The 50,897-nt window shown below is 33.2% G+C and overlaps 6 protein-coding genes across 7 annotated transcripts; 2 read left to right on the top strand and 4 right to left on the bottom strand.

Moving 5' to 3' along the window:
• The first annotated feature begins 7,427 nt into the window (after positions 1-7,427).
• Positions 7,428-14,514, top strand: LOC105792229 (mitogen-activated protein kinase kinase kinase YODA). 2 transcript variants are annotated; one of them, XM_012620701.2, is made up of 12 exons: positions 7,428-7,601; positions 8,600-9,379; positions 9,491-10,216; positions 10,554-10,641; positions 10,809-10,871; positions 11,034-11,194; positions 11,302-11,377; positions 11,666-11,725; positions 11,813-11,920; positions 12,145-12,384; positions 12,497-12,588; positions 13,260-14,514. In XM_012620701.2, exons 2-12 carry the CDS (start codon positions 8,832-8,834, stop codon positions 13,789-13,791), a joined length of 2,694 nt encoding a protein of 897 aa, XP_012476155.1. In that variant the 5' UTR covers positions 7,428-7,601; positions 8,600-8,831; the 3' UTR covers positions 13,792-14,514. The 2 variants fall into 2 exon arrangements, with proteins under 2 accessions (XP_012476155.1, XP_012476157.1); XM_012620703.2 differs by lacking the exon at positions 7,428-7,601 and adding an exon at positions 7,650-7,968.
• Positions 14,515-15,662: 1,148 nt separating this feature from the next.
• LOC105792232 (short-chain dehydrogenase TIC 32, chloroplastic) lies at positions 15,663-17,476 on the bottom strand. Its single transcript, XM_052635381.1, has 3 exons — positions 16,526-17,476; positions 16,335-16,413; positions 15,663-16,132 (listed from the first exon to the last, which is right to left on the bottom strand). Exons 1-3 carry the CDS (start codon positions 16,702-16,704, stop codon positions 15,860-15,862), a joined length of 531 nt encoding a protein of 176 aa, XP_052491341.1. The 5' UTR covers positions 16,705-17,476; the 3' UTR covers positions 15,663-15,859.
• On the bottom strand, positions 17,027-23,140 carry LOC105793430 (protochlorophyllide reductase, chloroplastic-like). The gene is made up of 3 exons (XM_052634884.1): positions 23,026-23,140; positions 22,412-22,612; positions 17,027-17,325 (listed from the first exon to the last, which is right to left on the bottom strand). The coding sequence occupies exons 1-3, from the start codon at positions 23,138-23,140 to the stop codon at positions 17,027-17,029; spliced, it is 615 nt and encodes a 204-aa protein (XP_052490844.1).
• Positions 23,141-27,233: 4,093 nt separating this feature from the next.
• LOC105792230 (aquaporin PIP1-3) lies at positions 27,234-29,327 on the bottom strand. The gene is made up of 4 exons (XM_012620705.2): positions 28,919-29,327; positions 28,517-28,815; positions 27,589-27,729; positions 27,234-27,499 (listed from the first exon to the last, which is right to left on the bottom strand). Exons 1-4 carry the CDS (start codon positions 29,244-29,246, stop codon positions 27,404-27,406), a joined length of 864 nt encoding a protein of 287 aa, XP_012476159.1. The 5' UTR covers positions 29,247-29,327; the 3' UTR covers positions 27,234-27,403.
• A 1,283-nt stretch (positions 29,328-30,610) lies between these two features.
• On the top strand, positions 30,611-33,440 carry LOC105792233 (mediator of RNA polymerase II transcription subunit 23-like). Its single transcript, XM_012620709.2, has 7 exons — positions 30,611-31,021; positions 31,114-31,314; positions 31,465-31,548; positions 32,189-32,283; positions 33,058-33,122; positions 33,209-33,295; positions 33,379-33,440. The coding sequence occupies exons 1-5, from the start codon at positions 30,851-30,853 to the stop codon at positions 33,080-33,082; spliced, it is 576 nt and encodes a 191-aa protein (XP_012476163.2). The 5' UTR covers positions 30,611-30,850; the 3' UTR covers positions 33,083-33,122; positions 33,209-33,295; positions 33,379-33,440.
• A 4,553-nt stretch (positions 33,441-37,993) lies between these two features.
• LOC105792228 (signal peptide peptidase-like 2) lies at positions 37,994-48,075 on the bottom strand. The gene is given in 15 exon segments (XM_012620700.2): positions 37,994-38,489; positions 38,745-38,815; positions 39,037-39,179; positions 39,278-39,371; positions 39,514-39,587; positions 40,188-40,302; positions 44,712-44,759; positions 45,166-45,194; positions 45,355-45,537; positions 45,645-45,801; positions 45,905-45,980; positions 45,983-46,018; positions 46,290-46,401; positions 46,513-46,671; positions 47,755-48,075. Coding segments are annotated over 15 exon segments (1,605 nt in total). The 5' UTR covers positions 47,947-48,075; the 3' UTR covers positions 37,994-38,373.
• Between the last annotated feature and the right edge of the window lie 2,822 nt (positions 48,076-50,897).

Here is a 50,897-nt window from a genome sequence, read left to right as displayed (position 1 = left end):
GAACATACATGGCCCGCTGCTTTCGCTTTCGTTTGGGCCCGGGGAATCCATTGCTTTTGGCTACGGTCTTTATTTACCTTTTTTGCACTTTTGCTTTTTTTCAAAACTATTAAATTCACAAACAGCAAGTTGTTTTTATTTTCCTCATTGAATTCATTGGCCAATCATGCAGATTTCGTGGAAGCAAAAAACAACTTGGAATTTTCCTCATTAAATAGTTTCTGAATTAAAGATTGGAATTTAACGAGATTTCGTGGAAGCAAAAACAACTTGCTAATTTGGAACATATCTTATTCTGGTGAGTTCTCATTTTCTTTAGCTCTATTATTACTTTTTGGTGTAGTGTTGATTTATTTGGGATTCGAATACTGATCTTTTTATTAAGTATCCATGTCTGCAAAATGGCTTCTGTCTGCAAGTTGCTGTATTTGTTGTTTTCTGATCATATTTATTGTTTACTACAACTATCATAAATTTAGGTTTATAGTATTTTCTATTTACGTACTAAAAATTTCATAGTATGAAATTTCATAGTAGAAAGGCGAGGTATGACGTACTTCCAAACTATTGTAATTATTTTGGTTTATAGTATTTTCTATTTACGTACTAAAAATTTCATAACGTAGGATCGTGAACAAGTTGGAAAAAGCAGCAGGCAGAAACAAAAATTCACCCACACAGCCGGGTCGAGAAGTTTTGCATGTGTAGTTGAGGCGGAGGTATTTTTAATTTTTTTAATATTGTCGAATATGTATAACTTTCTGTTAAATAATATTTATACTACCATATTGTAGGAACTGTCGTCCGGTCAAAAAGTTAGACGCCTTCAACTTTTTGAAATTACACATAGGAAGAAAGATGAATCTCCCATGACTCCTGAAGCTGGTGAAATAATGGTACGTTTACTTAATAAGATTTGACTTATTTTAGTGTTTATTTTCTAATGGTATAATTCATTGCTTGTAATGCAACTATTGTTATGTTGCATATGTTTTTTAATATATAATATTGCATTCCTAACTATGTGATTTATTTATTAGGAAAAACTAAAGGATAAAAAGGCGGAGTACGAAGCGATTGCTTCTAGTGATAGTTCTGTTCATCTTGAAGACATTGATAACCGATTATTCTTGAAGTTTTGGGTCCCGAAAGGTATGGTCGGGTTCGATTTCAAGGATCTTTTGTTAGCTCAACCCAATATTTTGGATCCAGCTCCACCAATACATGGCTTGGGAGTCGGGCTCAAGTTGAAGTTCGAGGTTGAAAGACCAAATGGTGAGATGCAAGCGACCACGTTGAGGTTCAAAGGAAATATGAAGAACTCCACTACAACTTAAAGCAGAGGCGGCAATGAGGAAGCGGAAGCTGCAATGAGAGAAGCGAGCGAGCCAAAAAGTACGATGAACTCCAAAGAATGACTTCAGTGTGATGAAGATGTTTCATCATAACTTCCGCCTTCATAGTGTATGACATAAATATTTTTATCATTTTAACATTTAACATTTTGCAAAAATACTATGAATTCACTTTTATTTATTGATATTAATATTTTTTTATTCGTTTAATTTGAAATATTATATAAATTTATTGCTTTTGGCTGGTTTAAATCTGGTTCCTTTTGATTTGTTGCTACAGGAGGCTGAAAAAATGAAAAATTTAATATAAAAAATCCCAAACAAAAACGCCGCTAAAAAACATGATATTTGCGGCGTTTTTTTTCTAAGCGCCGCTAAAAAATATGGTCTTTAGCGGCGTTTTTTTTCTAAGCGCCGCTAAAGAACACGGTCTTTAGCGGCGTTTTTTTTCTAAGCGCCGCTAAAGAACACGGTCTTTAGAGGCGTTTTTTTCTAAGCACCGCTAAAGAACATGGTCTTTAGCGGCGTTTTTTTCTAAGCGCCGCTAAAGAACATGGTCTTTAGCAGCGTTTTTTTTGTAAACGCTGCAAACGTTTGCGACGTTTTCGTTAGCGGCCTTTTAGTGGCGTTAAAAAGCACCGCTAAAGGCCTAAAAAAACGCCGCTAAAGACCTGTTTTGGTGTAGTGTTTCCTTCATCACATCCTGTAAAATTTCGTTAGACAAATGCAGATGTAATTATGTTAACGCCTTTCGATCCTTACGCTTCTTCTCTTCATCTGTTAATGTCAAAGGCATCTTATCTATTCCTAGCAGTGCATCTTCTAGATATGCGCAAGAACTGCTTGCATCTTAATCTGCCATAACGCAAATCTGATGTTGCGATCCAACAGCGAAATTTTATACTTCAAAGATGCCATTACCGTGATCGAGATGAACAACCCGGAACTCGGATACCAATTTGTAAAAATAGAACGTCGGTAATTACAATATATTGCAAAGAAAAGAGAAATAAAGAACACATAGATTTTTACGTGGAAACCCTTTCAGAAAAAAACCACGGATAAATGAGAAGAAAATTCATTATGTGAAATTTGAATGATTACAAGAGAAGTTTCGATTACATCTATTTATAGGTTGAAAAAACCTAATTCTAATCAAAGTCAAATATATTATGCTAATAAATATTAAATATATTATACTCATAAATGCTAAATCTTCTATAAAGAAGATATATTTTGTTTAACTTGGCTTGCAAGTAATCTCTTAGAATTTGGGTCTCACAACTCTAACATTTGCCATTTAAGGCACTTACTAATTCAAGAATTAAATTTCCGTTTATTTTAGTCATTAACAATTAATCATTTTAATTCAATAACACATACTAATTCGACATTTTCAATTCCCACTTGACTCATAGTTATTCTGTTTTAAATTATCTATTAACTTTATTTAATTAATTCGGTCCAAAATCAAATTTTATGACACCATTAGAAATCGGGTTGTTACTCTCTCTCTTATCTTCTCCTTCTTCTCCCACCAACTCCATAACCGTCATAATTGGACCACCATGCACGACTCTCCGTTACCCTAAGTAAGGTGAGCCGCCTTACGTCATCGTCACCTCCACTTTACATGATCCCAGCATCAACAGTTATATATGTAATTTAATCACTAACGAAAAGATATTGTTCTCCAAAACTGGTGGAATAAGAAGCATATACAGAATGGTCGTTAATGTATGATAGAAATGAGAGTAAAGAATACTTATAGAAGAAGGGAGGGATCCAAGGTGCAATTTAATAATGAGTGTCGTTTGTGACTGGTAATAGAAGGGGAGGGTTGGGTAGGCTCGGTTCATGCTCCAAAACAACAAGACAAAAGTATATATTATGTTTTGTTTGGACATAAAGTACATAACATGCTATTAAATTATCATATTCGATAAAAATAATATAATTTTAATTGTGTTGAAGTTTTTTAAATATTTATCGTGATTTATCAATTGAGTCTTAGTTTCGTTGGTATTAGTTTTATTGTCAGTGTAGGCAAACTTAGGTTCGAGCGTATTCGAAGCACGTTTATCCTCTTATTTAAAGGTCGTGAGGGATTATGAGTAAGTATAGGTATGGTATAAAAAATATTTATCTTGATTTAATTCTAAAATATTTACAATTTTATTATTAATTAAATTGTGTATAATTTTTTTCTAGCATTTATATAATTTAGTTCTATAATTTAAATATATATAATAGTGAAGGATTCGCTTAAATTGGTGTAAACACATCATTTCGTATATATTTGTACCAATAATATTTAATGATTCAACCGTTGAATTTATTGATATAATTATATTTATCATGCATGTAAATTTTTAATTGATCCGATATCTCTATTATATCGACTTAAAATACTATATGTATTAATTTTATTGAATGGTTGGAAGTTTTTACATAAAACAGATAGTTATAAATTTTGGTTTGCATCAAATTTGACATGCATGACCTAAATAAATAAAAATAAAATATGATGATTTTACACCAATATAAATGATCCCTACCCTAAAAGATTAATTAAATAGTATTATAGCAATGAGAAATTCATACATCGCTTGGGTTTAAAATTAGTGTGATATTGGTAAAAGTACTACAAAAATCTTGTACTATATCCTAGATTGCATTTTAGCCCTCTACTAAAAATTATAATATTAAATTTAAAAGGGCTTAATCATTTTTTAATTTATTACTAAGGATTTTTGACCTTTTAGCCTTATTAGTTAAAAAAATTTCTAAGTTGCTTCCAATTAAAGAGTAAGACTCAAATTGAATACATGTGTAAAGATTGGGGACTAAATTTGTTATTATATCTTACATATAAACACCAAATTTTAACAAAAAACTATTTTGCTCACTCATTTCACGTACAAGCTAATTTATCTATTTTTCAATAAAAAACTAAAATGCAATCTTAAATATAGTACAGAAAATTTGTGATACTTTTTATTGTGCGATATTATTTTGGTAACTTCTTTATATAATTTTGGCAACTTTTTAAACCTTTTAATATAAATTTTCTTATTTTTGAAATAATATTGATAGTATTTACTATAATTTCATAATACATTTGTTAAACTTTACTTTTATATATATATATATATAACATTAAATTTAATAAACTTTGATGCAATTTTATACCAAATTATAAAAAATATATATATATATATATCTACTATAGATACACCAAAAATAGTAAAAATTAAGTAATAATAAACTTAATTATTATTACGAGGATAAATATCAAAACTATACATGAAGTATGTTTTAATGTGTAATTGTATACATGAACTTTGATTTTGTGTAATTCTATACATGAAATTTTAATTTGATCCAATTGTTGTAAATTATTAACACAAATATTGACATAACATCATTTTATGTTTATATATTGCATACATAAATAATTAAATTTATCCAATATAAAAATAAATAATGTGTATGATTAAATCAAATTGAACTAATTGCATAAAATTAAAATTTATGTGAGTAATAGTAAAGTAGTAAAGTAGACAGAACGAAATAAATAATGTGGACACATTACATTATTCCCTTAGGAAACGCGTTTAATATAAAGGCTAATAAACGCGTCTACTATACATTATAAAAATAAATAAAAGGAGGCATTTTGATCCAAAGCCTAAATTTCATTATTTCTTAACATAGGCTCCGATTATTCCCTGCTTTCAATATCCACTCTCATAACTCCTATCATTTTAACACCTTTCAATATCACACTCAGACTAAATTATGAGTCAATTTGGATTACGAAGACAATTTCTTTTTAGTTATTTTCTACGGAGCATTCAAATTCTTTCCGCTTGACTCAATCTTACACTTTAACTAACAACAATTGAGATTTTAAAAAATTAAAATTAACTCCTTTTTTTTTATTTAAAAACCACAATCTAGTTCTAAAATCGTAAATATTTTCTGTCAGAATTTGTCAACTTGAAATTTTAATTAAGTTGTTCTCGCATGACGTGGTATATAAATAACAAAGAAAATAAACATGTTAAATTGATAAATTTTGATAGAAACTATCGATGAATTAGAAATTTTAAATTGAAAAAGAAAGAGGATTGAATTTTTAACTTTTAAAGTACAAATACCAAATCTCAAATTCTATACAACTATAGGGACTAGCAACATATTTTTACCAAAAAATTACAGCAGTTTTGGGGGTCGCATTCATAAAGTATACTTCACTTGTGGCCCCACAATATTAGTTTTTTATTTGGTTTATTTAATAATAGTGTAAAAAACCTGGAAAATGCAATATACAAATCTAATCTCCAGCAGTAACTATTAGTTGGCAACCTATCCAGCTAGGTGGGTGCATTCTTTTTTCTAAAGATGAAATGATTTTATTTGTTGTTATTTATTTCTATTGCCAATTAAGCACATGATTCTACAATTATTCATATTTATTTCACCATCTATATTCGAAAATTATATTCGTTCTTTTACATAATACCTAAAACTATTCATAAATATAAGGATAACGTGCCTCATATATTGAGAACAATATTCATACCAATCAAACTAAAACTCTATCAACAATAACTATTGTTAGATTGTTTATATGCTTGGGAATGAATCTCATTATTGTGTTTTCTTTCTTATGATCTACAAAGGCTGAAAATAAGTTTAATTTTAAAATGTCAGCAGAGTTTACAAATAAAACCAAATTAATCCAGTTTGTCAGAATGTCATTTTCATGTGTCAGTGAGACAAAAACAATGTTTGTTAGTTTATAATTAGAATAAAATTTTAAGACTAGAGATTTTATATGTACGTTTTGTCAATTTGGATTATTTTTAGTTATTTAATCTTTGATTTTTTAAAAGAGTTAATTTAACTATTAAATTTTGAAAAAGAATTGAATTGATTTTTAATGGAAATACCGATTAAAATGTTAACTTTTAAACACAATAGTCGACATAATAATCTATGTATACTTCATGCTAATATATATTTTGAATTTTTATGAAGTTTTTATAATTTTGATTTATTTTTTAGTTTTATAGCTTTTAAATTATTTGTTAATGTGACATATAAGGCAAATAGTGTTATATCAACATAAAGTGCATGTAGACTGTCACGCAGTTCACCACACCAACTTTAATAAAAAAAGTAATGTTTTAGTCAGTATTTTCATTAAAAAATAATTTGACTATTTCTAAAAAGTTAATGGCCAAATGCAGCTAAAAAATAGAGAGACCAAATTGATAAAAAAAAATATGAACGTTAAAGACTAAATTTATCGTCACGCCTATTTTTTAACCTGTTTTACGATTTATGTTCGAAGTTTATAATTGTTCCTCCTAACAATGTCATTTTTAAGGTTTGAACTTGTATTCTCTTATTAAGAGTCCAATATTTGTCGATTTTATCATTACAATTTCAACCTTAATAATTCGATTTTATGATATATATTTTAAAAAATTGACTAAAACTAAAGATTTTATTTAAATAAAATAAAATAAAATAAAAACTTTACATAACATAGGTTTAGATGGGATAGAAGAAAGATAAAATGACAAAAGATTAAGGTACCAAATTCTGAATGATAGGAGCAAATATAAATTGAATTTTATTTTGTTTTTTAGATAATTTATTTTAATTATATTTTAAACAGAAAACATTTAAAATAATATATTAAATAGAACTAAAAAATAAAATAAATAAAAGACACGCAATTGCGTAAAGCATATGGGATAAATGATAATGGGAATATTTTTTTAAGTAAGTTGCCGTTTAAATAAATGAGGAAAAGGGGGGAGTGGTCAATCCAGTGCATCAGTTAGCACGGTAATCATAGCACACCCATTTTGCAATCAAGAGTTAGAGTCAACAAAATTAAATCTAACGGATATGATTTATAGATAAAAATAATAAAATCTAATGCAGTTCTTAGTAGATCATTTTTCTATTTTTTTAATAATTAAATTTTCTGGTTCTTATTTAAACGCACAAAGACAGCACTCTATTATTTCACTCACTCAAAAAAAAAATATAATTATTAAAAAATAAAATTAAAAAAAATCTCTCTTTTCTCTCTCTGATTTGCTTTCCTTTTTTTTTTTTCCTTTTCTCTTTCATTCATTCATTTTAGAGCCTTTTGAGCTTTCTCTTTGCCGTCTCTCTGAAAACTGACACTTCTTTTAGACGGGCTATACTTACACTTCACTTGTAAGTAATGGTTCTTTTCTTTTTTCTTCTTTATTTTGTTTTTCGTTTTTTAAGTTTTTTTGGGGGGTATTTTGAGCTGAAATTTTGGATTTACTTTGATGATTTCTGAAGGTTATCAGCATTTGATTTGTGTATTGTGTTCAAGTTTGGAGCTAGTGAACTGAGGGGTTACTCTGTTTTCTAGAGTGAAATTTGAGCGTTTCTTTCTTCATTTTGAATCACCTTGTTTTATTGTTTTAACTTATGGGGCTATGGGTTTTCTTCTTCTTTTTTTAGGTTGTGATGAATTTAGAGAAGGGATTCTGATTTTGGAGTTGCTTTGTTGTGTAAATTGTCAGATTTGAGTTCTTAGCTTTTGTTAATTGTAGTAAGTTCGTTTCATTTTTCTTTATTTGGATATATGAATTGGTTTAATTTGTAGATCCAGCGTTTAAAAACTGTGTTTTGGATTTTTGAGATTGAGTTTACATCTCACTTTGTGTAAAAGATGGGTACCCGAATCTTGGATCTGTTTTGATAATAATAAATTGAGTGGCAAGGTCCCCCTTTTTTGTGTGTGCAAATTGTTCAATATCTGCTCTATTTTTAGCTGTAAATTTGAGCTGGATTGCTATGTTTATTGATTAGAACTTTAAAAGTAGTTTTGGACTAAATAGTCTAAGCTAGAATGCGTCTTCTGGTTGTGGACCAATGATTAGTTAAGCAGTAAATTCAAAGTTATGACTTTTAGATGTGAAATTTGAAATTAATGCATCTTATATGGCTGTTTTTTAAGGAGGAAGTTAATGCCAAATATTTTTGACATACTAAGATTTTTGCCGTCTAACTCGATTCTTAACTTACTCTGTCTGTGTGCTTATTGAGGGTCCTTTCTGCTTGTATGTTATCATTGTCTTCCTTCCTGCACGTTTAGTTTAATTCTTGTTTGTGTTTTTATTCTTCTTTTTTTTTTTTTTCTGGTACATCATTTGCTTGAGGTTTATAATGCTTTTATACAGGTTCTTACAGGATGATGTATTTTTAGAGACTGCAACATGCTTTAATTGGCAAACCCAATTCATGTCCATTCTTTGTGCTTGTACTGTAATTATGTTACGGAAAAACTCGTTGGACTTGGTTCAATTTTAATCAGTGTGTTAGCAGCAAGTATGATAACTGGTGTCGAGGTCGGCACCAACTGTAATTAAGAAGGGGATCTTGTACTCTGAATTTACCCTGTATTACGTAAATATGCCTCCATGGTGGGGAAAGTCTTCATCCAAAGAAGACAAAAAGAAAGCAAGCAAAGAGAGTTTCATTGATGCTATAAATCGTAAGCTTAAGATCACATCTGATGAAAAATCCACTAGCAGATCTGGGGGTTCTCGAAGAAGCCGTAGTGGTGCTGTCTCGCAAAGGGGATCTCTGTCTCGAGTCCCATCGCGATCACCATCGCCCTCCACGCAAGTATCACGCTGTCAAAGTTTTGTGGAAAGGCCTCATGCTCAACCACTTCCTCTTCCTGGGGGGAATCATGCTAATGTTTTACGCTCTAATTCTGGAATTAATGCATCTATAAGACCAGGATTTGACAGAGGCTCAAAGCCATCACCCTTGCCAAAACCTGGACAATTCTCTAAGAAACTGGATCGTGTAGATGGTGAGGGAGATTTTGCTACTGCTTCTATTTCTAGTGATAGCTCTATTGATAGTGATGATCCGTCTGATTCCCGTCTACTTAGCCCATTGACTTCTGATTATGAGAATGGCCAGAGAACTGCAGCAAACAGTCCATCTGGGTGAGTTTTAACTAATTTGTTATCATTTTAACTTATAGTATTTCTGAACTGCCCCTCTTTCAGTTATTGTATGTTATCCCTGATCAATTGTCATTTTAATTTTTAATGTAGCACAAAGCACATGGATCAGTTGTCTGACGTCAATCAGGAGTCAAAAGAGATACTGAAGCCATCTAATATATCTTTTAATAATCAGTACCTATCCACGTCACCTAAGCGAGGATCAATGACCAATCATGTGCAGAATTTACAGATACCTCAGCGTGGTGCTTTGTCTAGTGCCCCGGACAGTTCAATGTCAAGTCCTTCTAGAAGTCCATTGAGAGCATTTGGTCTTGAGCAAGTTTGGAACTCTGGTCCTGGTACCGGAAAGCCTTTCTCTGACATAGTTTTCTTGGGATCTGGACAATGCTCTAGTCCTGGTTCAGGCCATAATTCTGTTGGTGGAGATATGTCAGGGCAGTTGCTTTGGCCACAAAGCAGGTGTAGCCCTGAGTGTTCTCCTTTACCTAGTCCCAGAATGACGAGCCCTGGTCCCAGCTCTAGGATACACAGTGGTGCTGTCACCCCTTTGCATCCGCGAGCAGCAGGGGCTGCTGCTGAGTCACCTACAAGTCGACCTGATGATGGGAAACAGCAAAGCCACAGGTTGCCTCTTCCCCCAATAACAATATCTAATACTTGCCCTTTTTCTCCTGGGTATTCTGCAGCAACATCTCCATCATTACCCCGAAGTCCTGGTAGGGCAGAAAACCCAACAAGCCCTTGCTCCCGCTGGAAGAAAGGACGATTGTTGGGGAGGGGTACATTTGGACATGTCTATCTTGGTTTTAACAGGTATGTTAGAAGGATTATGCTCCAGTATCTATCTTTTGTTCTTTTATTTCTTTTATATGTTCACTTTTGAGTACTGCATTTGTGACATTATTTGTTTCCATAGTCACCACTTTATCTTCATAAAGCTATATGTTAGATTGGCCCCAGCTATTTTTCTAATTATAATGTGTCTTGAGTTTGGATTATCATCAAATTTGAATGTGGGCACTCCTTGTTCAAGGTTGTTGATTTTCGTGTTTTCCCCGGTGGTCCTTTTTTATTTTTGCAATTTTCCTCGCTATTTTGATGCTTGAACTGTTTTCTATCTCCTTTTTGTCTTTTCTTTCTCTTGGATCAGTGAAAGTGGGGAGATGTGTGCAATGAAGGAAGTAACCTTGTTTTCTGATGATGCCAAATCAAAGGAAAGTGCACAGCAGTTGGGACAAGTATGTCCTGTTTTTTTAGTTTTATTTTTTTATTAGAAAGAAAGTTGCTGGCAATTGTGGCTATAAGAACTGAAATATTTTTCCCTGGTGTTCATTGAGGACTTGATTTCTTGTTTTGGTGTTAATAATTTTAGTGATCTTTATACTCATGGGTAGTGTTTTGGCAGGAAATTATGCTGCTTAGTCAGTTACGACATCCAAATATAGTGCAATATTATGGATATGAAACTGTGAGTTTTCTGATCTTTTGATTTTAAGATCTTGTAAAGGCGTCATTCCTGTAATGATTTTGTCATCATCAGAAGTTCCCTTGACTTCAAATATAAATAGATCAACAGGAGCAGTTGATGATTTATTCTAATTCCGTTGTATACCTTTTCATTCATGAACAGGTAGATGATAAACTTTATATATACTTGGAGTACGTTTCTGGTGGCTCCATTTACAAACTTCTTCAGGAGTATGGTCCGTTTGGTGAAAGTGCCATTCGGAATTATACTCAACAAATTTTGTCTGGGTTGGCTTACTTGCATGCTAAAAATACTGTTCATAGGTGAGTTTCTTTTCCAGTTATACTTGGGTTTTCGCATTGGGAACATCATAACTCCTGTGTGTCAATCATGCTGGAGTATCATTTGCTACATTGTGCAATATTTTCAGAGACATAAAAGGCGCAAACATACTGGTTGATCCCAATGGACGTGTGAAATTGGCTGATTTTGGGATGGCAAAGCATGTAAGAGCACTTTATCTATAATTTCGTAATTAATGGTTTTACCTAGAAAACCTAAAATAAGTCATGCATATGTTGCTTTGCTTAACCAAATCAGACCCTGGCATATGATATTATCGTAAGTAATTTAAATTCCTTAGTCATCTTCTTACATAAATCCTACAATCCTAATCCTAGTAAGAAAAAGTAATACCTGTAATTTACCGCTCCATGAGTTAGAATACTTTATGCATAATTGCTGATTTTGCACATCTCTAGATGCTAATATAGGTTGTCTGAAATAATTTGCAGATTACAGGGTCATCTTGTCCGCTATCGTTCAAAGGAAGCCCCTATTGGATGGCACCTGAGGTCTGCATGGTTTTGTAATTTCTATTCCAAGGTCATCATTTCTATGATGATTTCTGTTAATATTGTTTATTCCATTTCCTGTTACAGGTTATTAAAAACTCAAATGGATGTAACCTAGCTGTTGACATATGGAGCCTTGGGTGCACTGTATTGGAGATGGCTACCACAAAGCCTCCTTGGAGCCAGTATGAAGGGGTTAGTGAATATCTATACAGAGGCATGAATTTTGCTTTTGCCTATTGTAAAAAATAGATGTTCATCACTAATTCAACAAAATTTTATTTTTTTAATTTTTTTTCCCTCCTGCATGGGCATCCTAATGCTTCACATTCCTTTCTATTGGAGTATGCTGTGTCTCCTTGTGAAAATATCTTAACCACTTAATTTCGTTTTTTATTCTTTTATGTACTATTTCAAAGGTTGCTGCTATGTTCAAAATTGGCAATAGTAAAGAACTTCCAGCAATTCCTGATACTCTTTCAGAGGAGGGAAAGGACTTTGTGAGGCAGTGTTTACAAAGAAACCCATTACACCGCCCCACAGCAGCTTGGCTTTTAGAGCATCCTTTCATAAAAAATGCAGCACCGCTAGAAAGACCCATTTTTAGTGCTGATGCATCAGACCCATCACCTGCAGTTGCAAATGCAATGAGAACACTGGTATAGAGATAATTACTAATTTTGTATCATTGATCTGTCTAATGATTTGATTTGATCATTAGTTTTTTTACCGACATTTCTGACTGCATTCTGCTTTTTAATTTCTCATTAGGGAATTGGAAATGCTAGAAATTTTCCATGCATAGATTCAGAAGGGACAGCTAGCCTTCCATGTAGAGCTTTAAAAACGGTATCAGGATCCAGGTCTGTTTTTCTCTCTAACATGGATGCACACATGTAAATAGCCAATGATACTTGTATGTGTAGCCTATCATGCATGCTTAAATGTGCCTTAAATGTGCATATGAGTGGTTATGCTCTATACAAACTTTGGGCGGACAGAAGGCCTTCGGTTGCTTTGCAGCTTAAAATAGCATAATTTTTAAAAGAACTAGCAAAATATCTGGCATATGCTATAAATTTTCTCATTCTGCTTGAACAATGAGGGCACTGATGTTGTTGGCCTTTGAGGGGAAGTTAACATTGGTAACTGCTTTTCGAGCTATCATTTCCTTCACAGTGACGTAATAGCAGCCATAGCTATGTCAGCTTCTGGTCAATGCTTAGAACACTTTCTTCTTAAACTGACTCCTAATGACATTTTGTATCATTATAATATGTGTCATCATATGTTGTGCTATGATTTCATGTATGGTAATAGATTGTTCACGTGTAGCTAAGGTATTTTTTCTGCCAAATCCTTTTGGTCTTAATACCTTGGTCCGGTGTATTGATTTTTATCTACTTTTATGATTGCATTTAGAGAAAATGTGTCTGCAACCAATATTTTGACATGTCAACTATATCTGCTCTTATCTATATATGATCATTATCTCTTGGTTTTATCATATATAATTTTTAATCATCTATTGCAGTGACATTCATACACCTAGGAACATGTCATGCCCAGTTTCGCCCATTGGCAGTCCTCTACCACATCCAAGGTCACCGCAAAATTTGAGTGGAAGGATGTCCCCGTCTCCTATATCTAGCCCTCATGCTCTCTCTGGTTCATCCACTCCTCTTACTGGTGGCAGTGGCACCATTCCATTTCATCACCAAAAACAGCCAATGGCCTATTTGCATGAAGGTCTTGGAATAATACCAAGGTCTCAAACTAATTTTTATGGAAATGCCAACAACCCTTATCAAGAACCCAAGCCTGACATGTTTCGAGGGATTTCACAAGCTTCTAATGTTTCTCAAGAAATGATTTCATCAGATACTGGTGCTTTTGGAAAACAGTATGGATGGCCAGGGCATGGGGATCATAGGGATTTCTACAATGGACAGCCAGCCCTGGCTGATCATGTGTCTCAGCAACTCTTAAGGGACCATGTGAAATTGAAACCATCACTGGACCTTAATCCTGGTTCATCGATGCTTGGTCGTAATGGTGGAATCTAGTTTGCTCCCAAAATCTCTGTCAGGGAAGGGCCTCCAGGCATTTTAGGTGCAGCTGTTGTTTCTGGAAATTTGAATGGCAGAAGGGAGATAATGTTATTGAAGTGGCACTTTGCTTGCTTCAGTTCTTACAGTAAGCAACATGCAAGAGGCTTTTGAGGCTGGATATTAACCGCACTCTAAATTGTCGCTGGTGTCTAAGACTCGGCACATATTTCACCATCATAATAGCAGCAGACAATCTGTGTTTTTGTGAGTAGATTGCGCAAAAATGGAGGCAAAGTAAGTTGAAAACCAAACTAATCTCTGGAGTCCACTTAAGCAGTTCCGGACAATGAACATTTGCTAGTGTAAACAGACCTGTACATTTTATTACACCCAAGAAACACATAGTTAGAAGAAGAGCTATTCTTTTGCCATTTTCCCCTCCCTCTTACATTTTTACAGGTTGGGGATTAAAAGTTCTGTACAGAAGGTGGGGAACCAAAACCAAATCTAGGCTTTTGTCAAAGATTGACTTGTGGAAATTAGCTGAGACTGGTTCTGGTAAATTTCTTTTTCTTTTTAATATATCAACTGTAGAGCTCAGCCGAAAACTTAATTGTGGCTGTTGATATTGATGTACCTATATATATCACACACTGGCAGCATATTGATAAAACTCAAATTTGACCTGTATTCACTTTCCAATGTTGGAAAATGATTTATGTTGAAAAATTTTTGCTAGTCTTTGTATGGATTTGGTTTTAGCTCCAAATTTCAGACAGATTATTATAATTTTTGTAATTGATCCTTTGTGTGAGTAGCAAATTAATGATCTAAGAGGAAAAGATTGGCAGGTTACCACTGCTGCTTTGGTATTTGCCTCGTGCAAAATTTTCTACATAAAAGTCCTACGTGAAGCAAATTACTACTACTACAAAAAAAAAAGGACAGCTCTAATCCTAAGGTTTCTAGAACCGATCATCAGTTTCCGACGTTTTTAGTTTTAATTTCGTTTAAATGAATAAATTATTAAAAATGATTCAGAGCTTTTTCATATTTATACCGGTTTATGGTTAAATGGTTTAATTTCTTGTTCTGGACTAATTCGTTTTTGAAAATAGTTATCTAATCTGATCCATATAAAATCAAAGCGAATGAATTTTGGTCAGTTAAAACAAAGTCAATACCATTGGTAGACACACCGTTTTTTTATTGAAATTAGCATGTATTACTATCGATACGATATATTGTAGATAATGATATTTTATAAAATTATTTAATAAATATTAAATGAAGGTGGTACTAAATAAATTGTAAATATAAAATATAAAATATAACATTCTAATTTTTTAATATTATTTATGCATCAACCACTGCACTACCTTCAGTCACCGAAATTTTAACCAATGATTAAAAAAGAGTTAATTGCATCAGTTTATTACTGCTACTGTGTGCACCGGCTGGAACGACCGAACCTTAACAGACTACATCGGTTGAAACCACCTACAGATTTCAGAGACTAGAGTTTTCCGCATTAAATCCTGTCCCTTCAAACTGGGTGCATATCTGCAACTCTAGAATCTTATACCAAAAATATATACATATATTTTTTTATTTTCATAGTTTCCTTAAACAGTGAACATCTTATACCCAGATCTAGTCATGCAATTTGGATTTCTTAGATCAAAGGACAGTGCATCTCTGTCACTCCTCCCCCAATGGGTTACTGTTAACTAACTACTTGGGCTTGGTCAAGCTCAAGCTAAATTCTCACAGCCTTTTTGCCAAGTCTTCATCTTTAGCCTTAAAGCTTGGTAGTAATACAAGCATCAATTAAAACATTAGAATTGTTTAAGACATACGAGACTCTCCAATCTGCTGCAAAGGGAAGTTTGTTCATTTTGAAGTATAGAAAAGTAATCTAACTTGTTTTTAAGTTGGGTTAAATCACTACTTGGAACCTGCACTTGGCAACTATTTTCACATTGGGGCAATTGTTCCTATATTGGAGCTTGAACTTTTTTTTGGTCTAAATTAATCTCTGAATTTGGCGAATGTTCTCACATTGGGGCCTGAACTTTAGACCTCAACCTGGGAACAATTGCCAAGTTCTAAGGCCTAACTTGGACCAAAAAAGAGTTAAGGCCCCAATGTGAAAAAAGTTGCCAAGTTCAAGTCCAAAAAAGTGATTTAACCCTTTCGATTTCCAATATACAAAGATCTTTAAAAGGCAAAAACATCCACTAAATCTTATATGATTTGAAGGATTACTCTTAATAAGACCGTGGTGGCGCATAAGATCGGTCATAATAATTGATCCAGGATGAAGTGAATTTGTTGTAATCTCCACTCCCTCGTCCTGTTTATATCAAGAAAAGAGAAATAACATTGAAAGATTTGAACTCATTGGGCACATTAATGGCATATGAGAAGCTGAACTTGTAGTAATTAATTAAAAGTGGTATAATAAAGAAAACCTAATGAGATACTATATTCTCTGTGTCAACATGCTATAACCTACATAGGTTGTACATCAAAGAGAAATTGATCATGTTGTGTACCTTTAGACGCCTTGAAAGCTCATTAGCATGCAATATGTTAGCGAGCTTTGATTGTCCATAAGCAAACCGAGGGAAGTGTCTATATGTCAACAAGAAAAATAAGAGAAATGACCAAGCATTTTAGGAAGTATTCAGCCAAGATTTTGCACTCCATAAGGGGGCAAATTGGTGAAGCTTATCATCAGTTTTACCCTGATTCATCATTGATGTGATCAAAGGGATTTCCCTCACCATACACAATCCGGTGACCTTTTGAAGATAAATTAACAATCCTCCCTTCTCTTTTACTTTCACGTGCGGTGAGTTTCATAGTATCCAACAAAAGGTTTGTTAGAAGAAAATGACCTGCAAAATAGTTGCTATATCTCATTAGGTTTGATACATCACAGCTAAGTTGCAATCCGAATAACCTAAATGGTTGGTCGCAAACTGCAGTTCTATGTTGTCATGTGATAGCATGAAAGGAGTTGCCATAACCCCTGCATTGTTACTTTCAAGCAAAGAAAGAGAAGCTATTAGTCTTTGCACGCACAGACACGAGCAGTTCTAATTTCTAAAATATGTCCTATATCAATTATAGTGGATAATAAGTGTAAAGGATCATTAGGTGAACCACAAATGATTGTAAATGCAGACATAAACGCGTGCAGGAGGCCGTAAACAGTCGAACTTGCAGCACTTTATATGATTTATTACATTAGGATATTTAAGGGAAGAGTCGAGGACTGAAATTCTGATGCAAATTTCCTTACAGACGCCATGGAGCTAAGATCTAATTGCATCACATCAATCTTAGCACCATTTATTTCTTTATGTATAGCTTCTTTGACATTCCTACCAGCATCCAAGTTCCTTACTGCCATAACCACATGACCACCACGCAATGCAAGAACTCGTGCTGTCTCTACACGAATACCACTTGATGCTCCTGAAACGGAACTCGTATAAGCTCTTGGGATATATTTAACATCAAAAACACCATTATAAAAGGCTATACAGTAGTAGTATTTAATAAATATAAAATGTGCTTCCCTTGAATGAAGAAGACTAAAACTTTCATCTACCGAAGAGATTTGAGCAAATAATATAAACTTAACCGTATATATAACCAAAACCCAGAAAAAACTATACGCCGCCTCAATGCCAACAGATATCATCAACAAGTTCATCTCATTTCCTCACCTGTATAAAAAAAATCAATAAAACACCAATAGTGTTAAAGTACAATAATTTGACATTTACAAACTCCAAAAATTGAGAATAAATGGACATTAAAGTTATTTTTAGTTCTACTTCCCGAAATGATTGATGTTTGAAAGAATTTATAAATTAAAGATTAACAGTAAGTATTTGTAAACATTTAAAATATAGTTCATTTTCATTAAAAATATTTTGTAAAATTGGAGAAAATTTGTAAAAATAATTTTAACAACCTTTAAATACAAAATATCGAATGTAATATTTTTTTATTAGTAATAAAATTTTATTTTTAATAAATAAAATATTTTATTTTTATTCAACCACTTATTTATTAAATTAATTTTATCCAATAACTATGGAGTAATTATTTCTCATATATCTTTTATGAAAAGAATGCACCAGTTTTAATATTTTCATTTTGGAAATAAAGTTTCACTTTTATACAATAAACATTTTTCTTTCAATTTCTTATAAAACAATTGATAAAGTAAAATGTGTTTTACTGAATCATTGAAACATTACATATAAAATTTTAAGACCGCATCTTTTATTTTCATTCAATTGTTGTTGTCTTTCTTAATAATATCGTCTTTAAAGTTTGAACTTATATTCTCTTACAAATACAATGTGTCTTACCATTACACCTAACATTTGTTGGTAAGTTTTTTTCGTTAACTAACTATGAAAAATTATAAAATAATCACTTAATTATTTAGACTTTTTCTTTTTCTTGGTTATCAGCCATGAAATGACCAATGGAAAGATCTCGTGACAGCCTTTAAATTTAACATAAAACAACTTTAATTCCCAACATTTATACATTGTGTTAATTTAGTCTTCATTCTATAAAATTAACCTCAACGTTTACACATTGTGTAATTTGGAGTTTTTTTGCAATTTTACTTTTTTTTCTTTCACCTAAAAGCTAAAAAAAAGTAAAAATAGAAACACCAAAAATCCAAGATAATAATATTCATCTCTTTTCATTCTTTTAAAATTAACTTTTATGGCACAATAAAAAACCAAACAAACAAATAAACAAACTAAATTACACAATTTGTAAATGTTAGGAGTTAAATTTTTTAAGACTAAATTGACACAATGTATAAACATTGAAAGTTTATGTTACTATTATGTCAATTTTAAAAACTGCTAAATTATTTTTCCCTTAATAATTTCACTGGTTACAAAAGAGAAGAAGTCGAATAGTTGAATGTGCATTTTGTAATTTTTTATAATTGTTGCATAAAAAACCCTTCCTAATAGTTAGGTGATTACAAGTAGACTTGATTATAAGCCGGATAGGGCCGAATTTGAACAGAATTTTAAACTTGTTTTTTTAGGCTTAGCCTAAAAAAAATGGGCCTAAAAATCTACCTAAACCCAGCCTAACCTACTCATATTAATTTTTTTAAATTTTTTATATAAAAATAAAATTTAAAAATATAACACATTAAATATACTAAAAACAATGTTTTAGGAATGGATTAAATGATTTCTTTTAATTTGGAAAAAATCAACAACCAAATTTATTCAAATATCTGGTGTTGGGGTAGCAGTTTTAATAAAGCCATGTACATTTGCCCTAAAATTTCGTATCAGTTAACAAAGAACGTGGATGGAGTTTGCCACCGCCGAGGTGAGTTAAATTAAACACTGATAGGGCGATGGACCAAATCACAAGGAAAGTAGTAGTTGGAGGAGTCATTCGAAACAACAAAAGTAATTGGGAGATTGGTTTCAACCGTAACATTGGGATTGCTTCAGCTTTGGAAGCAGAGTTGTGGGCTGCTCTTGATGGTCTCAGTAATAGTTCGGGTAAAAATATAGGCCTGAAATATGAGCTTGGGCAAAAAAACGAGGCCCGTTTAAAAAACAGGCCGAGCCTCGGGCACCACTTTTTTGGCCCGGGCCCGGCCCGAATATAATAAATATATATTTTATTTTTATTTTTTAATTTTAAAATACTTTTAAAATATTTTTATTTTTAAATTTTTTTATTTTTAAAATAATTTTTTAATGTTTATTGAAAAATGGGCCGGGCCGGGCTCGGGCTTATGATATTTTCCCTCGCCGGGCCTGGGCAAAATTTTAGGCACATATTTCAGGCCAGGCCGGGCCCGGGCATAGGAGGCGGGTCAAATTTTTTTCCCGGACCCAGCCCGAACCCGACCCGGCCCATGGACAGGTCTAGGTCTCACCATTGCTCTGGAAAAGGGACAAGACAAAATATCGCCAGAATCTCGGAACAGAGAAAAAGAAAATAATTAATTATATTTTTGTTAGGGATTCAGAGGGCTGCTTGTTAGGGATTTAGAGGGCTGCTTGTTAGGGATTTAGGGCTAGTTTGGATGGGCAGTGTGTTTACCTCCGATGAGGTTAAAAACAGCAGTGGCAGTGAGATTAGTTACTGTAGCGGTGAGATTGGTTACTGTAGCGGTGAGATTAGAAACAATGGTGGAGTGTGTGTTTGGATTCAAACGCAGCTGTAGCGGTGAGGTGAGAATGAAAAATGACTATTAAAGACATCAAATTAGAATTGATATATAATAGAAGTTATTTAAATTATTTTACTTTTTTAAAATTATTAAAATATGAAAATTCATTTAATAAAATATTAAAATGTATCTTCCAATATTTTAATGAATTATATAATTAATTTAAATTATTTATTAGATTAAATGATAATTTTTTAATTTTTTATAGTTATAATTAAATATTTTTTATAACAATGATAAATATTATTTTCACAAATAATAACATTATACTTGGATCAAATTTTGAAGTATCTAAACGGATGATTTTAATAAAAAATATAGTAACATAAGACATAACAAGTTTCATTATTACTAGAAATTAGGTTATGATACAAAATGTGTTTACAAATATTGATTCATTAAACTAGTTGTAATGGTTTCCCTTAACATTGTGATTTCAAGGTCACTTTCTCATTAGAAGAACTCGATTCACCTCTGTCAACCGGCTTGAAGAGACGGCATGTCCGTATATTCTCAAATTCTCGAAAATCCTCATCATTTGACCAAGCATGTCTTCGAATGTAATTATGCAAAACCATTGTTGCAATAACTGTTAAAACTTGCTTGTCGAATGAATAACTTGGAATATCTCTTAATATTGGCCATTTTTTTCCACACTCCAAATGTTCGTTCAATCACAGAGCGTAACGAAGAATGGACATGATTAAAGATTTCTTTTTTTCCAGATACTTGATGATTACCTCGACGAAAATCAGGTAAATGATATCGTTCCCCCCTATATGGACCTAGAAAACTTGCCATTTGTGGATATCCGGAATCCACAAGATAATATTTTCCTGCGAAAAAAGTAAAACATAATATCAAGTTTAAAAATAAATTAAAAATTTTAATATTTTTTATGTAAAAAGTAATTAAAAAATTAAAGTTCGACCTGGTGGAGGGTGTGGAAACTTCAACTCTTGCTTTCTAAGTGCTTGCAAAAAAATTCTACTATCATGTGTTGTTCCTTCCCAACCAGGAAATGCAAAAATAAAGCACATGTTGAAGTCACAAGCTGCCATAATATTTTGAGTTGGTTCACCTTTCCGTCCGATATAAGGTATTTGAGAAGAAGGCGAAATGCATGCTTTTATGTGTGTTCCATCTATGGCCCCAATACAATCCTTTAAAATAAATACAAGTAATGAGATAAAAGTTAGAAATAATTTATGTTTTAAAAATATAAAGATTGTGTAAATTTTACCTTAAAGTGAGGCCAATATCTTGTATCATGTCGAATATGGTTCGGTACTTCCTCGAATTGACCTTCAATGGGTTTAATCGTGTCTATTCCCATTCAAGCAAATATATGCAACATATCAGTAAAAATTCGACTAACAGTTTCCCCAGATTGTTGAAATCGCTCTGTTGCATTTGAATTTGATTCTCTAATTTCAAGAATGTACAATGATAATGCTAACTTCTCCATCGCCGATACTTTCCCATTCTTTAAGCCATAATTTGTTTGCAAATCATGCAACAATCTGTGAAATATATTTTTTAGCATCCTAAAACTAATCATGCAACGATCATCGTGCCCATTTAATACTTCGTCCACCCACATTTGACCAGTATAATTTGAATCCATACGCGGTTGCATAGTGAAATAAGTTTCATGGTGTACCAATACACTGCTTAACACATATTCTTCCTCATTATGATAATTGTTGTGCTCAACTTGGGTAACAATTGTGGCTATTCTTCGTTGAGCTTCTTCACTTAATTCAGAGGTATCATAATTCATATCAAAAATATTATACATATTGTTAAATTCATCCATAACCTGAAAATGTAATCAAATGAAAGTAAATTAATATTTCATGACATTCTATCTTTGGCAGAAACTTGATTAAAAGCATAGCATAAAAATACCAAACATAAAAAGTATCATACATTAGTTTTACATATAAAAAAGTAGTATAGTTATATTACAATAATAATTGTAAGGAGCTTATGGTGGAGGTGGTTGATGGTATGGTTGGAAGGGAAATGAGGATGTTGCTACCAAGGACGAAAATGATGCAATTGGATTTTGTTCAGCATACTCGCGTCGAAGCCACCAAACCCTATCATCTGGATCTAAGTTCAAAAACACTTCTCGTTTTACCAGTATTTGGAACATTTTGGTGGCAAAATTGTACAGTTCATCTTTTTTTGGAATTTCATCTCCCAAAGCACGCAAAGCATCCATTGCATTTGAAATAGTATATTGAGAGTGTGGAAAAATAATTTCATTCACTGACTTCCTTGGACTAGACATGCTCTCACACAATTTCTCAATCTGGGTAGTTAATGTATTTCTTGATGATTTTCTACTTGAACTTGATTTTTTTCCTTTACAGTGTGCAACCCCAAGTGTTTGCTTTCTTCGATCAGGGATTTCATGAAAAGGGTTTGATGGTACCTCATCAGGAGGAATACCTTCATTCTTGTTACTATGTTCATCTGAATCACCAAATCCCTCATTAGGTGCATCATCTCCCATAGGAACCCGACTTGGAAGAACACCAGACGAAGGTGCCCATGCATTCTCTCCAGTGGCTACAATGCTACCAAACATTTGCCACATTAACTCATTCAATCGTGGTTCAATTCCTTTCTTCTTAAATCCTTTAAAATCAGGATTTTCCTACATAACATGTTAAATTTAAATGTTATACTAAGATTTTTATAATTGTAAATTATTAATTTCAATAAATAATGATAAAGTTAACACTAACCTGTATTTTTGCAGCCCACCATTCTTCCGTAGCATCGACCGTCTTTTTAGAAGGACACCATCCAATACCTGTAGATTCTTTAAGCAACTCCCTCCATAACCTCCATTCCTTTTTTAATGTATCCCACTTATTTTTCAATTGAGGTTTTCCATAATTTTTTTTGTGTTTTTGCTTGAAAAAGAGCAATGACATTTTCCCATCCTTTTGAGTTTAGATGAGTTGTCGGTCTATTACCAGCATTGACTTCATTCACGCAAAGTTCACAAAATATCAACGTCAGCTCATCATCCCAAACAGCTTTTGTTGCTAAGCTACTATCTCCGTCCACAAAATTTCGTGTCTTTACCATCTATTGTCATTGATATAATTCAGTCAATGTGCTAGCATTCACCAAGAAGCATAGAGAACATATATAGTCTATAAGTTATTTTAGACGTCTCCCAATGCTAATCTTTATCTAGCCACACCCAAAAAAAACTGGCACCTTAATTGAAGCTTCAACTTAATGGAAAAAGTGAAAATGAATGCAACAAAAATATAATTTTCAAGTCTCATATTTACTCCATTTCTGATTCTCTTGGACACAAGACATATTTATATGGATATCAGACCTAAGTCTCTAGGCCAAACTAATAAAATTAAAGAAAAATCTGCAAGAACCATTGGTTCACGTTTATTGCTTAAAAATCTATCTACAATACAATTTCTTCATGTTTCTGTCAAATAAAATTAACAAATGCCAATTTTTTTTATCTATTTTAGAATGATTTGACAAAAACTATAAATAAAAATACTCAACTAAATTTTCTTCTAAAGTTGGAGGACTAAAAAGGTTATTATGACGAAAAAGAATCAGTAATAAAACAGATAAACATGTAATTCACAGGAATTTGACTCGGCAGAGCCACCGAGGGGAGAAAAAAAGAAAGAAAAGCTCTTTCACCAGCTGATCCTTTAAGAAATTACACTACTGGTGAAACACGAGGAGGTGTTGATCGAAGTGATGTGAAACTACTACAAATCATTCAACCAGAAGGTCCCAGTTTTCGTGTCAGTGGGAATTTTGTTGAATGGTAAAATGTGCTTGGTAGTGAAACTATATTTATAACTTTTTATCAGTTCAAGATGTACTAATATATTTTATTTGCAATTCTGGTTTCAGTGGAATTTTCGAATTGGTTTCACTCCTAGGGAGGGTCTCGTAATATATTATGTTGCTTATGTTGATGGTAGTCGTGGTCGGAGGCCTATAGCCCATAGATTAAGTTTCGTTGAAATGGTAGTTCCTTACGGAGATCCAAATGAGCCATATTATAGGAAGAATGCATTTGATGCAGGAGAAGATGGGCTGGGAAAAAATGCACATTCTCTTAAGAAGGTTTTTCTCTTCTTTTATGTTTTTGGTTTTTCATGTTGAGTTTCGTTTAGATCTTCCATTTCATTAATGTAAGTTGAAATGACCCCTTATTTGCATCATATGTAATTTGTTAGATTTAATCATATTCATTTTTTATGTAAATTTTTGTGGATTAATTAATGGAGTTTTTTTTATAAAAAGATATGTAGGCACGGATCTTTCCTAGCTTTGCTAAAAAAAGTATGAGGCATTGGTTATATTCAATTCCTCATATGTTGATAGATTAGTGGATTGCTATATTGAAATTGTATCAAATCCAGTGGTTCTATGTTCTACCTTCACGCTACTGAGTTTGCAGCAAATTTTTTTGGGTTCATTTTTCTATTTCTCGGTATCTTTGGTTATATTTCGCATGTTCTATCTTTTTGGAATTGGTAATTATATGTTTGTTGAAATTCACTGATTAAGGTAGTTTTATTGGATTGTATTTTAAATGTTGGTGACTATTTGGGAGTAAATTGCGCGCTTGTATCGATTGGGAAGGATGATGGAATTAAAGGTACTGGAAGGGCAATCTTCCTCAGGTTCTTTGTAGTTTTTACTTCCACTCTTTATTTTGGGATTGGATTTCAATAATGTAATTGTGATGGTTTACTGAGCTGCTGTTGACATTGATCTAGTACTAAATGGTTCAGGTGGTAAGAGTTGTACCTTACAGTGCAATCCAGCTCTTTGCTTATGAAACTTATTAGGTAATAAAAGAATATGCATAATGCAATCTTAAAATTGTATTGATGCTTATTGCGTGTCCCTTGATGGAGTTAGTCGTTTGATTTCTAGTTCCTATTGAATTCTAAAAACTTTTCAAGGGAAAAGATGACGAGCTATCTGTTCTCGAAAGACTTGCTGCTGGAGCTTGTGCTGGCATGACATCTACATTGTAAGTGATTCAATAATCAAGTCTTCTTATATTATTGTTTAGTGCAAGTTTTCTGGCTATGAATATAACTTAATGATTTTAGTCTAAAATTTGCATGTTCATCAGTTTTTTTTTTGGAGTTAATCAGACTCATGAAACTTTGGGCCAATGGTATGTTGTGTTCATGTCATTCGGGGTGAAAGTGATGGATTTGGGGGAAGATGTTGATGCTGTTGATGGTGGTTTGTAGTATGTGAGAAGAGCGATAACTAGTTTTCATTCAATTGTGGTATGTTTTATCCTTAAATAAGTCACTGTGCCTGGCATTTAAGTTTCCTGCTTTACATCATTGACAGGAATGGATCGAGGCATATGGGGACAGTTCACTCCTCAAAACAATTTAGAAGGCTCTAGATTAGGTGAGTGTAAGTTCGAAATGACTAAATGCAAGTCTCAGCAGCTGGTAATTTTAAATACCCGGTTATGCAGGTTGTGAAACTCTCGGAGTGCGAAATTTATAGTTATAATCCTCACTCTGATGCAGATCCCTTTCTGGAGAAATGATCAATGTAAGTGTGTATTATATTAATACTTTAGTGAGTAGTCAGTGGGCCATAATTGTTCAGTAACTATTGTGGAGTTATATTTTCAGATGGTCATTCAGTTTCTTCTTATACAATAGGAAACTAAAGTGTGTAGTTAGTTTGAGCTTTTGCTGCTTAAGGTGGGTCTAATTGTGTTCTGTGATATTTATAGTTATGTGTAACTTGTGTTAGGCATGAAGTCATATAGCAAACCTGCTAAACTTGTTCATATTACTACAAGCTTTTGTTGTTTCGTTTGTTTAGTTGTGCTTTGTTTTGTTTTTGATAATTTTAGTTTTTGAGGGTTTGAGACATGAATACAGCATTGCTGGAGACATGAATAAGGATGGTATTATTACTGATTTGTTTTTTTATTTTATCAGGTCTCTTTCATTAGATAATAATGTTTTAATTATGTTGATTTATATAGGTTAGAAGGGAGAAAATCAGTGAAAGAATGAAGTATCTGCAAGATTTAGTACCAGGATGTAACAAAATCACAGACAAAGCTGGTATGCTGAATGAAATCATCAATTATGTTCAATCTCTTCAACGGCAAGTAGAGGTAAAAAAATAATGGAGCAAGAATATATGGATTTGTGTTTAAAGGAAAAACAGAAACTACTTTCATACAATTCAAACACATATATAGAGTGGAAAAAGAAGGGTTTTCACTTACCAGATCAAAGTTGAGAACAAGATTGATAGGATGAGTAGAAAAATATAAGTTTTTGAGAGTTTGCTCTGCTGTGAGTTTTGTTACTGTCAATTGAAGAGCAGGGTTTTTTGCATTTTGGGAATGAAATTAACTTAATTTTTAAGGATAAAATGGTAAAATAATAAATAAAAGTAAGGCTATTTTTGTCTATTATAATGACAACTGCTCAGTAAGCCTCTAATTACTGCTATTTGCTCCAGCTGAGAATCAGCTGATCAGTGTAAGCCTCTAACTGCTGCTATTTGCTCCAGCTGAAAATTAACTGATCAGTGTGGTTGAAAAGCAACCTCACTGCACTGACACCCTCAACCAAACACAAATGCAGTGAGTTTGGCACCATCTTTTCCTTTCAAATGTGCCTCACTGCCTCAATCCAAAGGAGCCAAAGGAGAAAAAGAAGAAGCAAGTATTATCCACAGGATGTCAAGCCCAGGCCAAAAAGCCTAATTCAAAGCATGACCCGTTTCAAAAACGATCTGACCATGATCAAATTTAATTACATGCTTATTTTTTATTTTTTGAAGAAGCTTTCAAGCTTTCGAGTTTTCATAAGAAAAAGAGACATTGGTACATGAAATCAAGCCCACAATCGATGTGGGCTCTGGAAGTTCATTAATTAATTTTAATGCCATTCCAGGAGTGAGGACGGAAGTTGGTATGGAGATCGTGCATTAATGTTGTATGCATCGACATGGGTCCTAATCAAGCAAATGTCGACTTGCCCATTGAAAGACGGAGCATGTTCCGTTGGCAGGCCAAGCTCTGTAATGGTGGAACACAATTGCCAAATTGATGCTAGTAAGCAAAAAATGCCTCCCCAACCTATTTGAAGGAATTGAACTACTACCCAATAAAATTAGGAAATACATAAAAGAATCCTCCATTAATAAAAGCTGAATACAGCACAACTCTAGGGATAATTTACACACATTAACACCATAATTCAAAATGCAGTTCAACACAACAAAGGACTAGTAGGAGCACAAAAAGTAGATGAAGATCCCCACACCCACACACACACAGATTTAATCATTTCAATCTCTGGTCTTGAATGGAATAGCTCTAATGATTATCTGGTGGTAAACTGCAGCAAGTGCAGCTCCAATGAAGGGTCCAACCCAGAACACCCACTGTAAAACAAAACACAAAAACACTTTACTCAATCTGTCTTAACAATGCCAAAGCTAAGAAACAATAGGGAATGAGGAATGATACTAACATGGTCATCCCAAGCATGGTCTTTGTTGTATATGATGGCAGCTCCAAGACTCCTTGCTGGGTTAATACCAGTTCCAGTGATGGGAATGGTGGCCAAATGAACCAAGAACACTGCAAACCCAATCGGAAGTGGAGCCAAGATCTGCATTATAGTTGCAACAAATACATTACAAAAAGTCAGGCAATTTATATAATATGCACACTTGGCAGTGGAATGTGTTACACCATAGATTGCAATCCTTTTTCATATTGATGTGGCTAGTATTTAGTTTCAAACATAAAAAATTTATCACTAAATTCTTGCCACATCAGCATGAAAAAGGATTGTCCACTTAATCCAATCACTTTAGTCCAAAATGAATAAAAGTATAATGGAGGTTCTTGTATAAAGAGACAAATTACATTTTACCCTCTACAAAAAAAAAAAAGAAGAAATAAATTAGTCCTTTTACGTTGGTTCAAAGAGAATATTGCTATTTTTCCATTAAAAATTTCATGCATAGAAGAAGATGAAATTTTTACTTGAAAGACCAGTTTGCTCAAGGACTAATTTGTCCATTTTTTTAATAGAGGAAGCAAAATTGCACAAGAGCCTCCATGCTACTTTTACCTCCAAAATGCACAATTTATGTATCTCTTGTTCTCCAAGCTTCTCAAATCTTTTGTGAAGCAAAGGACTTTGCTCGAGTCTTATTTAACACTTCCTCTTTCATTCCCCCAAAAAAAAAAGAAGCGTCTCAATAACATGATTTGGTGTTGAACCTAAACTAAAACCCAATTTATATATGATATGTAGTTCTTAGACACCTAAAAGTTCCCTTCCACTTGACACCTCTAATATAGGCATATATATAGTTAGATCAACTACATTAAGTAATAATAATAGTTCCTGCAAAATCGAGTTATGGCAAGTAGAAAATAGTACATACAGGAACATGGGAGTCTCTGGCATTTCTCTTAGCATCAGTAGCAGAGAAAACAGTGTAAACAAGCACAAAAGTCCCAATTATCTCAGCACCAAGACCATCACCCTTAGTGTAGCCATGGTTTACAACATTAGCTCCACCACCCAACATCTCATATCGGTTATCTCCTTGGAATCCCTTCACCACACCAGCTCCACAGATAGCACCCAGGCACTGCATGATCATATAGAACAATGCCCTTGTAAGTGACAGTTTCCTTGCTAGAAACAACCCAAAGGTCACAGCAGGGTTAATATGACCACCTGAAAAACAAACCCAGATCTGGTTATTAAACATCTTTTTACCACTAAATCTTCGTCATCTTCAACAAGATCAAGATAAAAAAAGAAGAAGGGGAAAGATGACCTGAAATGCCGGCAGTACAGTAAACAAGAGCAAAGATCATGCCACCAAAAGCCCAAGCAATGCCTTGAATACCAACGGTTGCACATTTGGTTTTAGACTGAGACACACCCATGACAGTCAAGACGGTGATGTAAAGGAACAAGAAGGTGGCTACAAACTCGGCAATACCAGCTCTGTAAAAAGACCATGATTTGAGTTCACCAGGCTCAAAGAAGGGTGCTGCTGGTGGCTCCTTGTAGTCCTTGTCTGTCTGGGCTGATGTCCCAATAGGTTGTCTCTCTGAGAACTTGTTTGCTCCTAGCTTAACATCCTCTTCTTTACCCTCCATCTTCAAAAAATTAGATTCAAGCTTTTTTTTTTTTTTTTCTTTCCCTCAAGTGCAACCCAACCTAAAGTAGTGATGGTAAGAGAAAGATGAAGAATCTGGTGCCTTTATAGATGGGATAATGTAGTGAGTGTAATGGAATTATTTGGCTCAAAGCAAAAAAGTTGGGTTGTCTTTTTTTTTTTCATTATTTAAATTAAATTTAAAGAATTTAATTTTATTTAAAAAACATATTAACCAGGAAAAAAAATATTACTTTAATATAAATATAACATGAAATAATTTTTATTTAAATAAAATGATTGCATTAAGAGTATGATTAGGGTTTTTGGAATTGGAAAGATGTTTCTGGAAAGAGCAGGAGGATGTTGACAGGTTTCTTGTTGGTTTATACCCTTTGTTCTTATCCTCAACAGAGTTTCTTTCAATTTTTTTATTACAAACAAAATAATAATAAAAGTTTCAGTTTTTTATTTTGGTTAAATAGTTATAATGTCCCTGTACTTATTGTAAATTTGTAATTTAATCTTTTTACTTTTTAAATTTTAAAATTTAAGTCAAACTGTTAGCACTATTTAAATTATTTTATTAAATTCAAGTCTATTATGTCATTCTTTTAATTCCATAGCTATTAAGTGAGTATTTTCTATTACAAAATGCCACATAAATAAATTTAATAATATTAATTATTAAATTTAAATTTTAAAATATTAAAAATAAAAGAGTTAAATTTATAAAAATAAAAATATAAGGACTAAATTTTAAATTTACCAATGGTATATGGTTAACTTTATTTTTAGTTTTGATTACCTGTTTTGGGCCTTGTGATTGTCCACTCAACGTCCTCATCACATCTGTTTGTGAAGGTAGTATTTGATTGGGCGGTTACAAAGCTTACATCACCACAATGAATAAAACAAATCCAGACACTTGCCTGCTACTTTTCAGCCTTTTGGACGGTTGTGATTTTGTTTTGCAAAACACGTTTCACTTTCGTAATATTTATTTGTCAGTCTCGTGAGCTAACAGGAAGCAAAATTAGGATAAAATATGTCATTAGTTCTACTTTTTATTAATTTTAAATTTTTATTTTTATTTTTCAGAATTTAATTTTATTATTTTTTAAATTTTATAATTTAGATCCAATTAAATACTGTTGAATTTTTTATTAAATATTTTAGTGTGATATTTTAAAATAAATAAAATATTTATTTGGTTATAGGTTAACTAAAAAAATAATATTATAATATATCTAAATTTGACAGTATTATCAGTCAAACTTACAGCATGTTTGGTTGGGTGTATTGGATTAGCCAATACACCCCTAATCCGTGGGCCCCACTAATCCCCACTTAATCCCGTGTTTGGTTTGATGTATTGCCTATTACAGGCCTATTACAACACGGATGTATTCATCATTTTCTCTGCTTCAACAACGATTAGCCAATCCGTTTCAAAAGTAAGGATTAGCTAATCGTTTCTGTTTTACCCTCCCCAGCCAAAATCTGCTGCTCCACCCCACCCTCTCCCTCCCAACATCAACAGCAGTTTTCTTCGAACCAAATCTCCACCGTCTCGCGTTTGGGAAGCGAGAAAGTGCGAGAAAAATGAGCAGACCGGGGAAGAAAGTCGTCGATGTCGCGTTCAAAGCATCAAAGAACATTGATTGGGAAGGGATGGCTAAGCTTTTGGTCTCCGATGAGGCTCGCAAAGAGTTCGCTACTCTTCGTCGCACTTTTGATGAAGTTAACTCTACTTTACAAACCAAATTCAGCCAGGTCTTTTTCTTCTCTCTAATCCCTAGCTCCTTTTTTATTCTCTCTATAAATCAATTGGGATGTTTTGGGTTGTCTCCTACACGATGGCGCAGCCAGCTTGTGAAACGGTCATGAATTGGTTATCTTCTGGTGGAGTTACAGAGTTGTTACCTGAAGCAAATGTACAGCCCAATGAGAGATTCATGGTGATGCGGGAAGTTAGTCCATTGCCTATTTCACTGTTATCTGGCTTTTCAATGAATCTTTATTTGAAGTTGGTCTTTCAAATGGAACAATCTTTATTTGCTGGGCAGGTATTATCCTGAATAGAGTAATGTAATCTAATTTATAAATTGATCACTATTTTCTTGTAGGCTTAATTAATTTTATTTGGTCTTTGACAATTGGATCACTACTGATTTTCAAACTGTTTCTAATGCTTGGTATTGATTCGTTTGACGCAGGTTGTTCCTAGTATTGCTATGGTTGAAACATACACCAGATTGTTGCTCATTGCACCTCATTCGTTATTTTGTTCGCACTTCAGTGTAACTTGCTTCCTTCTAATGTTATTATTTCTTATCTTTTAGAAGATTTCTTAGTAAAGGATTAGTGTCATGCAGTTTTCGAGATTTGTGGTATAAATTTTGTCCATTGGAAAAGTTATTCCATCTCATTTTTAATGGAAGTCTTAAGAAGTAATTGCCACTTTCAATATACTTGTAACCTCATTCTTGCTACTGGCTGAAAGTAAGTCAATCATCCTACTAATTTGGAAAAACAAATTTTGACTTATAATGACTTTATCTGTCAATATAATATTTGTTTTTCAGATTTCCTGACATCTGTTCAAGATCATGCTACTTTTCATCCAAACCAACTAACTGACTAAATGTAACAATTCACCCTTTATTAAATCATTTAATTTAGAAAATTGCACTTTGGAAATTTCTTTCCAAACCCATTGTAACCATCCATTGGCAACTTATATAAGAGCCAATGATGATTTATGATCAATAGATGACTCCATGTACTGGGAGAAGGCTTAGTTGTTGTCTGACTGCTGATTTTTTCAATTTAGACCAAAGCTAAAGTCTGATTTCCTTATTCTCTCTTTATGGATTTACAAAAATATATTGTCACTTGCTAATAGAATAATAGGATTTCTTTAAAATGCCTTCTTTGCAGCATTTGGCACAGAGGAATGCTTCTTTATTGAGCAAGCCTGCGGTGACACTTCTGGTGCTTGAAATTGTCAACTATCGTCTGCTTCCACCGTACAGGTGATCTTCTGCATGGTTCATTCAGCCAAGATACTCCTCTCCCTTCTGCTGGTCATAGCATGTGATAGTATTTAGAATGGAATTTGCAGTTTCAGATTGAGCTTTCTGATTCCTGAGGATTTCTGTGCCCTTTGCTTTATATTGCTATTGCTTTATATTTCTCTGACTGTTTTTTATGGAAATATCAATGCCTGACCTATATCTGGACCATAGATATGGGGATATGACCCTTCAAGGACCCTACAAATTCTTGGAAAAAAGTTGAACATACCTATTTTGGACATTTAGCCTGATCTGACACTTGTACTCGAGTTTGCGTAACACAGTTATCAATCATTTTCCAGCTCCAGATCTCCTTGATCTTTCCTAGATCAGTTCCATGCCCCATACGTCACTGAAAGTTAAATGGAAATCAATTGCCAATGAGGACATTGTTTAAATTGGCTGCTATTTTGTTTGCAAATACAATTCTTATTTATGTGCAATTCACTTGTTGAATGCTATTAGCATTTAACAATTTCAGATTAATGCCGTAGATGTTTCATTTCAATAATGCTATTATGTGATCAGATTCTTCTGGACACCAAAACTTGAGATACTCCTATACTTATGTTCAAAGTAGAATGAAGAAAATATAGACATCTAGCTACTCAATTGTCACTTGTTTGCAATTTCTAGCAGTCGAAGTAATCATATTTATCATGCTTGTTATAAGGTTTGGATGGAGTTTTGAGGGATTCACCGTTACAAATGTTATATACTCTTCCATTGCAGGTGTAGAGATCCCCAAGTTTGTTGACACCGTCACTCCTCAATACAAACCAAAATTTGATGAATTGGTGAGAATCAACAGGATAATTGACTCTCTTTTACCCTGTCTCCAAGTTTTTTCCTCGAATGATGTGCTATTTATTTGTGGTTATAGCTTGTAGAATTGAAAGAGGCAGAGGAGAAATCCTTGAAAGAGTCTGAGCGATTGGAGAAAGAAATTGCCGAGGTTCAAGAACTTAAGGTAATAAATAAAACAATGCCGGAATGTGTGTTGTTGTGTTCCAAATCACAATTGCTGAATTTTTTATCTTTTTTTATGAACAGCAAAAGATCAACACCATGATCGCAGACGAGTACTTTGAGAAACATCCAGAGCTTAAAAAGAAATTCGATGATGAGATCCGGAATGACTACTGGGGCTATTGACATTTTTGTGAATTTAATGGCCAAGCTTTTGGTCTCGACTAGAATTTCTGAACCGTTTCTGTTGTTTTAACCCCTTTTTCTCTTGTGCGGTGATCTGGGTTGGAAAGATTAGGCTGTAATGATAAGAAAATAATTGTGTGAGAAAAATTTATCCAATCATTTGAGAAACAAGGTGGATCTTGTAAGACATGCATTCTATTTAGCAGGCATCCGCAGTCATACTTTCATGGCAAAATTTTTACTGTCTGCCCTCTTCATTCCATTCTGTTTTATGTTTATTATTTGAATATTATCTAGATACAATTGAATTTGGACACCTATTTATCTTGATCCATTCTATATGTATTTTTTAATAAGTGGTTATTTATATTATTAGTATTTTGAAATTTTAAATTTTATAAATTAATATAAAAAGGTTTTACATCAAGAATGAATTTATTGATTCAAGTGCATCTAGACAATCATTTATCCAAATTCATCGGACGTGCTTTTTAGTTCTTTTAATATTAATTATTTTAAATTGTATAAATTCATATAAGAAAATTTATTATCAAGAATTTTATGAAATTATATATTATTATTAAATTATATGTAATAATAATTATTTTAAATTATACAAATTCATATAAGATAATTTATTAGTTATAATTATTTTAAATTTTATTAAATCATATATTTTAATTAAAATATATTTAATATTAATTATTTCAAATTATCTTTTATGGTATCATATATTATGATTTGAGTAAATTCATATAAGAATATTAATTATTAAGAATTTTATTAAATTATATATTTTAATTATAATATATTTAATAATAATTATGTTTAAATATGATTAAAATATTTATTATTGATAATAATAATCTTATTAAAATTTAAATAACAATAACAATAATCATTTACCAAAACAAATTTATGCTAAGGGTATTCTAGTCATTTTAGTTTTTTCCACTATGCTATTACACCTCTATTCCATTCAACCAAACACAAGATTACTATTACGCCTCTATTCCATTACATTCAACCAAGCAGTTGATTTGCTATTACACCTCTAATCCAATACACCTCTAATCCAATACACCTCTAATCCAATACAGCGAACCAAACGCACCCTTACATTTTTAAATTTAAAAAAATAAAAGAATTAATTTTTAAAATTAGATTTTAAATTTATAAAGAACACATAAATTTATAACATATTTTAACAGAATAAAATTATAGTTTAATTTTAAAGTAATGTTAAGATATTTTTTCAGGAAAACGGGAGCCAGAAGCAGAAAAAAGGGAAATGGGAATATTATTATTATTATTATTTATTTATTGGATGAAAAAAGGGGAATATTATTAAAAAAAGAAAGCGGAAAAAGATGGATAAAAAGTGACCCGTTGGTGGGGGGGTTACCGTTGGGGAAAGTGACAGCCACGTGAGGAGTGGGCAAAACAACAACGGCTATGTATGTGTGGGGTAATAGAACAGGAAGCGAGGGAAGGCCAGGGTAAATGACTGTTGTTGATTCCGTATCACCACTCACCCTCCTACGTTTAATAACATTTAATATAACATATAAAAAATATTTATTTAAGTTTTGTCAGCATAGCATCAATAGTTTGTAAATTAAAATTTAAATAGTTTTTTTTTATTTTTATATTATATATTAAATTAATTTAAATCTAAGATATATTTAATAAAATATAATATAATAATTCATGTAAAATTTAATATTTGGTTGAAACAGTCATACTTTATAAAAAAAGAATATTAATATAATTTTATGAATCCAAAAGAAGTTAATATAAAATGGGTTTTCATTGTGGTTTTTTTTTTTTTTTGCAAAAATGGTTTTAGCATATTTCCAAGATTAGAAGCTTCATGGAATGGTAAGGCAGAAGAAGAATCCTTTTCTCGTAACAATCTGTAAGAGATTTGTTCCTTCAGCTCTACTATCCATGAACAAACTAGAGGTGCTCATGGTTCGGGCCGGGCCCATAAAAAATTTTCGGCCCGGGTCCTAGGCCCGGACTTGACCCGGCCCGGCCCGAAATATGGGCCTAAGATTTTGCCCAGGCTCGGCCCGGGAAAAAAATATAAGCCCGGCCCGGCTCATTTTTATTTTATAAATTTTAAAAAATTAAAAAAAGTATTTTTAAAATATTTTAAAATTAAAAAAATTAAAAAAATTAAAAAAAATTAAAAAAAGTATTTTAAAAATATTTTAAAATTTAAAAAAAAATTAAAAAAGTATGTAAAAAAATATTTCAAATTTAAAAAAATAAATATATTTATTAAATCGGGCCAGGCCGAAAAAGTGGTGCCCGAGGCCCGGCCCGTTTTTCTAAACGGGCCTCTTTTTTTTGCCCAAGCCCATATTTCGGGCCTATATTTTTACGCAAACCCTCCCATATTTCGGGCGGGCCGTCGGGCCGGGCCGGGCTGCCCGGCCCATGAGCACCTCTAGAATAAACCAACTAATATTTGTTTACTTATATACAACACACGGATTCAAGATTTTACTGCAAAGGGGTAAAATTTTAAATTTGAACATTTTTTTAACGTAAAAAAGTGTTTTTTTTGGATTTTTTTCTTATTAAATAAATAAATTTAATATTTTATAAAAATATGAATGGTTTAATTGTAAAAAATTAAAAAATCACACTATATAAAATTAAATATTTCTTTTCAATGTATAAAAAGAAATAACTAATACTATACTAAATTTCATCAATATTATTATAATTCAAAAATTAAATTAAAAAAACTTGACATTAGTCCTATTTCTCAATACTAGGCATCCTAAATTACACCATCCGTTTTTTCATAAAATCGAACTCATCAATGATAGAATTTGTTGAAAATTCTCAAGGTATCTCTTTTTCGATATATGCCACCAAGTAAGTTGAAAGAAAGTCATCCTCCATTCTATCGTGAAGTTTTGTCTTCATAATTTTATTGGCTAAAAATGCTCGTTCAGTTGTTGTAGTAGACACGGGAAGAGTTAGTACAAGATGAATAATTCTATCAAGGAGAGGATAAATACTTAACTTATTTGTCTTAGCTAGCACTTGATACAAGTCAACAATTGTAGAAACTTTCTGCAACTCCATTTTTTGATGAGTATCAAGTTGAAAATACTTCAATTCCGTAAAATCATTTATAAGTTTGCAGATATTTCCACACAAAAAACTTTGCAATTATCACATGGATCCAAAGCTAAGAACAAGTAACTCCACTACCTCATCATTAAAGCAAGAATTCATTTTTGTTAGCAATGAATCAATACTAGCAGTGAATATATCAAATCGAAAGTAATGTTCAATTGTGAGGTTCTCTTTGGATGCAAGACATACAAATCAAAATATAAAAAAAAATCACTAACCTAATATATAAGTATGTGTGTAAGCCAAATCAATTAATTCTAAAATTTAACTTTAAAGTTCATATTAGGTCTCTAAATATAATCTTTCAAGACTCGTCATACATTAATATTTAATTATTATTAAAATTATATAATTAAAAACTAAAAAATACTTTGTTAATATAAAATATAAACTTATAGGTGAAAGGGACCGAATTGTATAAAACACAATTTAGCCAAGAAAAACGAATGTCATAAAATTCATAAATCTGAAAATTTGAAGAAAGTGGTATCCCCATCGCCTGTATCCATCCCTGTATACGCATGGATTGTACTAGCTTATTCTTTGATAAATTTTAAGTATTTTAGCTCTACATATATTAATATTTCCATCACCTAAACATACGACATGATAATAAACAAGAACAAGTATAAAGTTCCTGTCACTTTATTTATTTATTATTTTAATTTTGCTGTTAGCCAGAGAGGAAGACGAGAGATCCTCCTTGGCAGAGTGATATACTCTTGTCTTTTCAACTTTATATGAAAAAGCAGGAAAGCCAATCATGGTAGACAACTCACACTCACATGCTGCCATAGCCCCACACCCTGCACTTGTGCAGCCCTTTTAGTTCCTCCCGAGTCCCAACATCAATTTTAGTTTCAAAAAAACTGATTTATTCAGGAGCTTTCTTGTAGTATTAGAATTACACTCCTAATCATCATCATCATCAACCAACTACCCTTTCCCATTGGCACATGGCATTTGCCCATTTGTCTTTCTTTTGTCAACAAGGTAGCAAGTGGGTATCAATTAGACAACTGGCAGCTACCTAATGGTCGGTTTGACTGATAATCAAAGTTATTATCATCCCAATCTTTCCATTCCCTTCATCAACATGCAACTGTATTCTTTTCTTCTTCTTAGTTCTGCAAAATATTTCTGCCATATCATATAATGATATGTGCATGTACAATTTAGTCATTGAATTTTTGGCTTCCATTTATATATTCTAATTTCTTCTCGAGTCAATAATTTCAGCTCAGACACATCTAGACATTATTGAACCGTTCATGTTCCATGAAGGTAATCAATTATTTTTAAGCCTTCAAATCTCTGGTGCTCTCTTAACCTTGAGCTGTCATGATCCTTGCATGATTTTAGGAAATATGCTTGATAATGCAGCATGTTATATATAGACAATATAATATAATCTTAGCCACAAGGGAAACTAAAAGAAAATTTAGATTTCTAAAAGATTACATACTGAAATACTTACAGCAAAATGGAGCTGGGCTGAAAGCTGTGAATTATTTCATAAGCAATTCTTCAACATTATCAAATACTGCAAATTACTTGTATTATTTCTGTTTAAAAAAAAATGGGACATGCTAATGCTAATTGATAACATGCCCTACATAGCTTTAAAGGGCATTGAGATTTATGCTAGATCAAAAGTAGGTTTTGAATGATCATCAGCCTCAGCCACACATTTACAATATTGTAACTACGGAAAAAGGTCTTACTTTTCATCGTTTAACTCATCACTATGTTGGGTTCGAGTTGGATATGGGGGCAGGGTCTTTCTGATTCTCCTCTTGTCCAGAGAACTCTCAAATCACCTAGCTTTCTCTCCAGAATAAAAAAGGTTCCTGCATCAAGGCATGGAATTTATCAAGCTGACAGTAAAGAGACTAAGGCGTTCAATTTCTTGACAGTAACAAATTTTACGGAGTGTAAAAGGGGCAATGTAAAGGAGTGCAGGTTGACCATGTCCATCCATCAAATTTAGTGCCACGTATGTAATGAGAAGACGTGCCATAGGTGAGAAAGGAGTTATATTTTAATTCCTTTACCAACAACAAACAAACCATTTTTTTCACGGGCACTGTAATATCATCTCTTACCTAAGCCATAAGCAATCATCACCCACAGGAAGTATCCAGCTCGAAGAGTCTTGTTTGCCAGCCAGTCATACCTGTAACCGTAAGCAGTTCGAGTGATATCTAACTTCTAAGCAGATAAATAAGCAATTTCAGAGTTCAATATACAAAAAAGTATGTATACAGCATTTGGAAAGTAGTATGAAAAAGACGAGGTTGCCATTCCAAAATGGCAGGTACAATAAGGAACAAGTTCGCAGGAACAAACATTAACAGGAACAAAATATTTTGCAAGTGAAGACTTCAAAGTTCCAACCTGAGGGAAAATGCTATCAGCAATCCAGGTAAAAGGATATCACCGAACCCTATTATGCTATAACCAACCCATGGATCAAACATGCGTGGGATCTTCAGTAGCATTGGAATGCAATCCTCTCCACTTTTATCACCACGAGCTACCTATGAAATAGACAAGCAATCAATATCACATTCCAAAGACTAAACCTTCTAATTCTGGTGTAGCATGTGGGCTAAAGTTTGATAAAGTAGATACTTACCACAATCATCACACTTTCATGGAACAACTTCTTTGAAACAAACACCCAAAAGATGTCATATAAGAAGGCACAACCGAGTAGAGTTGTTCCCACCCGATTCACAAACCAAAAAGAATTATGTTATAATATAAATAGTGTTTGGGGAAATCATTACATATTCAATTATTTAGAAATTCCAACGAGAATTTACAGAATTAAGAAGCATTCATGCTAATCGAAAATACACAAATGCTACCTTGAGATTAGGTACATGGACAATTTGCAGAACTGTGATTATCAGTGCAATTCCTGAGAAGACAAAATATTATAACTTAAAACTTTGCAGTGTAAATCTCGCATCAACTTCTTGTCAAAATAAGTAAACGAAGGGAGAGACTATAGGACCTACAGGAAAACATGACTCGTATACCTAAGGTGGTTGTATGCACTTATCACTAATGTGATAATGTAATGCGTATCACATGGATGGTTCCATTAATGAACAATAAGAGCATTCTGAACCCACTATTTGGAGTGAATATTCTAGGCAAGCAATGACTTGATGAAAAACAAAAAAAAAAAAATCTGGATAATGAACCCAGAACAAGAATAAAGGTTGTCATCCATCAATTCAAACACTTGTTTTGAACTCACTCTTCAGCATTAATGGGAAAGAACAAGATAGGGTGTCAATGGTACATTAAGATAGGCACAATTAAATATTTAAGCACATAGCTATTGCATTCATGATAGTACTCATGTATCGAATTCGCTTGTCTCTTATTACCATGGCATCCACTATTTATTGCATCAACAAGTGGAAGTGGAAAACATTTATGCCAAAGAAAGGAATTTTTAATAATTTATAGTACAAGGAACTTGGACAATCTTGAAATATATTAGGACAGTTAACAAGAAAGTACATTCTTACTAGTATATCTTGACCTATCCAAGCAAAGGAAACATTGCGGTAAACAGCCCAAACAACAGCAAATGCTACGCAGATAGGCAAAACTGTCAATGTAAGGTATGAGAGATGTCCAAAGTGTTGAAGATTTGCTTCAGTTATCATAATCTAGCTATTTTTAGATATAATCATAACTTTGATTTATTTCAGATTTTTTAGAGATTTTTGTTAAAGATTATGATTCTGTTATTAGCTTATTTTTAGTTAGTAGTTGTTAACTTGTTTACTATATAAACAACTAGTTTCAGTTCAATAAAATGTACCTTTTTCATTTCAATTACTTGACTTTTCAGTTCAGTTTTCTTCATCATTTTAGTTTTCTTTTTTGATAAAATACCAACAATTGGTAATCAGAGCTTTCTTCTTGAGGGACCTGTGTTAGTGTTTGCTGCATTATGGAAGCTGAAATTAATTTCTCTTCGATTGCGCCGCCTATTTTTGATGGAGATAATTATTAGATTTGGGTTGTGCGAATGGAGACTTACCTGGAGGCTATAGATCTTTGGGAAGCCGTGGAAGAAGGCTACGAGATTCCTACATTGCCTACCAACCCCACTGTGGCACAGATCAAAACACAAAAAGAAAAGAAGACAAGGAAATCAAAGGCAAAAGCCTGTTTGTTTGCTGCAGTTTCACTAACTATTTTTACACGAATTATGTCTCTAAAGTTAGCAAAGGAGATATGGAATTATCTCAAGACTGAGTACGATGGAGACGAGAGAATTCGCGGGATGTAAGTGTTGAATCTTGCACGTAATTTTGAGCTGAAGATGAAGGAGACTGAAACAGTCAAGGAGTATTCTGAAAGGCTCCTTAACATAACCAATAAGGTCAAGTTGCTAGGTTCATCTCTAGCAGATTCAAGGATTGTGGAGAAAATTCTTGTAACAATACCTGAAAAGTTTGAGGCTACCATCACCACCTTAGAGAACACGAAGGATATGTCAAAGATTACTTTGGCGGAACTCTTAAGTGCTTTACAAGCACAAGAGCAAAGGAGTATAATGAGGTAAAAAGGGGTTGTTGAAGGTGCTCTACTAATTAAGCATCAAAATGATGGAAAGAACAGGAGGTCAAAGAACAAAAAGTTTCATGCTACGAGTGGAGAAAGCTCTGTTTTTGGGAACAAAGTAAAATTTGAAATAGAAGATCAGGAGTGAAGAAGGATTATCCTCCATGTCAACATTGCGACAAGAAAGGTCACCCTCCTTTCAAGTGCTGGAGAAGACCAGATGCAAAGTGCAATAAGTGTAACCAAATGAGACATGAAGTTGTTATTTGTAAGTACAAAAATTAGCAAAGGACATGAAGTGCAATTGGCAGATCAAGAAGAAAAAGATCAGCTTTTTGTTGCAATTTGTTTCACTAGTCACGAAGCAAGTGAAAGTTGGCTCATTGACAGTGGTTGCACTAATCATATAACACATGACAAAGAGTTGTTCAAATAACTGAAGAGTACCGAGTCCAAGAAAGTCAGAATTGGGAACGGTGAGTACATTGCAGTCAAAGGAAAGGGCACTATAGCCATTACAAGTTGTTAAGGACAAAAGATGTTCGAAGTTAAGATGGTAGGAAGGAGTTTTTCCCTCAATCCAATGCAAGAGGAGCAATAAGCTTTTCTAATCAAAGAAAGCCTCACAATGCTGTGGCATAAAAGGATCGAACACTATCACCATCAGGGGATACTGCAGATGAAGTCCAAAAAAATGGCAATTAATCTTCCAGACCTTGATGATCACCTGCATGTAAAGCTTGTCAATTTAGAAAGCAAAATAGAAAGCCATTTCCCAAGACAGCATGGAGAGCCACTTGTAAGTTGTAGTTGATTCACACAGACATTTCTAGATCTCAAAGAACTCTTTCATTAGCAGGTGTCGGTATTATGTTGCTTTTATTGATGATTTTACAAGAATGTGTTGGATTTTCTTCTTAAAATTCAAGTCAGAAGCGGTTGGAGTATTCTGGAAATTCAAGAAGATTGTGGAAAATCAAAGTGGCAACCACATTCAAATATTGAGGTCCGATAACGGCAAGGAGTATACATAAGAAAATTTCAATGCATTTTGTGAATAAGCTGACATTGAGCATCAATTAACAGTTCCCTATACTCCGCAATAGAATGGAATTAGTGAGAGGCGAAACAAATACATCTTAGACATGACCAGATGTATGTTGCATGAGAAAAATTTACCCAAAAAGTTCTGGGCAGAAGCAGCTCATACCGCAGTTTTCCTACATAATAGATTACCCACAAAAGTGGCCAAGGATCAAACACCCTGTGAGGCTTGGTATGGTCATAAACCATATTTAAATTTGCTCAAAATATTTGGTTGTTTGTGCTTCACTCACGTTCCTCAAATCAAGAGAGACAAGTTAGACAAAAAGGCACTTCTAGGAGTCTTTATCGGCTATAGCATTGTTGCAAAAGCTTACAAAATTTTCCAACCGCAGTCTGGGAAAATTGTTATAAACAGAGATGTTCATTTCGTGGAAAATGAAGAGTGAAACTGGGATGAGAAAAGTGGCCAAAGCACAACAGATTTAGAGCTTAAATTTCCTGTTTCAACCACAGATAAAGATAAAAATTGGCTGAATGAGTCGGTGGATGATGCTCTAACAAGGGGTACTAGATTGCTCACTGACATTTATGCAAGATGTAATATAGCTGTTTGTGAACCTACAAATTTTTCTACGGCAATGAAGGACATGAAATGGGTGGTTGCAATGAAAGAGGAGTTGTCCATGATTGAGAAAAACAAAACATGAGAGTTGGTTGATCGAACCTATGATAGGAAGGTGATTGTAGTCAAGTGGGTGTACAGAACCAAGCTTAATGCTGATGGCTCAACCAACAAGCACAAAGTAAGACTTGTGGTCAAAGGCTATGCACAAGTTTTTGGCGTAGACTATTTAGACACCTTCGAACCAGTTGCTCATTTGGACACCATAAGACTTTTACTTGTTATAGTTGCTCAAATGAATTGGAGAGTGTATCAGCTTGATGTAAAATCAGCTTTTTTAAATGGCATTTTGCAAGAAGAAATTTATGTTGAACAGCCTAAAGGTTTAGTGAAGAAAGAAGAGGAAAACAAGATGTTTCTTCACAAGAAGGCTCTTTATGGATTGAAACAAGCTCCAAGAGCTTGGTACAGTAAGATAGATGATCATTTGCTAAGCTTGGGTTTTGAAAAAAATTTGTCCGAGACCACTCTTTATGTCAAACATCAGAATAATGATATTTTGATAATCTCTCTTTATGTTAATAATCTCTTGCTAATGGGAAATGATGCACGGTTGCTTGAGGAATTCAAGCAAGAAATGATGAAGGTTTTTGAGATGACAGATCTCGGATTGATGTCTTTTTTTATTGGAATGGAAATTAAACAGGCTGAGCATAAAGTATTCATATGCCAGAAGAAGTATGCCAAGGAAACCTTGAAGAAATTCAAGCTTGAAGAGTGCAAGGAAGTAAGCACTCATATGAATCAAAAGGAGAAGCTGTGTAAAGAAGATGGAGCTGATAAAGTTGATAAGGGATATTTTAGAAGTTTGATTGGTTGATTAATGTATCTTACAGCAACACGTCCTGATATTTTAAATGATGTAAGTACTTTGTCACGATTTATGCATTGTGCCAGTGAATTGCATCTCAAGGCTACCAAGAGAGTAGTTTGTTATATCAAAGGCACGAGTAATTTTGGTGTTAAATTCACAAGAAGCAAGGAGTTCAATCTTGTTGGCTTCTCTGATAGTGATTGGGGAGGTTCCATTGATGACATGAGGAGTACATCAGACTATTGTTTTACTTTTGGATCTAGTGTCTTCTCATAGAGCTCGAAGAAGCAAGAAACTATGGCTCAATCCACTGCCGAAGCAGAATTTGTTACTGCAGCAGCCGCTGTTAATCAAGCTTTGTGGCTTTATGGTTGAGAAAATTATTAAGTGATCTTAACCTTGAACAGAAGGAAAGCACAAAGACTTTCGTCGATAATCAAGCTGCCATTGCAATTTCTCATAATCCAGTATTTCACGGGGAGACTAAACATTTCAACATTAAGCTTTTCTTTTTAAGGGAAGTGCAAAAAGAAGGTAACGTTATACTGGTTCATTGCAAAACAGAGGAGTAGGTTGTAGATATCTTCACCAAGTTACTCCCAGTAAGCAAATTTGAAGTTTTGAGAACAACATTTGGTGTTTGCAGCAACTGAAGCAAGGAGAAGTGTTGAAGATTTACTTCAGTTATCATAATCTAGCTATTTTTAGATATAATCATAACTTTGATTTATTTCAGATTTTCTAGAGATTTTTGTTAAATATTATGATTATGTTATTAGCCTATTTTTAGTTAGTAGTTGTTAACTTGTTTACTATATAAACAACTAGTTTCAGTTCAATAAAATGTACCTTTTCCATTTCAATTACTTGACTTCTCAGTTCAATTTTCTTCATCATTTTAGTTTTCATTTCTGATAAAATACCAACACAAAGAAAGGCACTTTAATGTATGATTCTCCAGCATGCTTGAACCACCTGTGACTGTGAGATATAAAAACTTGGTCATAACCTTGAAAAGACAAGTTAGATAGCTTAACTAATGAAGGCTGTAAAACTGAAAGAATGGTATTTGTATCTACACAGTTGGACAATATACTAAATGCCTCAGCTTCCATAACTGCAACCATTTTTCTTCGTTTATTGATGAAAGTTGACGCTATTATGAACAAAAAAGTTTTCAAACTAAATCCTTTTATTCGGCTTCTCATAATGCTTTGATGGTTATCTAGTTATGTAAAGAATAAAATAATGATAGATGCTTGGCAGTAAATATAAAAAGACTGAATCAACAATGATCCACAAGTGTGACATGCAGATTGAGCATGTATTTAAATGCAAACTTCTTCTAACATACTTAATTCATATTAAGAAATACAAGCATACCTACAATAGAGCAACCACGCAAGTTTGAAGGCCCTGCATATACATAAAACTTCCAAGTTATATACTAATACTTCATTGAAATATCTGGTATAACTGAGAAAAAAAATTGGTAATGTTCACAGAAACATATAGTGTATGGCATGCATGCTCAGGGGAATAATAACGACGAATCAGACATGAAAGAAAGTTCTACCTCTACACCACCTATGTAGAAAAGAACCACCAACAGCTCAACAAACCAGTATGACATAAGTTGGTAAAGCATAACCAAGAAGCAAGAAGCAACAACAACGAATAAGATGGCTGACTTGGTGTTGATGTCTACTACACCACCAGAACCTACATGTCTGCTTTCCGGGATTTCATCCAAAGCATCCTGCATTGACAATATAAGCTCTTAATAAGAATAATATAGCTGTAAGCATACAAACACAGATGTAGATATGTTGCATTGTGTAATACGTTAAATTAACTCCAAGTGACCTTTAATAGTTTGTCCTATTCAATAGCAGCTCCTCTTACACTCCATGCTGACCAATATGAAGCACATATTATGGTACCAATAGCCATCAACCATAGGAACACTTCGGCTATGTCAACTAGTGGTCGCTTTGGGGAGTAAAGCTATACAGACACTGCAAAAGCTCAAAGCATTTAAAAAGATATCATATATGTCCTAAAAGGAAGACCATATATGTGGATAAAAAAAAGTAGAACAATATTCAATAGAAGCTTACCTGATGGAATTACTTGTTAGCATTTTTTCCAAGCTTGCACCAGCATCCTGTGGGAGCATGACAGCAGGTATGTGTATGTCTAATCAGTTTCATCAGGCTCACATACCATCTTGTAGAGTTCTGCAGTAAATGAAACAGGGTTGACCTTTAGCAAGGTACATATTCTCCAATATGTCTCTTTCGGTCAAACTATTTATCCAAAAATTGATTTAAAAAGTGAATACTATCAATCTCATACTTATTCATTGCAATCCAAAAGGGTAAAATTCAAATTAGTGACAAAAGAACATTTTTTCCAGTTAACATAAAAATATCACCCTGGTTATTTGTCAATAATGCATTTAAAAACCTCAACTACTCGCATCAAGTAACAATCTAGATCATCAATTACCTTTTTGGTTATTTATAATGAGAACAGCTGATGTATGAGCTACTTGTGCATTATTTGCCTTGGTTGTGAATTTGCAGTGGCCTCGGTCCACCATAATAAAATCATTAGCAAGCTAACGAAACCAAAGTTATGCATTGGTTAATAGTATCTAAAATATGCTATACTTGCTTGTTGTGATGACCATACATGAATGCATGAGTATATCAATACCAAATAAACAAACCTTATTCTTTGGGTGGTTACAACAATCACGAGGGTCAGAAAGAATGAGGCATCTTTGGTTTGCATTCTTCTCCTTCGACACTATCGTAGTGCCAAATCTGGCACCTACACCAACATACTCAGAATCCTCTATGCAATTAACCCAAGTTTGAACTTTGACCTAAAAAAATCCGTGATGATTGACAGTTAAACTCAATAAACGAAACAAAACATGGATAAAGCTAAACTTTATACAACAGAGGTCCATAATAAATGTTGAGAACAACTTTACTCCAACAACGTGGACATGGAGAGTCCAAAACTAAGAGAAACAAATTGACAAAAAAGGGCAGGTAATCGAATATTTTATCACTATGAGCAATGAAAGTAAATCGCTATTAATAAAGGGGAAAATTTACTAGGACCAATAGCTGACTATCAATCTAGAAATATAATCTAGAAATATAATAATATATCAATCAAAAAAGAATGGGAAATTTTTTCATAAAATCAGAGAGTAACAATTGCTGAAGAAAAAAAGAGAAAATACAGACTCACCCACCAACTTAAGAAAATAACTAAATGCTATATATTTACTAAACTGGAGCTAAATTAGCTTTACTAAATGCTATACAATATATACCCAAAACGCCAAGCCTTCAAGATTTCATTTTTGTCTCGGGACTTGAAACATCGAAGTTAAATTGTTGAAAGTACGACTGAAGATTGAAGTCCCGCTATATAGTGTGATTGTCTCAAGACATAGGAGTCAAGGTATTGAGACATGACGAGACATGGGTCCATTGTCTCAAGAGATGAAACTTCAAACTTAAAATTTATAAACAATGACCTATCTCAAGACAGTGACATGACTTCCTTCTCGAGACATAGCCTACATTTTACTAGTTTAACCCAGGATTCTTAACGTACTCTATGTTTAACTATCATTGACCTTGGATGGTTGTGTATGGATTTTTTTGAGTTCATTTATGTTGGTTTAACATTTGTATGAACTTCTTATTTTAGTTTGATTTATTTTTAGCTTCGGTTATCATTTTAATATTTGTTTGAGTTGCTTCAAACATGGCTTATTGTATTCTATTGGCTTTTTGGTCGGGTATAGAGTGATAGGGAAAATCAACATTATTGAAAGTGCTTGGTTACTTACCACTACCAAATTTAACAAGAAAAACAAATTTAAGGAAACCAGTGGAGAAACAAAGAAATGAATAAATAAATAGAAGAAAGGATTTAGAATAATTACTAGAACAAAATCGTTCTCACAACCAGGCTTCTTGGGAGCTAAATTGTCGTCGTGTACTATATCACCGGCAATGACAGAATTTGGCTGACAGACAAATGAAATCAGAGCTGATACTAAGATTACTCCACAAAGTCTCTGCAAACCCATTAATGGGAGAGAGCTTTTCCTACTCCTCTCCCTATTAATAGTCATTGTTCAGGTGATCCTTTGAAGTGGGATCACAGTAATGATTGCTTTTGGTGTTGTCTTCTCGGAAACGATAAAAGTTAAACAGGAATCGTAGACTTTTGGGGCTGCAGGTAATGATAAATTGATAATAAGATGAGGAAATAGATCTACTAGTTTTGGAAGGAAGTGGCAAAGCAGCCCTCTAAACTCCCAAAGCTTTAATGGTCACTATCTACGAGCTACTCAACTCATTACTCCAAGGCGCATGGAATACACTACTCTCCTACAGTTGAAAACCCGCTAAAAGAAGTTCCCGGATATTAAGGATTTTATTTGGTTAAAATCTGCCATAAGTCCCTGCACTCTTCTTAAATTTAAAATTTAGTCTTTTTACTTTTATTTTTAAGAATTTACTCTCTCTACTTTTCAGATTTCAAAATTCAGGTCTAATTATTAATAGTATTAGAATTATTTTGTTAATTTCAAGTTTATTACGACGACTTTTTTTCACTCGCATCATAGGTGTGTCATAAGTTATAATAAAATCACTGCCTAAATTGGTATCATAAGTCAACAACCTATCAACTAGTTAAGAAATGATTAAAAAAATCTTTCTTTATACAAAGTTACTTATATAATTAATAAAGGCTAATAAGCCTCTCCATGAAAAATGCACTCAATTAAATCCTTTGACCAACGTTTTCCGTCTTTGATTGTTATAGCGTTTACGTGGCCGTTAATAGTGCTGACATGTTGCTCCATGTCAATAACAATTGCTGACATGGCAGTGCCACATCAACATAAAAAATTCTTTTTTTAAATAGAAAAATTAAAAGAAATATATTTTTATTGGAATGAATTTGGATAAATGATTGTATATTTCAAATTTATTGTTTATAAATATTATAATTTGTACATTTTTAAATTTTAAATCATTTTATAATTTTTATATTTTATTGAAAAATGATTTTTAATATTTTCCTTCCTTTTTTTGGAATTTATTAGAGTTAGGACTAAATTGATAAATTTTGTTAATGTTGAAGGCTAAATTTTAAACATTTTAAAATTACGACCAATTTCATAGAAATATTGAAGGACAAAATTTGTTATTAGGCTAATAAAAAGCCCACGTTAGACTTCCGTTATTCACTACATGACAAGGTAATTAAAATGTAATTTCCAAAAATTTAGTAACTAAATTAAAAAATTATAGTTAGGTGGCCAAAACATACACACTCTCATAATTGGATGAACATTTATGTAATTTACCCTTAATATAATTGCAATTTTTAACTCCAAATATTTATAAGTTGACTCTTACTTCTCAAGTGAATGTTTTAAAAATCGGATTAGTGATCAAATCGATTAGACTATTTGATTCTCGGTTTGATTATTGATTCAAAAATAATTAAATAAATAGTAAATATAAAAAATATAAACCGATTCAACCATATTTTTTTTATTCTAAACAGTTTGCTCATAAATCAGTTCAATCCCTTTATCCAGACCAATATATCATCTAATTTCATTCCAATAGGTCTAATCCGATTCCATCAACCTTTACACTCTCTCTTTATGTATATGGATGGCTTATCCAAAGCTTATGCTGTAACACCCCCTAACCCCAAACCATCACCGGAACAGGGTTATGACATTTATGGTACCACATTATTCTTAAATAATTTGCTACCACATTTGCCTTTCCTGGATGATAATCTATAACACAATCATAATCTTTTAAAAGTTCTATCCATCGTCTCTGTCTCAGATTCAACTCCTTTTGTGACAGAAGATATTTGAGACTTTTATGATTAGTGTAAATATAACATTTCTCACCATACAAGTAATGCCTCCGAATCTTCAATGCAAAAATTACAGCAGCTAACTCCAAATCGTGTGTCGGGTAGTTGCGTTCATGTGGCTTCAACTGTCGAGATGCATAAGCTATTACTTTTCCATCCTACATCAATACACAACCCAAACCATTCAACGAAGCATCATTGTACACTATGAAATCTTTCCCCGATTCTGGTAAAGTTAGAACTGGTACCTTTGTCAGCATTTATTTCAATGTCTCAAAACTCCTCTGGCACTGATCATCCCAAATAAAAGGAACATTCTTCTGTAGTAACTTGGTCATCACCAAAGCTATATTCGAAAACCCATTTACAAATCTTCTATAATATCCAGCCAAACCAAGAAAACTGCGTACCTCAGATACATTCTTCGGTGCTTTCCACTGAACAATTACTTCAATTTTCTTCGGATCAACTCTGATTCCATCTGCCGATATCACATGTCCCAAGAATACTACCTCTGATAACTAGAATTCCCATACACGGTTCTGAGATGCTGATCATGCTTTGACTCTAACTTCGAATAAACCAGTATATCATCAATAAAAACCACCACAAACTGGTCTAAATACGGCTGAAAAATACGATTCATCAAATCCATGAAAGCAGCTGGAGCATTAGTTAACCCAAATGGCATCACCAAGAATTTATAATGACCATATCGAGTAAGAAATGCAGTCTTCGGAACATCACTTTCTTTTACTTTCAGCTGATAATACCCAGATCTCAAATCAATCTTCGAAAATACCGAAACTCCTTTTAGCTGATCAAATAAATCATCTATACGGGGCAACGGATACCGGTTCTTGATCGTCACTTTGTTTAACTGTCGGTAATCAATATAAAGCCGCATTGATCCATCTTTCTTTTTAACAAACAATACCGGAGCTCCCCAAGGTGAAATGATCGGTCTAACGAATCCACGATCTAGTAAGTCCTGTAACTGCACCTTGAACTCTTTTAATTCAGTGGGCGACATTCGGTACGGAGGTATAGAGATTGGTACTGTACCTGGATAAACTTCAATAGCAAATTCAACCTCTCTGTCAGGTGGTAAACCCGGTAATTCTTCAGGGAATACATCTGGAAACTCACATACGGTTCTGATCTTACTGCATT

This window comes from Gossypium raimondii, chromosome 8, assembly GCF_025698545.1.
Source record: "Gossypium raimondii isolate GPD5lz chromosome 8, ASM2569854v1, whole genome shotgun sequence".
In the NCBI taxonomy this organism is placed as follows: Eukaryota; Viridiplantae; Streptophyta; class Magnoliopsida; order Malvales; family Malvaceae; genus Gossypium; species Gossypium raimondii.
The sequence above is the reverse complement of the archived record's forward strand: the minus strand, read 5'-3'. Positions and strand labels throughout refer to the sequence as shown.

Excerpts from the sequence above, each read along its gene's own strand:
- LOC105792232 (XM_052635381.1), bottom strand. The coding sequence starts at position 16,704 with ATGAGATATAGCAACTATTTTGCAGGTCATTTTCTTCTAACAAACCTT. Across the intron at positions 16,414-16,525 it reads CACATCAATGATGAATCAGG|ACACTTCCCTCGGTTTGCTT; the intron begins GTAAAACTGATG and ends GTTGACATATAG. Across the intron at positions 16,133-16,334 it reads AGCTTTCAAGGCGTCTAAAG|GACGAGGGAGTGGAGATTAC; the intron begins GTACACAACATG and ends TGATATAAACAG.
- LOC105792233 (XM_012620709.2), top strand. The coding sequence starts at position 30,851 with ATGAGCAGACCGGGGAAGAAAGTCGTCGATGTCGCGTTCAAAGCATCA. Across the intron at positions 31,022-31,113 it reads TACAAACCAAATTCAGCCAG|CCAGCTTGTGAAACGGTCAT; the intron begins GTCTTTTTCTTC and ends ACGATGGCGCAG. Across the intron at positions 32,284-33,057 it reads CGTCTGCTTCCACCGTACAG|GTGTAGAGATCCCCAAGTTT; the intron begins GTGATCTTCTGC and ends CTTCCATTGCAG.
- LOC105792230 (XM_012620705.2), bottom strand. The coding sequence starts at position 29,246 with ATGGAGGGTAAAGAAGAGGATGTTAAGCTAGGAGCAAACAAGTTCTCA. Across the intron at positions 28,816-28,918 it reads CTGTACTGCCGGCATTTCAG|GTGGTCATATTAACCCTGCT; the intron begins GTCATCTTTCCC and ends TTTGTTTTTCAG. Across the intron at positions 27,500-27,588 it reads ACCATGCTTGGGATGACCAT|TGGGTGTTCTGGGTTGGACC; the intron begins GTTAGTATCATT and ends TTTGTTTTACAG.
- LOC105793430 (XM_052634884.1), bottom strand. The coding sequence starts at position 23,140 with ATGGTAAAGACACGAAATTTTGTGGACGGAGATAGTAGCTTAGCAACA. Across the intron at positions 22,613-23,025 it reads CGTGAATGAAGTCAATGCTG|CCACTGGAGAGAATGCATGG; the intron begins GTAATAGACCGA and ends GTAGCATTGTAG. Across the intron at positions 17,326-22,411 it reads AACACTTGGGGTTGCACACT|CCTTTTATAATGGTGTTTTT; the intron begins GTAAAGGAAAAA and ends ACTACTGTATAG.
- LOC105792229 (XM_012620701.2), top strand. The coding sequence starts at position 8,832 with ATGCCTCCATGGTGGGGAAAGTCTTCATCCAAAGAAGACAAAAAGAAA. Across the intron at positions 10,642-10,808 it reads GTGCACAGCAGTTGGGACAA|GAAATTATGCTGCTTAGTCA; the intron begins GTATGTCCTGTT and ends GTGTTTTGGCAG. Across the intron at positions 11,921-12,144 it reads CTTGGAGCCAGTATGAAGGG|GTTGCTGCTATGTTCAAAAT; the intron begins GTTAGTGAATAT and ends ACTATTTCAAAG.